The sequence below is a fragment of the Myxocyprinus asiaticus genome, chromosome 34 (assembly GCF_019703515.2).
Source record: "Myxocyprinus asiaticus isolate MX2 ecotype Aquarium Trade chromosome 34, UBuf_Myxa_2, whole genome shotgun sequence".
NCBI lineage: Eukaryota > Metazoa > Chordata > Actinopteri > Cypriniformes > Catostomidae > Myxocyprinus > Myxocyprinus asiaticus.
The window spans coordinates 15,237,839-15,309,927 of NC_059377.1; the positions used below are offsets into that span (position 1 = coordinate 15,237,839).

The window sequence follows — 72,089 nt, forward strand, 5'->3', positions numbered from 1 at the left end:
AAAAGAACCAAAGACTTAAACTACTTCAGTCTGTGTGCACTGAATTTATTTAATACACGAGTTTCACAATTTGAGTTGAATTACTGAAATAAATTAAGTTTTCCACGACATTCTAATTTATTGAGATGCACCTGTACATGTGATTTATTCGTTTTTTATTTTTAATAAATTTGCAAAGATTTCAAACAAACTTCTTTCATGTTGTCATTATGGGGTATTGTTTGTAGAATTTTGAGGAAAATAATGAATTTAATCCATTTTGGAATAAGGCTGTAACATAAAATGTGGAAAAAGTGAAGTACTTTCCGGATGCACTGTATATCATTAATAGTGGTTCAGTTTCATGATTTAGGACAGATTGCTTTCATACCAAATGTAAACTGCAATGGAGCTTACACGAACTGTAGCCCAAACCATATTTTCAAGTGTACCTGTCTGCGGTTCGCTGGTGAGTATCAGAGTTCAGAAAACCACTTTCATACCAACCAGACTGGCATCAGACTTGGGTCCGCACCAAAAGCTCTAAAGTCAAAGCATCTTTACATTGCATTCAGCTTAAACACTCACTGAGCACTTTATTTGGAACACTATGGTCCTAATAAAGTGCCTGACATGGTCTTCTGCTTGTGTAGCCCATCCTCCTCAAGGTTCGACATATTGTGCATTCTGAGATGCTATTCTGCTCACTACAGTTGGCAGAGGGGTTATCCGAGTTACCATAGCCTTTCTGTCAGCTCGAACCAGTCTGGCTATTCTCCGTTGGCCTCTCTCATAAACAAGGCATTTCTGTCCACAGAACTGCCACTTACTGGATGTTTTTTTGTTTTTGGCATCATTCTGAGTAAACTTGAGAGACTGTTGTTTGTGAAAATTCCAGGAGATCAGCAGTTACAGAAATACTCAAACCAGCCCGTCTGGCACCAACAATCATGCCACAGTCGAAATCAATGAGATTAAAAATATTTTTCCCCCATTCTGATGGTTGATGTGAGCATTAACTGAAGCTCCTGACCTCTGATTGATTTTATGCATTGCACTGCTGCTACATGATTGGCTGATTAGATAAACACATGAATAAGTAGGTTTACAGGTGTTCCTAATAAAGTGCTCAGTGAGTGTACATTTTATCAGACCATGTGATCCCTGGGAATCAAACCCATAACCTTGGCATTGCTAGCACCATGCTCTACCAGCTGAGTTACAGGATCACAACAGCCACTTGTCCACCATCGGGCCAAATGGTTCCAAGCATGGTGCGAAACGGTTTGAGTAGCATTTCCACTTTGGCATGGTTAATTACGGTCTTATTGCGAATCGTTTCCTGGCCTAGATTTTATCAGCATGGTTAGCTAACTGTACTCAGGACAGAGAACTGTACTATGTGATGAATCATGCCTGGTAAACTGCTCAGTCAGTCCCTTCTAATCCTGATTTTGCAGTGCCACAGTGAAAAATAAAACCATAAATGTGCCAACGAGCCTTGTTCAGTACAAAAAACGGCACTGTTCCAGAATGGTAATCGTATGGCCCAATGGAGGAAAAGCGCCTAAATTTGTGCATTTCCAAATACAAATACACAAAATTGAACACAAACCATATCTGTGTAATTTTAGAACAATCCACCATACCTCAATAAAACAATAAATGAGGAAGGACGCAATATCAGGGTGTTATTACAGCTGGGTTTGGGACGCACTACCGCAGCATCTGAATGAGCAGTCATTTCTGAAGCTACTCTGGTCAAGTGAGAACAAGCAAGTAAAATTAAGACCAAACTTCCCACCACCTTACCTAAACACCCACAAGACAATGCCACATCCAGGATACTGCTAAGGGAGGGCGAGACAGAACAGAAGTGCTTATAACACATCTAATAATTAGATACAGACGTGGGGGGGGGGGGGGGGTGTTGTTGGCCTAGCGATATAGAAAGAGAGACTCATTAAAAACAGCAACCTGCTGGGGTGTGCAGCGGGGCCCAGAACAGAATCCAATTATCACCTGCCTTTTTCTCAGCACAATGGCATCAATACTTCATTACAAAAGAAGCATCCACAGAGATTCACACTCAAACAGGGCTGATTCTCCAGCCCTACAGCTGTACTCCTACCTGTTCCTGCTCCAGAGAATGGCTGCACGTTCAATGCATACTCTTCCCAAAGCCATAATTGTTACAGATCCTTATGCTGACGGCATGCTGCACGAGTGTTTGTAGCTTGCTAGCCTGCTTATTCTTATATGTTCATCATTTTATCCTTTGCATTTTACCGCGTGCTTCGGGTTTTTCCGCTTTTCTACTGTTTCATCTGTGTATTAAACCGCATGCACCCATTTCTCTTGTTTTTTTTGTTTTTTTTTGTGTTTTTTTTACATTAAGTAGGATATCCGAAAATGGCATATTCATGATACAGCATACGATGAATACCTGTATCACCTACTGCTTCTTCCGAAATGGACACTTTACTATTCCATTTAGCAATGGGGGCTGAGGAGCATCAAATTCAGTTGGAAAACTGCAATTAGGGCAGCAATTTCCAAGTGTAAGTTTATAGGTAGTAAGATAGTTGTTCCTCATTTATGTACTGGTTGTTAGTACTAGTGGTTGACTGATATAGGGTTTTTTTTTTAAACAGTCGATGCTGATATCTGTGCTGTGTGGCCAATAAAATAGTAAGTGACATGAAAAAATTACGTACATAAAAACATGCATTAAATTGCTCAAAGTTAAATGAACTTTTATGTAGCAAAATATTAACTCAATTTATGTAAACTTTTTTTTTAACTTAGTAAAAACAGAAAACATATGTGTTAAAACAGTAAGATTTTGTGTGTATTAGGCCATGTCCACACATCTTTTTCTCTTTGTTTTGGCCTCCCATTTAGCCTTCCATTTTGACAGCGAAAGCTGAGCTTTTCGAAAAGTACATTTTAAAACGCTGTCTTCGCATTGGGAAACAAATTGTATTTGTTGTCATGTGATGCAGTCATGTGATCCATTCAACCCAAAACAATCAAGATGGCAGTCAATATTGTAGCTGCGTTTTTGTGCCTGCTAATCGCTTTTATAGTGCTGTCAAAGATAAATGTTTCTTTGTACATCCTTCACAAAGGATTCCTTCAAAGCCGATGGGAAGTTTATTTGAAATCACTGTCCGGTGACGGAACACGAGGACAATTGCATTTAAAACCGTACTTGGAATGGTGATGCATGCGCATTAAGGGGATTTAAGAGTTTTCATGTTTTAGTGTGGATGAGCAACTTTAAAAAAATGCTTGAGAATGGCAGTGTGGACGGAAAACGTTTCGAAAATGAAAACGCAGTTTTCAAATGTAATCCGCTACAGTTACATAAAAATCATTGTAATCAGATTACAGTTACATTTTCGAAAAATCGAGATTACTGTCAGGATTACAAATTTTTAATTTCTGACAAAAGAAATAGTGAATTTTCCTGACAAAGTGATACAGACAGCTGTTTGTTTAGTGAGAGACGGTTTAGATGCGCGTTCTCTTCGGGTTCTCTCTCATGACTCACTTGAGTCAGGAGCGCCTCCTACAGTCACATGCGCAAATAACACCTGTCACACATCAGCACTCTGCTCTCAGGCACACAGCTGCTTCATCGCAAATGCCACAGAAAAACATGCATTGTTTTCTTGTAAATTTCATCATTATTTGCTCTTTAAAAGAGAAAACAGAAACAACATTAAAGTTCAGTGGAATTTATGCCTTCCAGCTGTGAAGATGCTCTCATTATCCAAGGACCTGAGAATTTGAAAAGAGCCACACAAAAATCACATTAGTTAGGTTAGCTAAAATTTGCTAATATTAAAATGTGTTAAAATTAGTTAGCCTTAGTGCTCAAAGCAATCCGTGGCCCTCATCATTTGGCGGGAGCAGGAATAGCTGCCAATACTGACATGATTTGTGCATCATTGCTGGTACGGCATAGAAATCCACTGGTTTGCATGGTTGCAAATGCAATCTGTACTATATTAGCCAGGATGTCCTATATGTTGTTCCGTTCTGTATTGAAGCTGAAAAAAATTACCCCTCCCCCAGATGAACAGTACTTAAACCTTCATCCTTTAAGAAAAAAGTTTTGAATACAACAATACAAAAATCAACTGAAAAAATACCCCTGGAAAACCTGCTATGACTTTCTCTCCTTTTTCACCTCTCATCCCTGATCATTTTTAACAAATCCAAATTGTACACATAAATACCAAATTAACTGAAAATTTTTAAGTTCTTAGGAAAGAAAGTTCAATGAAGAATTGATCCGATTTTGATAAATTATAGTTGAGAACAATTTAAATGTCTGGGTGAGGGAGAGGCATTCTGGCAAATGTAACATGTTCAACACTTATAGTAATTAGGAATAATAATTGTAAAGACACAAAGTTTAAATCTGTTTTGATCTATTCTTTAAAACTAGATTTTGTTTTCTTTTTGGAATCAAAACTTTTTCCCCTTTAAAATCCTCCTTAAACACAAACAAACATAGAAATCAGCAATAAACTGTTAGCTGGTGATGTTTGACTTTGGATCATGAGCAAGCAGAGGAAATACACTTTCCAGCATCTAATTATGACAATAATAAAGATGATGATGATGATAACGTGTGATCTACCTATTGAATACAGTCTGAAGTTAATGAATAGTGCAAATTACAACTGCAATACATGGTAGAATTACACTTTGCAGTGTTTTTGAACCTGAGGTATATCCTGTCAGATTTTGTTTAATGCTAACCAAGACATAATTCAGTGCATCTGTTCTAATTTTATTTGCTTAATGAGAAATTTTCTTTTTCTGTAGCAGACAGGGAACTCACCTGATTTCTTTAGTTCTACATTAACAGCTCATTTTCTGTTTTCTTGGTAGGGTGCAGTGTACATGTTTCTTTTCCTTAGATATAATAACAGCTACAACAGTACTCATAATATTACTCAAACTGTTCTGTTTGCATTCAAGGCATAATTTAAGGCATAATTTAAAGTTTTAGAGATCATACTGATTTTATCTTGACTTTATTTACATATGTGCCCTTGTGGTAATCCAAAAGTAATGAAAGGTAATCTGATTACATTACTTTAATATCGCTGCGATTGGATTACATTACTGGTTAAATTTATTGTAAAGAAATCAGTAACAGATTACATTAAAAAGTAACCATCCCAACCCTGCATACAAGCGCACACACACACACATACACACACACACACACACACACACATATACACTGGTGGCCAAAAGTTTGGAATAATGTACAGATTTTGCTCTTATGGAAAGAAATTGGTACTTTTATTCACCAAAGTGGCATTCATCTGATCACAATGTATAGTCAGGACATTAATAATGTGAAAAATTCTCCAGCCAGGTCTCCTAAGCAACCAAATTGGCCCAGTTGCTAGGCAGGGTAGAGTCACATGGGGTAACCTCCTCGTGGTCGCTATAATGTGGTTTGCTCTTGGTGGGGCACATGATGAGTTGTGCGTGGATGCTGCGGTGGATGGCATGAAGCCTTCACACACACTATGTCTCCACGGTAACGCACTCAGCAAGCCACGTGATAAGATGCGTGGGTTGACGTTCTCAGACGCGGAGGGAACTGAGATTCGTCCTCCACCACCCGGATTAAGCCGTGTCACAACGCCACCATGAGGACTTAGAGAGCGCATTGGGAATTGGGCATTCCAAATTGGGGAGAAAATTTTTATTTTAAATAAAAAAAAAAAAAACATTATGTGAAAAATTACTATTACAATTTGAAAAAAATGTTCAGAACTTCTTAAACTACTTCAAAGACTTCTCATCAAAAAATCCTCCACATGCAGCAATGACAGCTTTGCAGATCCTTGGCATTCTAGCTGTCAGTTTATCCAGATACTCAGGTGACATTTCACCCCACGCTACATTATTCCAAACTTTTGGCCACCAGTATATATATATATATATATATATATATATATATATATATATATATATAGATAGATATATAAACTCAGCAAACAAAAGAAACGTCCTCTCACTTTCAACTGCTTTTATTTTCAGCAAACTTAACATGTGTAAATATTTGTATGAACATAAAAAGATTCAACAACTAAGACATAAACTGAGTTTCACAGACATGTGTCTAACAGAAATGGAAAGATGTGTCCCTGAAAAAAGTGGGGGTCAAAATCAAAAGTAACAGTCAGCATCTGGTGTGCCACCAGCTGAACTGCAGTGCATCTCCTCCTCATGGACTGCACCAGATTTGCCAGTTCTTGCTGTGAGATGTTACCCCACTCTTCCACCAAGGCACTTGCAAGTTCCCGGACATTTCTGTGGGGAATGGCCCTAGCCCTCACCCTCCGATCCAACAGGTCCCAGACATGCTCAATGGGATTGAGATCCGGGCTCTTCGCTGGCCATGACAGAACACTGACATTCCTGTCTTGCAGGAAATCACTCACAGAACGAGCAGTATGGCTGGTGGAATTGTTATGCTGGAGGGGCATGTCAGGATGAGCCTGCAGGAAGGATACCACATGAGGGAGGAGGATGTCTTCCCTGTAACGCACAGCGTTGAGATTGCCTGCAATGACAACAAGCTCAGTCCGATGATGCTGTGACACACTGCCCGAGACCATGACGGACCCTCCACCTCCAAATCGATCCTGCTCCAGAGTACAGGCCTCAGTGTAACACTAATTTCTTCGATGATAAACGAGAGTCCGACCATCACCCCTGGTGAGACAAAACCGTAACTCGTCAGTGAAGAGCACTTTTTGCCAGTCACATCTGGTCCAGCGAAGGTGGGTTTGTGCCCATAGGCGACGCTGTTGCCGGTGATGTCTGGTAAGGACCTGCCTTACAACAGGCCTACAAGCCCTCAGTCCAGCCTCTCTCAGCCTATTGCGGATAGTCTGAGCACTGATGGAGGGATTGTGTTTTCCTGGTGTAACTCAGGCAGTTGTTGTTGCCATCCTGTACCTGTCCCGCAGGTGTGATATTCGGATGTACCGATCCTGTGCAGGTGTTGTTACACGTTGTCTGCCACTGCGAGGATGATCAACTGTCCTTCCTGTCTCCCTGTATTGCTGTCTTAGGCGTCTCACAGTACGGACATTGCAATTTATTGCCCTGGCCACATTTACAGTCCTCATGCCTCCATGCAGCATGCCTAAGGCACATTCACGCAGATGAGCAGGGACCCTGGGCATCTTTCTTTTGGTGTTTTTTAGAGTCAGTAGAAAGGTCTCTTTAGTGTCCTAAGTTTTTTATAACTGTGACATTAATTGCCTACCATCTGTAAGCTGTTGGTGTTTTAATGACCATTCCACAGGTGCATGTTCATTAATTGTTTATGGTTCACTGAAGCATGGAAAAAAATCTGTAAAGTTATTTGGAATTTTACTAAATTATCTTTAAAATACAGTGTCCTGAAAAAGGGACGTTTCTTTTTTTGCTGAGTAACTGCCATTACAATGTAATGGGGTTGAAAGCCTCCCTCCAATGTGCTAAAAAGTGAAATTGTGCTATCATCCGAAATGCTTTTTACACGGATTTTTTTTTTTTTTTTTACCTGACACATACTGTATACACTGGTGGCCAAAAGTTTGGAATAATGTACAGATTTTGCTGTTTCAGAAGGAAATTGGTACTTTAATTCACCTAAGTGGCATTCAGCTGATCACAAAGTATAGTCAGGACATTACTGATGTAAAAAACAGCACCATCACTATTTGAAAAATGTCATTTTTTATCAAATCTAGACAGGCCCCATTTCCATCAGCCATCACTCCAACACCTTATCCTTGAGTGATCATGCTAAATTGCTAATTTGGTACTAGAAAATCACTTGCCATTATATCAAACACAGTTGAAAGCTATTTGGTTCATTAAATTAAGCTTAACATTGTCTTTGTGTTTGTTTTTGAGTTGCCACAGTATGCAATAGACTGGTATGTCTTAAGGTCAATATTAGGTCAAAAATGGCACAAAAAAAAGAAACAGCTTTCTCTAGAAACTCGTCAGTCAATCATTGTTTTGAGGAATGAAGGCTATACAATGCTTGAAATTGCCAAAACAAATGAAGATTTCATACAAAGGTGTACACTACAGTCTTCAAAGACAAAGGACAACTGGCTCTAACAAGCACAGAAAGAGATGTGGAAAGCCAGATGTACAACTAAACAAGAGGATAAGTACATCAGAGTCTCTAGTTTGAGAAATAGACACCTCATTTGTCCTCAGCTGACAGCTTCATTGAATTCTACCCGCTCAACACCAGTTTCATGTACAACAGTAAAGAGAAGCCTCAGGGGTGCAGGCCTTATGGAAAGAATTGCAAAGAAAAAGACACTTTTGAAACAGAAAATCAAAAAGAAAAGGTTAGAGTGGGCAAAGAAACACAGACATTGGACAACAGATAATTGGAAAAGAGTGTTATGGATCTTAACCCCATTGAGCTTTTGTGGGATCAGCTAGACTGTAAGGTGCGTGAAGTGCCCAACAAGACCTGTAATGCTACAGGAAGTGGGGTGAAATGTCACCTGAGTATCTGGACAAATTGACAGCTAGAATGCCAAAGATCTGCAAAGCTGTCAATATTGCACATGGAGGATTAGATGCTAAATTCTGAAAAGAAATTGCAAATTGTAATAGAAATTTTTCACGTTATTAATGTCTTGACTATACATTGTGATCAGTTGAATGCCACTTTGGTGAATAAAAGTACCAACTTCTTTCCAGAAGAGCAAAATCTGTACATTATTCCAAACTTTTGGCCACCAGTGTATATTTATATGGTGAATTTGGGTAAATTGGGCCACTTTCTTATATGTATATGGTAGGGTGCATAAGTCTTCTAGTGAAAATGCTTTGGTTTTGCACTCTTTTATAAAATAATACACCTATTTTTATTGCAAATTATATTATCAGTATATTATAAGTTTGAGAAATGTACATGAATTTCTTATTATTTGATAGTCCCCTTTTTGCTTTAATGACAGCATTCACTCACTCTGGTATAAACTTCACAGGGCATATTGTATATTTTAATGGAAACATGGAAATTTGACTTTTTGTACAAAGTTAACATTTGTGAATGTCACATATTTCCTTACATTTGATTAGTGGCCTAGAAAAAGTAGGGCTGGGACTCTATTCCAAAAAGAATAGATTTTGTGGCGTTGGGAATCGAGAATCGACTCGAAATGTTGGAATCGACTCCAAAGCTGGACACTGCATGCAAATGTTTCTATATTTAGAGCCTCTTTCATATTGTTCCCTGTTAAAGTGCCACCAAATGGCCAAACCCCACAAATATTTCTGTGTGTTCTCAGGTTGAGCCCTTATATAAGTGTGTCAAGTTTGGTGAAAATATCTAATTTCACTTAAGAGTTATATCAATTTACGTAAAAGCAGAGACCACTGGCATTTACAAGCAAAATTTTGCCATGTTCTCTTTTAACTTAAAAAATTTACTAATGACGCTTCTTATTTTGGTGGTTTCGTTCTGATCAGATGAACGGCTTAAGTAGTTTCTGAACTATTTTCGAAGTGGCAACAGGCCATAAGGCAAACCATAGCAAATATGGTATCGTTGCAATTGGCAAGTCCTCCCGAACTTAACAAGACCAGTCCTTTGAAAATAGACCAACGTCACTAAAAGTTATAAGCTCACAAAGTCCAAAAAAAAAAACGTTACCACCACTAGGTGGCGCCGGACCCGAGTTTTATAACGATACACCAACACGTTCATAAAATACAGCATTTTGCGACAAAATTCAAAATGGCCAACGCCCAAAATGGTCAACATGAGAAAATTGGGTATCGTTTGACTCGGAATGTTTCACTGAATCTAAAGTTTTATCATTTTTGGCCAAAGCGTTCAAGAGTCATAAGCCAAAATAGCAATTTTTGCTATCTCCTGACCAGTAGGGGGCAGTGTGGTGAAATGCTGAAGGTGACCTCAAGGCATGATGGCGATGACACATACCACATGTCACAATCCGTCAAAGTGTTGCAGAGATACAGCATGAAGTCCATTTTGGCATGCTCGCTGTCAACTTCGTGAAACCATTTCTCAGGAACGATTTCAAACATCAAAAAAAAAAAGTGATAACTTTTGTGTAGCTCTATCTCGTGATCGCTTTAAAACTATTTTGGCGGAAATCGGACAAAAATTGTAGGAGGAGTAGTGAAAAAACTTGTTTCCTTAAAATTCTAAATGAATTCAGGAAGAATTTTGTCTCTAGGACTTATAAAGTTATTAGCGTAAACATGAGTGAAATTTTGACCTGTTCTTGGTGCTAAAGGGTTTGAGATACAGATTCTAAATTTGCTGTGCTATCAGTTCAGACTGTCCTCTTGCTGTGTGCAAAATTTCATAACTTTCCTGCAAACTGTTCTGTGGGCTGCCATAGACTCCCATGGCAGAAAAAAAAAAACACTAACGATTGCAATAGGGGCCTTCGCCCTTATTATTATTATTATTATTATTATACAATTATTATTTAAAAATATTTTATTATTTTTTTTCTTACCAGATGAAGCTAAATTTGTAGGCTACATTAACTTTGGAATATGTTGTGGTTTCTCCTGGTATTTCTGATATTAATATCTGCATGAAACAGAATTTTCGTTTCGTTTCATAACAACATTATTCTGGAGGCAGGAGGTGTCATGAAAATTTTTAAATTTCAAGCACACATTTTGCAGTGAATAATAAATACAAATTCAAACATTAAAAGAAATTAAAATAAAATCAGTATAGCCTACAAACAGGTGAAAGTCCCATAAATCTATCTGGAATTTTTACTACAGGACGCCATTATTTAGTTAAATAATAATACATTTATATAGCATCTTACCAAATTTAGCACAGTTTAAAGAAGACAGAGCGTGTTTCAGATTCTTCGTTTTACATAAGGAAGAATATTCCTAATAGATGAATACTCTATGGAGTATTTAAAACTTTATGGAGCATTTTAACTTTTTTTCAGAATAAAGTCTTAACTAGTTAATAACCTTAATCACTGATGTGAATATAAATGTGGTCAACTTTAAAAGATGGATAGACAGGCTCCGACATGAAATCATCACTGCAGGTCAGGAATTTAACATCACGAATCACGTGTGAATCGTGTGATACATTAACATTTCAAGAAGTGGAAAATGAATACGATGTTGTATCTTAGTTAATGTTACACTTGACAAGCTCCAGACGTAAGGTGGCTAGATGTCCTGTTTTTCCCGGGACAGTCCCGTATTTAAGAACTTTTTCTAGTGTCTTATTCTGAAAAATCGTGTTTTGTCCCATATTTCCCCTCTCCTAAAATTTCTCTATCGCCTTAGCGGCTTTCTCAGTCACATGAGTATTCTAATCAAAGGTAGCCAAGGATACGGCTTGTAAAACCAATAAAATCACACCGTGTTATTTGAAGTACACGATTGGATTACACTATCCAATCAAAATCCCCTATCAATAGATATCCAGTTAGTGAACTGATTGAAGAGTCAGTTTGAAAGAATACACCGATGAAATTGCGGCTGGAAAAATGTCATGGAAGCGTGAATGTACATTTAATGAGGATCTTCAAAAAGAGTTTACATTTCTAAAAAAAGGAGTCACAGACAGAGCCTAGTAAAGTGAGGTGTGAGATTTGTGGTGCTCGCTTTTCCATCGGTCATGGAGGCCGCACCTACATCACGCAGCATGTTCATACAAAAAAGCATGTGGATGCTACTAAAAGTATGACTGTCACACCAAGTGATAGTAATTTTTTTGTAAAGCAAAGTTCGGAATCTGACAAAGTGTACGCAAGTGAAGGTTTATTTTTCATTCTGTTGTGCACGGCCATAGTTTTCGGTCAGCTGACTGCACTGCAAATTGATCAAGAAACTGTATGATCCGAAATTTTCTTCTGCCCACACTAAGTCTGAAGCCGTCATATGCAACATACTCGCTTTTGTGCAGCTGGACTATCAGAAATTACTGCAGCATGGCAACACACGTTTCCTCTCTCTTGGTCCAGCTCTTGAAAGAATCCTTCACATTTTCAATGTTCTGCGTGCATACTTTCTTTCTCAAAAAAAATGCACAAAGTTTCTAAGAGACATTTTCAGCGATCCTTGCACCACACTTTGGATTGGCTTTGCACATTCATAACCTGAGAAAAGTCTTGTAGGTCAGGCTGGAGGAATCATTCATACCCTCTAACATTAAAAAGCAGTTGGATGCCCTGGTTGAAGCTGGTGACATGCGAGTGGATGATTTATTTTGTGCGGTGAGAAACTTTTATTCAGCATTGGTGGATTACCTCCAAAATTGGAGCCATTCATTGGAGAACAAAGAAAAACTTGAGTGGGCCCTACTGAGAGACATCCCAGAGTGGAAAGACATTCAGAGCAGCCTCAAACACTTCTACTTCAGAATCCCCGCTCTTAGTTTGATTGACAAAACCATGCTCTTTGATGAGTGGGTTTGCGCGAAAAACATTGTCACTCGTCGCAACAGTGAGTGGAACATGATCAAGATGGCGGTGTCTGAGAGATGGACAGACGTTTTTCGTGAGCTGGAGAGCAAGAACATCAACTTCGGAGTCTTAGCCAAGGTCATGGAGTTTGTTTTATGCCTGCCTGGGACATCTGCATCTGTGGAGCGTGTGTTCTCATTAATGAGCGCAGCATGGAGCCCAGATAAATCTCGACTCAGTGTAACAGTCATGAAGGCAATGTTTTTTGTACATTTTAATTTTGGACTGGACTGCTCTGCATTTTACGATAAACTCTTCAAAGACAAGCACACACTAAGAAAAATTGCTGCCAGCAAAAACTACAAGGTGACAACAGTTACAGATGCACCCTCTTCTCTGCACTGATCTGCACCTAGATATGGATACGTCGATTTAATTTTTGCTGGGAGGGGGCTGTCCTGCTTTCCACAAGCAGGAATCTGGTCACCCTATCCAGATGCGCACAATTAACAGAGACCGCAAACAGAGTTAAGACCGTGACCATCCGATCTGAAATTACACGTGTGCACTTTCATTCATAAGGTTTACAATATTGGCTGCACAAACTCATACATTTGTTGTAATTTTGGATATGTTTATTTAAAATGTCACTTTATCCTTGTGCTTTTTGGATAATCAGTCATACAAATATCTTTTATATTATTCGGAAGAATCCATTATTCGTTTTGAAGTCATTATTTATGCCTTTCCGAATAAGGTATTAGGCTTCAGGCACCTCCCTAATATATACATTTTAAATGTGTATTTAAAAAAATACCAAAAATAATAGAATTTGATTTCATAAAATAATTTTTTTTAAATGTAATTTTTTGGACATTTTATTTAGTGTACAAATGGTAGTGGATAATTACTTTACATTCTAATATTAACCTCTTTCCAAACAAGAACCCATGAGTGGTAACAGACAATTTCAATGCAGGTTCAATTTTTTTAAGATTATTTGTGGTAGTTCTTTGAAACACAGGTGCATCACCTCAAACTTCCCTCAAATTTATCTCATGGGATTGAAGCATCGTGATTTGGTATGTGTATATAGGCCCTGATTTAATATTAGAATGGACCTACTAATAGTAAATGTCATTCATGCTATTATAAATAGTGTAAAGAACACTTTGTAGTGAGCTGTTTATTATGAGATTTAACTTTACCTCCCTTTTTTTCTTCCCAAAATTCTGGAATCGAACAGCCCTAAGAAAAAGTGTAGAATCAAAAATATTTATTAACTTTGTTTTTACATTTTTCTCAATCCTAAAACTTTATCTCCATATTTAAGCTGAAGTATGTAACTTTTTCCATGTTAAAATACTTTCTCATATCCTAGCTTAAAGGTGCTGTAAGCAATTTTTTCATGGAAAAGTATGCATAAAAAAATGTCCTACTCCCTTAAAGATAATAATGAAATAAGTGTCTCTGTGACAGCTGTAGACTTTTGTAAACAGCAAACAAAAATGTGTCAACGAACCACGAAGACAGCTATTAGTAAGCCATTCATAGGTTAATTTTCTCAAAAACTGTAAACACTGTGTCTCTGTGGCACTATAAAAATTCCTGTTTGTTTTGAGCAACCTGCTTTGACTCACTCCAACAACGTTACTCAACCAATGGCGTTAATTGGGGGCGGGACTATCTGACGGTTTGAACAACAGCAGACAAGGGGCGTATTCAGAAAGCTGTTTTGAAAACATTGTTTATTTTTGCAATTCTGTTCGGTGACGCTAGTGTCCCAGAAATCACATACAGTATTTCTGCTTTAAATGAAAAATAAAACTTTTGGACATCACTGTACACCACCAAGAGGCAGCAGTGCTTTTTTGAAGAATAACTCCTCAACTAGTTTCTTCTCACTAATTCATTATGCAGTAGTACATTGGATGCTTAATCAAAGTGAGAAAAACAACAGTGTCATTACTTTGTGTTAATTGGCTATAGAATAAAAATACATGTCATGTGATTTTAGAATACCTGTTCTTATTACAGCAGAAGACTTGTGAAAGACTGCATGCAGAACAGTAGCTGCACTTGAAATAAGATTGCATCATCTCTCATCTCAGTCTCTAAGCTGCACAGACAAATTTAAGTCTTTAGTAGGTCTAAACAACAAAGAATCCAATCAAAACCCTTCATCAGACATGTCAGAGTTTAAAGGTCAATAATGGTCATGTCAGCAGCAAGCTGGAGCAAAACCTCTCACAAATTAGATGTTTGCTTTTCAAAACATACACGCTGCATAATTGAGGGGCAGCAATTTCAAACTGATCGATTATGTAAGCAGCTGCTAAAAGGCAGAGGAGAGAGAGTTTACTCTTTGTATTAAGACTATATTCAGACTTCGTTTTCAATGGTCTTTTTTCATATAACTGAATTGTGCAGAGACATTTTTAAAAGAGTGTGATAGAATTAATTTGTCTTATTTTGAGTTGTTTATTAACTTTAATATATTCACATTAAATATGCCATATAGGACTGTATATTGACATTATAGTGTGTTTTATTTATTTGTGCGTTACAATTATGACATACCTTTATACAGTCTGTGTTATGAATTTAACATCTCATGTGCATTTCTAGTTTAATTGTATCCAACTCGTGTACAGATAACTACATTCCTGAATAAATGAGCAAAAACCAACAAGTGTTTTAACTCTCCTCTCCCCCTTCATCCCTGCTTGATTTGGCAAAATGAAGGCATGTCACTTTAACAATATAGCCTAACTTTATTAAAAGAAAAATAACATTTTGGCTCTGGTAAGTAAACAGCAGCATACATTTTCAAGATTTATAAAAAGAAAAAAAATTTTGCCGGCTTTTGTCGCATCACAGAGTGAAAATAATTGGAATTTTGGTCACAAACATGGCGACACGGTCATACAGTGACATCACATGAAACAGGTCAATAGACCTACTTGACACAAAGCAGTATTGCTTCCTCATTAGGTAAAATGAAACTGATAGGATGGTTGTGTCATATTACTGGTACTGACCATGCATAATATCATTAGTGACAAGTGATAATTGACATGCAGTACTAATATTTCCATTGTGCCCTGGTAATACATGATAATTCAGTATTAGATGGGAGGAATTTTAGTAGGGTGTAAAATAAAGGGCAGTCAGAAAAGATTTTAGTGGATAATCCATAATTAATGTAGTTAATGTTCCACCAGTGGTCACCTGTGTGAGCCTGAGGGGAACAGGCTTCATACATCCGCTAAAATGGATTTGGGACCAGTTGGTTTAAAGTTATTAAAAAATGCCTCAGAGAAGTGAAGTTAGTCCTGAGAAAAGCAGCCTTTGTTTGCAGATGTCACTTGGTCTTATATCCAATGACATTCATACAGTTTTAAGTGTGACATGAGTCAAAAATTGTCTAAATACTTTTGGTGTCACTGAATGTTGATAATAAGATCAACATTGAGGGCTTTATCTTATACTCTTACATAGAGCTGTGAAAAATGGAGGAGACATCCAGAGATGTCAGTGTAATCCATATATCACAGTGAAAAACAGCCAAGCAGACCACACTACAGATGAAAATCTCAGAAAGAGACAAGACTGATGCCAAGACAAGAGGAGAAATTCTTTATACAAGAGATTAAAAGCTTGGGGGGGGGCACTAGAGAGATAGAAAGAACCTCATTAGTAGGCAAGTACACCAAGACCTCCGCCCTTAACGCCGCATAGTGTCTTGTCATCCTGTCAAGTACTCTGAAAGAGAAGAAAAGCCAAAAACAAAATAGAAGAGCTACATAAAGCAATGTACGTGTTTCTTTCCACCCCTGTTCTTGTCACTGGAGTTTGAGTGTAAAGTGCCAGCTGTGCTAGTGCTGATGTAGATTGTGTGTTCTGCTCAGTGGGAGTGTTAAAGCCACCATGGGCCACAGAACAGACTCAGCCTGAGGCCCACACAGACAGCAGCACTGAAAGACATAGAACAACAGCATGCTACTGCACTATTTATGGAGGAAGAGAAACTAGAAGGGGGCAGAAAGAGGGAAGAGACTGAAAATAGTGAAAGGAGAGATAAGTGTTTAAGGTTGAATCTCATGAAAACTGTCCCAAAAAAAAAAAAAAAAAAAAAATAAGTTCCCAAATTCATAAGAAAATCATTGGGGAAAAGAAAAGCAAAATCATATTTTGTGAAGCCTATTTTTTTGGACATTGATTATTTGTCATGACATTAAGACAACTGAAGTTCCTACTAACCTACCGTAATGCAAGAAAAAAAAAAAAAAAAACTCATTGCTGTAGCTTTTGCATTACCGTAATAAAAATTATAATTCATTTTGCATTCCGGTAATGAGAATTTGCATATCTGTCTGTGCTTAACGAAAATTAAATCACTGCCCCCAGTGGCCAAAGCTGGAAGTGTTTCTGGGTGAAATGTCCACAGATTGGTGCCAAAAGAGACTTGTATTTTTAGTTGTTGACTATATAATTTACAGGAATGCATATTTTATTAACTCTACCCCCTAACCCAAACCCAACCGTCAGGGGAGTAAAAATTTCATTTAAGAATGAAAATGCAATTTCTGAATTGCGCTCAACATTGTTTATGTGAACGTGATTATGTCCTGGTTCCCACGGGACCAGAACCTGTGTCTCTAAGGTTGTTTAAGGGAAAATGTGTTAACACTTGAATTGTCGCTTGTCAGTAATTGGCTGAATGGAGTTGATTTCAGGTGCATGAACTTTCAGAAGCAACATGATTTGTCCGTGTGATTATGTTGGAATTTGGGGGGAGGGTGTGCTTAACTGTCATAAAAATTTTACATTTACTCATTTGGCAGACACTTTAATGCAACGCAACTTACAGAGCATTAAAGGTATACAAGTACATCATCAGTTTCTGTGTTCCCTTGGAATCAAAGCCATGACCTTAGTGTTTAATACGTTGAGCTACAGAAACCAACCTACCAAAATAATAACAAAATAGAAAAAAAATGAATGTTCCTAAAAATAGAATTCATTTTCTTAAATAGAAACACTTTTTTTACAATAAAAAAAAAACATTATGTGGTGAAATATGACAGATATTACTGTGAGCTTAATTATTTGACTAAAGGTTATATGGGGTACCTCAAAGTCCAGCTCTGCTCAATCTAGTGATGCTCTTCCCCTGTAGAATCGCACCTTCCATTCAGGTCACTGCATAATTGTGACGTATATCCCTCCAGTCCAAGCACGATTCAGACACATGACCCATGGAACGCCTGGCAGACTCCCAACAGAGGCAAAAGCCTGGCCTTCTGCTCACAAGCCTGCCAGCCATTTTATCATTAAAGTACCTGCATTTTCCACAATAGCCGACTTTATTTAACAGACTGGTTTCACACTGTTACGCAACCAAGAGGAACAGCAAAAAAGTTGTAATTCTACAATGTTCCTACGCTGCCTATGTCTAAGTCAATGTCTAACGGCTTTGAAGCAATCTACATGCTAGTTTATTGCTTAATGTTAAATTTCCATTTGGCAGATATTTGCATTAAAAATGTACAGTATTTCTCTTCCAGGGAAATGGGCGAAAACTATTGATGACTCTTCTTGTGCTAAACCAGATTTTAGTCCAATGCTCTCTAGGATGAGAATGTCTCCTCTAATATCACCTGCAATCAGTTAGCAATTAGCAAATCATGGGCTGAGTTCAGAATGGCATACCACCATACAGTATGCCATTTCAAATTCTAAAGCCTATTGGCTATTTTATGCCTCACCCCAACTTCTTTCATACATCAACCAGGGTCAGAAATTAACCAGGGCTTGGGGCAAAAATGCCATGGAAAGTGACAAAAATGCCCCAAATATTTAAAATGTGGAGGCAAACAGTGACACTGTAGTGAATTCCTCTGTTTTTGCTATAACATTTGATATGTTTCATAATGTTCTTTTGTAGGTCTTGAACATAGATGGAGAACACACTGGGTCCTATTTTAAAAGTGCTAGCGCTAAGTGCAGGGTTATGCCAAAAGTCATACATGCAAAGTCAGTGGGCATGGCCATGAAAGTTTTAGTATTTTCATAGTTGTATGCACAAAGCACTTATGGGCTGGGTCAAGTGCAATTTAATTCGAAGGTTCTTCTCAGAGACTGTCTGCATCCTATTATATAGTCCATTCCCTGACAAGCACAAGCGATATAAACAAAGAGAGCACTTTCACAAGAAGTTGGTAGTGTGGACTTTATGCAATGAATTAGAGGAATAGAAATATGGACTATTGTGCATTAACTGCGTCATTGTTGAATGTCAGGCATGTTTGACAGTGACATGTTCCTTTTATACGCATGGAAAATGTGGTTCTTGTCAGGATTTGGATTTACGCTCAGTTCAATTGTAGAGAATGTTAGTATTATTAATCATTTTCACAAATCATGGCTAGTATTAACAGTATTTGGATCTGGGCCTGGGTAGCTCAGCGAGTACTGATGCTGACTACCACCCCTGGAGTCGTGAGTTCGAATCCAGGGCATGCTGAGTGACTCCAGCCAGGTCTCCTAAGCAACCAAATTGGCTCGGTTGCTAGGGAGGGTAGAGTCACATGGGGTAACCTCCTCGTGGTCACTATAAATGTGTGGTTCTCGCTCTCGGTGGAGCGCATGGTGAGTTGTGCGTGGATGCCACGCTCAACAAGCCACGGGATAAGATGTGCGGACTGACGGTCTCAGACGCGGAGGGAACTGAGATTCGTCCTCCGCCACCCGGATTGAGGCAAGTCACTATGCCACCATGAGGACTTAGAGTGCATTGGAAATTGGGCATTCCAAATTGGGGAAAAAAGGGGAGAGAAACAAAACAATTGCGCACTTCACTTCTAAAGGTCGATTTTGATTTTTAAAAATGTAATTCATTTATTTCATTTATTTAAATTACGTTTATGATTTAGAATGACTGTAAATCTGATCTTTAAGATGTTTAGCAGATGTTAGATGCTTTCCAGATGAAAAGATCAAAACAGACATCTCGGAGATGTACATGTACTATCTGGATTTGCTGCACTGCATTGGTCTGAACAGCCTCTAGTCTTTTAGAACACATACTATATTGAAGATGTAAAAATATTTCTCTTAATGTCATCAGAATTTAATAATTTCTCGAGTAAATAAAAAAAACAAAAAGAACGGTTTCTGTGCATACCTCGAGATGAAATCTTGCAGGCAAAAGCAAGTAGAAATGCTTACTTGACAGTGAATGAAATATAAACTCAGCGAAAAAAGAAACGTCCCTTTTTCAGGACACTGTATTTTAAAGATAATTTTGTAAAAATCCAAATAACTTTACAGATCTTTATTGTAAAGGGTTTAAACAATGTTTGCCATGCTAGTTCAATGAACCATAAACAATTAATGAACATGCACCTGTGGAATGGTCATTAAGACACTAACAGCTTACAGACGGTAGGCAATTAAGGTCACAATTATAAAAACTTAGGACACTAAAGAGACCTTTCTACTGACTCTGAAAAACACCGAAAGAAAGATGCCCAGGGTTCCCTGCTCATCTGTGTGAACGTGCCTTAGGCATGCTGCATGGAGGCATGAGGACTGCAGATGTGGCCAGGGCAATAAATTGCAATGTCTGTACTGTGAGACGCCTAAGACAGCAATACAGGGAGACAGGAAGGACAGCTGATTGTCCTCGCAGTGGCAGACCATGTGTAATAACACCCGCACAGGATCGGTACATCCGAATATCACACCTGCGGGACAGGTACAGGATGGCAACAACAAATGCCCGAGTTACACCAGGAACACACAATCCCTCCATCAGTGCTCAGACTATCCGCAATAGGCTGAGAGAGGCTGGACTGAGGGCTTGTAGGCCTGTTGTAAGGCAGGTCCTTACAGACATCACCGGCAACAACGTCACCTATGGGCACAAACCCACCTTCGCTGGACCAGATGTGACTGGCAAAAAGTGCTCTTCACTGATGAGTCGCAGGCTTGTCTCACCAGGGGTGATGGTCAGACTCGCGTTTATCGAAGGAACGAGCATTACATCTAGGCCTGTACTCTGGAGCGGGATCGATTTGGAGGTGGAGTGTCCGTCATGGTCTGGGGTGGTGCGTCACAGCATCATCGGACTGAGCTTGTTGTCATTTCAGGCAATCTCAACGCTGTGCGTTACAGGGAAGACATCCTCCTCCCTCATGTGGTATCCTTCCTGCAGGCTCATCCTGACATGACCCTCTAGCATGACAATGCCACCAGCCATACTGCTTGTTCTGTGCATGATTTCCTGCAAGACAGGAATGTCAGTGTTCCGCCATGGCCAGCGAAGAGCCAAGAGCTCAATCCCATTGAGCACGTCTGAGACCTGTTGGATCAGAGGGTGAGGGCTAGGGCCATTCCCCACAGAAATGTCCGGGAACTTGCAAGTGCCTTGGTGGAAGAGTGGGGTAACATCTCACAGCAAGAACTGGCAAATCTGGTGCAGTCCATGAGGAGGAGATGCACTGCAGTACTTAATGCAGCTGGTGGCACACCAGATACTGATTGTTACTTTTGATTTTGACCCCCACTTTTTTCAGGGACACATCTTTCCATTTCTGTTAGACACATGTCTGTGAAACTTGTTCAGTTTATGTCTTAGTTGTTGAATCTTTTTATGTTCATACAAATATTTACACATATTAAGTTTGCTGAAAATAAAAGCAGTTGAAAGTGAGAGGACATTTCTTTTTTTGCTGAGTTTAGTAGTGCGTTTGAGGAAATTGTTAAATTGAATGTAAATGTTTATTCATTTTCTGCATCAACATTGTCATATTTAATACATTACTGTTTGGTTTTTAGGCCCATTTTAGTTACAGTACAGTAATACTGTATTTTGTAAAGCAGAAATATTTACTTAATTGAATGGAATATAACAGTATACAGAAGCTGGTAGTTTGTATTGCCATGCTAAGCCACTTTACATAGGCACTTTAAATCTTTAGTTTTTCACTGACATTTTGTTAACACTGACATGTCATAATTGTAATACCAATTTGTTCATTTAACCTAGGACATGTCATTTATAAAAATTGTATTCTCAACTGGTAATATTGTTTAATCAACACAAGGTTAAGGAAATAATTAATGAGGTTTATTTGATATATGTGCCTAGAGTCAATAGTCCTTTAAACTATACATTTAATACATTCATAAAAAACTCATCTTAGACTCAGACTTTACTGGTCTCGGTCTTGACTTGGACTCGGCCCTCTCCAGTCTCGGTCTTGACTCGAACTCAACCTACTCTGGTCTCATACTGGACTTGGATGAGCTGGTCTCAACTACAACACTGCCTATTTCTCAGGAAAATAGCAAATTACGCTTTGCGCCACTTCATTAACATAAAATACACACAGATAGCGCAAAAACTTCCACCCATATGCACTTGTGCTTTGCGCTGGCACAAAAATTGCACTTAGAATTAGTGCTCTCGGTAAAATTGGATAAGTTGCGCGCAGATGTAGCACTGCATTTTGCACACTCACAAAAATAGAGCCCACTGTGTATATGTTAGAAAAAAAATATGGCCTAATAAAAAGGTAACAAGTGCCTCTGAAAATCAATTCCCAAGGCAAATATTTCCCCTTAATAAAAAAGTTAATTTTTAAACATTGATGTCAACACAGGAAATAAAATGTGCTTTGTTTAGCAAATTCACTGGGGTTTTTAACTGCAAACTTTGAACGAAACCTTTGGGTAGAGGCACCAACTCAATGACCACTAACAGAAGCACTGAGATCATCAATCACAACTTGGACTGGATCTTCAATCACCCCATAGCAAAAGAAGCCTTCGGTAGTACAGCATCAAGCCCCCAACAGCCTCTTATTCACTAACGAGGAGAGAAAAGCCTTGAGAGAGATCAATAAAATGAGCTGGCCCACAGGAGCGTGAGTCTGGCAATGCCATGACTCAGAAATAGGCAGCCTGACAAAGAGTGCTGTACAAAGAGATATAGAGAGGGCTAAACGAAGACAAAACAGATTGGAGACAGCAGAGCCAGCAAGAGAGAGAACAAGAGCTTAAAACCGCAAGAATGATTGGCCAGGTAGCCATGGTAAGCTAGACAGATGAGGGATGGTATGGACAGAGGGTGAGATGCAGACAGAATTGTCTAGTCGGAGGCTAATAACATCCCTTGTGACAGGTGCTGGCTTTACCTACCGTCAGCTGGTTGATTTGCCAAACCTATCTCCATGTCTTAGTAGGAATAAAGAGAGCAGATGTGACTCAGTTTGGTTTGACAGCTCAAGAGGGTGGGAGAAAACCATGCAGCAAGTCAACACATTTTGTTACCTAAAGTAGAAATGTTTCCAAGAGTACATTCTTCGAGCCTTTTTCTCCCTGGCCTTAGCGGCAATGGTGGGGATGAAGGGGGAGGTGTGGAGGACACTTTGATGTTTCTCTTAGTGCGCTCCAAGCATTGATTAAAAAAGCTGACGCAGCCAAGCCAAGTGAGAGCAGTGCAGTTTTTATTCAGAGTGTCTTGGTGAATATATATGGCAGAAATTGAGGAAAATCTACTTAGAAGTCATGCCTTGAAGTATTGAATATAAGACTTTGTGAAGTGGAGTCGTAGAAAGAATGTGAGCAGGAGAGATATGTGATTAAACAAGATTTTTACATTGCGAGTAGTACTTGAGTGCTGGAAGCTTGCAATGCTAGGGTGTTCTAGGTGGATCCCAAGACATAAGACATTCTGTGTTTTTAGCGCATTGCTACGTGGATGCTTGCTTACTCAGTGATATTCTGGTCCCTAAATATGGCCCAGACCCCTCATATTGAGTTGTTTCATGTGATGTCACTGTATGACTGTGCCACTGAGACAAAATGTCATTTTTCTTTCAAAAGTGTTATATCTTTTAAGTGGCACGGTTTCATTTAGCCAAAATGCAAGCAGGGATGAAGGGGGAGAGCAGAGATAAAACACTTGTTGGTTTTAGCTTATTTATTCAGGCAGGTATTGTCATTGCATGTGCCAATTAAATATATAACATTATCAAGTTGGATATAATTAAACTGGAAATGCAAATACGATATTGTTATTCATAACACCCAGACTGTATTAAGGTATGTGATAATTGTAACACGTTGTATAAAAAAAAATTAAAAAAGCACTGTCAATATACACTCACTAAGCACTTAAGGAACACCTGTACACCTAATTTTTCATGCAATTATCTAATCAGCCAACCATGTGGCAGCAGTGCAACACAAAAAATCATGCAGATACAGGTCAGGAGCTTCAGTTAATGTTCACATCAACCATCAGTATGGGGAAAAAATGTGATCTCAGTGAGTATTTCTGTAACTGCTGATCTGGGAATTAACTGAATTACCTTTTAAATTAACTACGCTCCAAAAAACACTTTTTAAAATGCATGACAACATTAGTAAAACACAAAAGTAGTTCAATTTCAGGGCCTGTATTCACAAAGATTTTTATCATAGCTAGAGTTCATAGCTATGCAGTTTTTGCTTACAAAACTGCTAAGAGTAAGTTTTACTAAGGAAATCTTAAGATAAGAGTAAGGCCGAGTTGACCTCGTTGCTATGGATGACGTCAGGTTTTATTAGCGAGCACTTTTAAAGCACCCACAGTGATTGGTAGACAGTGAACCACTATTTGTCAGCTAAGACAGGCAACATATGATCGAACAGATCACGTCAGGTTTTATTAGCACGCTCTTTTAAATCACCCACAGTGATTGGTAGACAGTGAACCGTTATTTGACAGCTAAGACAGACAACATACGATAGATAGATATTTTTTTCGGTTGATAAACATTTCTTCATCCTGCGCTGATGTACTGAAACGAGTGTGCAGTAGTGATGGGAAGTGCAATTCTTTTCCATGAACCAGTTCTTGCGGATGGTTAGTTTCAATAAACTGGTTAAAAAAAACGATTCACCAGTTAATTCACGTCATCACGTAATGACGTCCCTATATATAATGCTAATATGCCGGCGTCATAGAATACACACACAAACACATTCAATAAAGTCATATGTAAGGGCATATTGCTGATTATTACATTTTATTTAATTAAGTTATAATAATAAGGGTGTTTATTGTCGTCAGTTTCATTCAGTGATCTTACAATACATCCTACATTAAAGGTGCAGTATGTAACAATTTTCATGTAATATTCACCCTTTTTTTTTGCCAGTGTGTGAACGGCTTGTAACGCAACTTAAAAATTAGCCCTTCCCGGACTTCCTAGGTTGCCTATTAAAGCCTGTAGACTGATTTTCATGCGAAAGGAGCGGGTCGGTTTTACTCGGAAAATCCAAAGTATGTGATGTTTATGCGCGCTCCCGGGAGCCTTGCCTCAGTACTTCTCTTCCGCTATTCAACAGCAACAACAAACTGCAGCACTAGGTAACGTTATCTTAGAGATGGAATCCAGCAAACGTCCTGCACCCAGCACAACACCGACTCCTACAGTAAGCAAAAAAATAAATAAATAAATTAATTAAAAAAAAATGTATCTACTGAATCCTGTCTGGCTAAGCGGGAACGTGATCGTGGTCGAGCGAAAACTAGAGTGAACATCGGCAGGGCATTTGATTCCTGGAGGGACATTCGTTCAGTTTTGGGTATCAAAACTGACCCTGAATTGGCGTTCTTATTGAACAGGTAAGCTTACATAACTGCAAAGCATGTGAAATGTAGTGCCATAAGGAGTGATCTGTGTAATTTTAGCTAACTTGATCTTGCCTGCTATCACTGACGAATTGCAAGCTACCTTGCTTCTTAATTTTCAAATAATTTCAACGATCTTCTCTTTATACTAAAAGTCAGGTATACAGGATAAATTTAAGCAAATACGCTGGTTTCTTATTCATAGTACAACATATGACATACAAAACATACAATAGTGCAACATAACTGCAGTGCAACAGTAAACTGTTTGGTATAGTTCGGTAGTATGTAGCTGTATGTGTGTATCAGTATGCTATGTTAGCTGATAAGTAGTTTTAGTTTAATCTCAAAGTTTGTAGTAAAACAATCATAACTGTAATTTTAATTATGCTACCTCATCTATCAGCATGATGGCGGTGAATCACGTTCAGTCTCTTTGTACATTATGTCATTGTTTTGGCCGATGCTCACTCGCTCAAGTCCCTATGGAATGTGTGCACGAGCGCGAGCACAAGCAACAGGTAGCTGGCTGCAGTTCACTTAATGGCCACAGGTGTCATTAATAACAAGGGTTTCTGAATCTTACATACTGCACCTTTAAAATTTTGCACCTAAAGCACCCAATACTGACACTGATATATAAACATGGATGTTCTACATGTTTAAAGCATAAAAGGTGATTAAACTAGTCTTAATCAAGTCACCCTTTTTTACAGAAACCATGATCCAGCTCATCACAACTTCAGATATAATCTGCATGCACAATACTCAATAGTAAAATTTGTTTACATCTCTCGACTGAAACGTTTCGCCCCCTCATTCAAGTCCTCGGTTCACACATGCTCTTCAACTGCTCCCTGATCAGCAGTTCTCAGTATTATGTCTGAAAGAGGCAATTCTCAGTTCAGTGTACTGGTGACTCACAAACTGCTGTGATGGACTCATTGTACTTCTGACTCGAGAGCTGCTGTCCTCGTATCAGTGTACTGTTGACTCGAGAACTGTAGACTGGATCATTTTCATACGTTGATAAAACGGTAATACAATCAAGTCAAACATATTTCCAGTATATTTTATTTGTTACACTCTCTGTTGTTCAGCAAAATACACCTGAAACATACATCTCGCCCCTTAATCACACACATGCTCCATGTCAGCAAGCTCATCTGTTCTCAGTATGTCAGACACCTCTGAAAGAGGCGATTCTCAGTTCAGTGTACTGTTGACTCAAGAACTGTTGCGACCCGAGAATTCAGTCCGATTTGTGAACTAGTTGGAGCGGTTAATTGCAAAGAAGAGTTAGCAAAAGCAGATATCACCGGTTCTAGGATCATATTACTCCCGGTTATCGGCTCATTTCAACTCGGAGTGTCAGGCACATCCGAGAGACAGGTTAAGATAGAGTAACTTGTGGATCAGTGTTGACTCGAGACGCAAACTGTTTCAAACAATTCAGTCCGATTTGGTAAACTAGTTCAACTCGTTCACTAAAAAAAACCGGTTCAAAAAAATGATTCGTTCACAAACTGGACATCACTAGTGTGCATCCCGTCAACAGCATCAAAACACCGGGTAGCCCCACGATTGCCATGATTCCCCTTGAATGCCCCCTTTTTTTCTCTGCAGCGAGTGCACATCCACAGGAAAAAATACACTATGAATTGTTGGACAATGTGCGGTCTAGAGAGAGCATATATAGTTTGATAGAGGATTCTGCTGACGGATGATAGAAACTCCCAATTCATCCGCACTACAGTTTCATCTTGATGTGGCCAGGGAGCGCAGCTTTTTTAAAACCTGTATCCCTGGTGTAATTGGGTTGTTTCGGTTTGTGGGCGAGGTAACTGCATCTCTAAGTTTACAATAATGAAAACACCCTCGCGATTCAGGCGATACATTTTTTTAAAAGGTCAATTTCAACATTATAATATTATATTATTAAAATGCATCTACTCAATTGTGATTCAGGCGATACATTTTTAAAGTCAATGTCATAATATTCTGATACATTGTTTTTAATATGGATTGATGGCAGCTGTCATGCTTCGGATCATTTGTGAGTCATTCAGGACGACTTCTAAGCTGTCGTGGGTTTAGGAGCTACTTTTAGCATTAAAATGCTTCATGAATTACACTTGGATGAAAATTTTACGAGTCTTAAAATTAGGAGTGACACCCCGAATTTTTAAGAGTTGCTCCTAAATTTCCACATTACGAGCTACTATTAGCTTTAAGATTTTTTGTGAATACGGGCTCTGGTATACTTGCAACGGTCTGCTCGCCTCGGTTGCTTTCTGCATATTCTTCATGAGTTAAAAGCAGCTCTTACATTCATATAAAATGGATCACAGACATTTTGTTGTGAAATTCAAACCAGAAAAAAAAACATTTGTAATTCTGGATATGTTTACAGTGGTGTGTACTGGTAGGTGTGTGTATTCGTGGGTCACACATCAGACTGTGTGTACCAAGATGAATCATGGATAAACTATATTAACATTTCTGCAAAAGTAGAATTTGCCAATATTTATGCTGACTTCAGACCTGTGTACACTTTTCCTGAGACTTGGCATGGATCAATCCATTTTTTTTTTTTTTATTTTTTTTTAAGTTTTTCCATTTACCGCCATTGCTTCCTCCCGCTGATGGTCACAAGTATGACTGCTGCAAGGAAAAAAGTGGTCACTGAAACAGGTCAGAATGTTTGCACACAGTTCTGTGATTTAGCTCACATCGATATACCAGTTAAAATGATATACAGTACCTGTCAACCCATTCAAATTTTTGAGTATTGTTTAGGTCACAGTTATGCAAACATCACGGTTTGGTTAAGAATGTGCTACAAATAAAAATCTGTCACTTGAATGAGTGTTGTAAAATTTCTGTCAAGGTTTTTATCTGCCATTAGTTACTTTTGTATTATTTCTGCATTGAAAAGTGCCTGGTCTCAGTCACAAAGCTCTCTCTCTCTCACACAAAACTCATATACACAGCAGAGAGTGAAGCAACCTAAAGATGGTTAAAATAAAAAACCAATGCACTAGTTCTATTTCATGCCTCCTAAATGGTTTTCTTCTGTTTTTTTTTTTTTCTGTCAAAAAGTTGCTGCTGTCCTACCTGTGTTTTGCCACCTCAAATTATTAAGCACCACATTTTCAAAGTGAAATTTAATACAATATAGTCTGCAAAAAGCATATATCCACATTTTCATTATGAATTACAGTGATGTGCTGACCTACAGATTTCTCCTCAAAAGAACCATCAGGTGTGTTCATGGTTATAGTAGGGTTAATGGTTGGTTCGACGATCCGTTGGGTCGGATTGCATTCTCACCACAAGCGAACTGCTCCAAAGTTCGTTTGAAATCAGACCTCGTTGAGGTGGTCTCAGACTGATTGTTTTGGTGCGGATCCGAGTGTGATTACAGTGTTCATATTTGCCTAAACAAAACAAACTAGGGGAGAAAAGAAACCCGGTTCAAGCCAGGTGTGAAAAGGGGATTTTTTATTTTAATTTTTTATCATATCATCTTGCAGGCAAAAATCTTACATTTTATCATTTAGAGAAGTAATAGCACACCTCTAAGCAACACCACATGATTCGAGGTATCATTCATGTCAGGATGTACAGAATGAGTTACTCTCAGAAGTTTAATAGTTGAGGTTATGGGTTTGCTTAGGGGAAGTACTGTATGCACAGTTGTAACAGCGATGCTTGCCAGAAAGCACCACTAATAAGCACCTCAGAAATACATCTTGGGATCAGCTCCTTGTAAATGCAAATTACTAAAATTGGCAGCTCAACAGTTCAAAATTCTAAGCCATTAGCCACAAACCATTTAACCAGTATCTTCCTATCCAGATTAATGTGCCTGATAAATAATTTATTCACGAGCCTATTACAGTACAGAAATAGTACCATGGCACTCCTCAGGAAAGAAAGAAATAAGACTAATCTACAATGTCAGTAAGCTACCTGGGGACAAATTAATATGGCTTAATGAAATGTGTGGTTTGGGAGTTGTTAAGATGTACAGTTAAATTATAGACCGACATACCAAACAGGCATATTTAGCTATTTAAGATAATAGGGATTGGCTGATAAATTTGCTTGTTTGACCAAATAATAGAATGTGTCCTAAATCTATTGACAGTTAGGTAAATCCATCTACCAACATTTTAAATAGACAAGGAAGGCCAACTTATTTTTATTTAATTTTGCATAGATACTGCATAAATTAAATTAAGCAAGCATTTATTTTAACATATTGTATTATATGATGTAGATATCCACAGAGGCCAACCACTAATACAGTTGTTACAATATTATCAAGACTAAAGGCTTAGTCATTCACCCTTGCACTGCAAAATTCCAAAGCCAAAAATTGAGTATAAAACCCGCAAAAACTACTTGCCAAGCAGCCTCTTTTTTTTTTTTTATACTGCACTTTATACTCTGGAAGACCGTAGTTATAAAGAAATTCACCACTTAAATGAGTTCCTTGTACATTCTCACTATTTAGTGTAGCCAGTGCTCGAACTGAGCCAGTATGCAGTACCTGAAACAACAAAAATGACAGTACCACCAGCAACTCTTGTGTACCGGCAGCTCTTCTGTGATGGCAGTGCTGTCACCCAGAAGAAATGCTCATGGGCCCCCCCCACACCCCGGCTGACAGAAAAAACCCCCCCAGATGGAAAAATTTTCATCGAAGATTTTTCCACTTCGAGTGTAGCTTTGTACAAAGCACTGCGCACACAGAGGTCTCTGTAAACCCAATGATGCAAATTTGCATCAATATTCACCAAACTTTATCCACATGCAAAATTTGCATAGGGAAATTTCTTTGCCACCAAAAGTCTATCAGGCGACATTCCTGATAGCACGGATGACTAGATTTCACCTGCTTACTGAGAACAGTTACACCCCTTGTTCACACTGATAGCAAATACATCGCTTGAGGCCAAATCGCTATACAATTGGTTGCTAGTAGGCAACTGTATGAGGTGGATCACGTTAACCATACAGTCTTCACTTCCATTAGATGTCGCCATTGGGACTTCAGAATTTGGGACATGGAACTGTCACATCACCAACGGTCGCAGTCACCTCAAATCACCAACTCTCACTGTTTTGTTCATTTAGTCACTGCTAATCATCAGTGTGAATGTCCCGTACGACAGCCAACTACCTACATAGAATGATATTAAGACACACTCTTAAAAATGCTTCAAAGAAAAAGTCCTCAATTTACTCTCAACCTCCCTTTTTATTAGTCTACCTTTGCCTTTCTGAAGTGCAGGCAATAAAATAATCCATCATACCTCTAATTTACTTAAGATGTACTTTCAATTCACAAACCAATAATAAATGGCCATTGCACTGGATTCTGCCCCTCATGCTCAGTTAAAAGCTCTATTGAGAGGTGACTAAGTCACTGCTGTGTCTGCTGGTTGAGTTTGCTGCGGGGAGACAGATACTGAGGTAACTTGATGGGTAATTAGGTTGGAAGTCAGAGTCTTGCAGAAAGACCCCCTTACACTACGCTTTCTAGACTTGCTTCAGTCTTACTAAAATTAGAGTTGAGCCGAAGGCAAGGCCTGCAAACGCATAGCAACCAGAGAGGGTCAAACATGAGACCAGATAGAGAAAGAAAATTGCTGGTTGGCAGGATAAACGGAGCAGGCAAGCTGAATTACGAAGACCTGTAGAGAGCGAGCAGAGAAGAGAGAGAGAGGCAGAGACAGCCTGAGGTGGCTAGCGTTGTGACTACAGCACAAGGGATGTGTGGGAGCCTACAGCTCAGTAAAGCACACACTTCCCCCCCTACCCCCACACCTCATTTCAAAGCAACCATTTAACATAAAAATTGATTTATATCGAGCCCTAAATTGCTTCAGAGGGATTCACTCCCGTGGAAGCGCAGACAGGGGCCCTCAAGTGAAGTGCGCAAGCTAATGAGGCCCAGGGTTTCCATGTGAACAGGGATGAAGAGAAAAGCATTGCATATGTGCGGACATGTTAGCGTGGACTGCACCGCTGACCTGTGGCGAACCACCGAGTTTAAACTACATACCCAACAAGGAACAATCTTTAAAAGGTGATAAAGTTTAGCTTGAGGAGGCAGCATGAGTTAAAAACAGAAGCGTTAGAAAACCAAAAACTACTTCAACTTCTACATCTTCAACTCATTTCCAAACACTCCCGAGGATGTGCCGCCATTTGTCTCGCATCAATATTGGCAGCAGACCAGCAAAGAGAAAGTTTAAGAGCAGGCATTGGTGAATTTGTGCTGTCGGCGTGGGTTGCAGGTCAACGTGAGAACGGTCTCCTTTTAAGTCCTTTAACTTCGCCAAACTATTTTCTGAAAACACAAGGATGAATCAATTACTCGTCTATAAATACACTTGCTGGAGACGAAGCACCATAAAGGTTCTTTTGCAAGACTGTGTGTTCATCACCAAGCAGACCTGGTACTTCCTGTAGAACTTTATGCTAGTTGAATACAGCAGACTGGAGCCCAGTTTCCTTCAATCTGTGTGACCTGCAAGTCTCACTGATTCTCACAAGATATTTGAGCATGCCCACATTAATCACACATTCCATTAAAACACCATAATCGCTCAACAGGCCCACTTACATCGACATTTGATCTAAACATAGTTTTCAAAGTGCACAAACCACGAAAATGCTTCTTCACTGTGCACAAAGTATTCAAGTCTAAATGGGATTCGTTAATTATTCATGAGGGCTGCATGATGCCAATGTCTTATTTACCATAATGGTTTCTGAACATTCTAACAGCAGAATCAGTACTTGAGGGATTTGACTTTGTGCGAATGTTGCCTGCACTTAAAATGGAAGTCAATGGGGCAACCGTTGTATGGTTGCCCGATAGACCTACATTGTAAGTGCATTTCAGTCAACGCATTTGTTAGTTTTTACATACTGCAGAATGATTCAAAGTATTTGCTGTGGTAATTGACAGCATGTGACACATGCGGTCAAAAGAGCTAAACTTGTATTAGTATTTGAGATCCACAGATTAAAAATGGCAATGTAGATATCCGATTATTTTAGAGCAACATCTACCAATAACGATAGTTTGCGGTTCTGATTTTTTTATTCTGCATTGTTCCAAATCACTGATAATTACACAACCTCGGATAAAAAAAAAAAATACAAATTAACTTTATTCTCGGTCTCTACATGTCTTCCATGTTCGAGTAACTGGCCTTACACTGGTTATAAATGAAAGAATTACATTAACATTTTACCTTACATTGACTCGTAGTAGCTTCTTGTAGGCTCACATTAAATTGGTAAGACTTCTAAAAATGTTCTCACTTCAACTGATTTCTGAATGACAACGCCTGTCCCTTTAGTTGAAGCAGCCTCCACTTTAACTTCAACAAATGTATTCCTTGTGTCTAGCTTTAAGGTAATCAAGTTAGTTTAGTAGCTTCACCTCGTGAATTAGAAGTGCAACTTACATACTGCAACTACAAACTCAATTGTTTAACACACTGCACGAGTTTATTTTTATTTTTTATTTTTTTTAAAGAGTAGGTCAATGTCCGACAGTGCAGATAAATTGCTTTTCAATAAATACCTATATTTGGCTAATACACTAGTGCATGTCCAGAATTTGCAAGTATTTATACAGGATATTTCTTTAAAAACAATGCACTTGCATTATTCCCAATGTGAGTGACTAAAATGTGACAATAAGACAAGTCTTTCAAAACGAGAAAGACACATAGAAGTCACTGTTTACATTTAATTTCTTTATTTTTGACAATGTGTGTGAGGTCAAACAATTTACTTGTAAAAACATTGTCATCAGGCATTTCCCCCTGAGGCAGATCTTCATTTGCAGGCTGGGTGTGAACTTGGTCAAATGTGCTTTTAGATGCACTTACATCCAGAGATGACAAACTAGTTTGAATGACTTTCAAATTAACTGTAATTCTGTCCACTCCCCAATGTCACCAATCTGTTTTTTTCCCCCAAAGACTTGGTTTGCTACTATTGAAATAAAGGCCAACTGCTGTGTTGAATGACAGACACTTCATGCACTCGTTTAACTACATGGCAACTCCAAGCCCATCAATCTCTTTAAGAAAACAAAAAAAGAATAGAATCTTGGCACTTGTATTCCATTGCTAATACCAAGCAATTGCCATGATTTCCCCACATTGTGTTGGGTACATTTGGTTATGTGGATTTTGGAAAACATGCAAAAGGAAATGTTACTACAGCAACAGCCAAGGTGGAGGTGTCCAAATCTTGTCCTGGAAGGCTTCAGATTACTCAAGCCAGATTCCACATGAACAGATTCAATTCAGTCCCATCACACCACATTGAGGGAGAGCCCTTTAGGAGGTTTGGTTATTACCAGCATTTTCAAACTGAAAAAGGTGGCCGGCAGCCATGGTTCTCCAGGACTTGAGCCAGAAACCGCCATAGAACCGTTAGAGCCACTCCCCATGCACTCAATTCTCCGACTCCCTAGAGTGAATACACCGGTTAGGTGCGAAACAAAATAGCCATGCAAGAAACAGACAGACCAGGCAGGCGTGCAAGCAATTAATTTGTATTTACGTAACCATGCTTCCTGTCTTCGGCATACAGAATGAGTTTTGGCAGTTAGGAGCTGCCAAACCACAACTGTTTCAGACTGTCACACATGCCTTTTATGCTACTATAGAGGCATTTCCCCTGCAGCTGTAGGTCATGAATGTCCAACACACACATACCTATAACCATGTAAACAGAGACCCATTAACTGCAGGGTTGGCTTCAAAATGTTCTTCCAGATTGTTCTCTAATCTTTTTGCCTCCCAGCATCTGTCTGGGAAATAAATTAATTATTTCCATTATCTGCTTTTGCGATTTCTCTTTATGTTGAGGCCCGTATACACATCGGTAAACCTTCTACCCAATTGTTTGATGTCACTTGAGCGGTGCATGATGCTATTAAAATCTGTGCCGAGGACTGATGTGTGTCTAATGCAATAAGGCAGAGTCCTGTTAGCCAGTCAGCAACCAGTGGTGGCTCCGTGGGGGTACGAACAAGCTGTCATCTGCAGTAATTGGTCAGAATGACAAGCCTAAATCCAACTTGTGCTGGGGGGAAAATGAGCAAAAGATCTAGAAACGAAAAAAGCTCAGATACACTGACGGCGACACGTGCATATGCACAAATGTATTTGGTGCCAAAGTCAAACTGCATAGCAAAGATTAAAAACAAAGCAGTTCCTGGGAAATTCATTTAGGGGGAAGAAAGACCTTTATCCATAAGGCAGAAGTGCTAATTAAACAATATCATAAGCAAAAGTATTTTATAAACAAGATGAAGAGAAATTACAATTTAGAATCAAATTTTTGGTTGACCAACAAAAATAGTTCTGCAAACAGACAAGTGGAGATTCAATTGTGAATCATACAAACTCCAAGACAGCTGCAGTAGCATAAGCCAATTCAAACCAATATCTCCTCTAATTGCCATGATAATTTTCGCCTGACTCGTTAAAAGCAAAAAGATAGGGGCAAATCAGCATGTACATTCCTCAGAGCGAGGAACGGAGTGTGACGGGATGTCATGCTTGTCTTTCAGAATAAGCACTTGAGTATTATCAGAGGTGGACATCTGGAGAGTATGGACAGAATTTTCAGAGCTCGTTAAAATTTCTTGGCCAACAAAAGCAGAAGAGGTCAATTTAAAAGATGAAAATGTCATGTTACGTATGCTCAAAGACCTTGATAAGGTGAACACTAAAGAGTGCCAGAAACATTCTGGAACAGAGAAATGACCTTTAACCTCATCCAATATGACTGGTGATACATACAGAATACATTAGCACAAAGACTTATTCTATCCAACAAGAGACTGCCCATCAGCAGGCTGATATACGCAAGTGGGGCACCTTGCGCATATCAGGCTGGTGCCAACTGGAACATCGATTTCCTTTTGCACACATATCCACTCCGTCCTTCTCAGACGATTGCCTTCAGACCTCTGGGTTTATGAGAACTGCCGTTGTCCATGGTTCCATAAAGACTGCTGATGTTCAAAGATATGCTTTGAACAAACACTTGTCTTTTCCTGTAGAAGAATTGACAGCCAATCAGCAGAGCAGGCTAGAACGAAGCACACATGCAACTCTGAGCCAAACATCTGAATCATCTTAGACAAGGAGTGCATTCATCACATTAGGCCACAGAAGCTACCAGTATTTACTGAGCAGAATATATTCAGGAGTTTAGAAATGGAAACAGGAAGCCAGCCCATCCAGGCAGAGCAACTTTGTCCCATTTAATTTTCCAGCAGAAGGTGCAGATTTTGATAGCAATTACTCATAAGCATTGAAATTAAGAAGAACAATACAGAAGAAAAAATAAACAACGTAACTTCATATCTGCATAATTGCAGTTTCTGTGGAAGGTATAACTCACCTGAGCAGAGGTCTCACATTCTTGTCAAAACTGATTCCATTTCCGGGAATTGCCAGGCGCCATTACCTGAGGGAAGGGAGAAGACTATGACCGAATAGTCAAACATTGTTGAGAAAAACTACGTGGTATTTAGGAAGCTCATGCAATCTGCAAAGTTTGAGTCATGCAACTCAAGCTTTCCCAGGTAACTTTTGTTCTGTTAGGACATTTGAGTTTTTCAATACGTTAAACAATTAAAATCGCAGATTTTGCAAAAGAAAAAAATAGGAGCAGCATTACAAACATAGATGGATCTAGATTTGACACTGAGCACTTTTAGCATGAGTTGCATTACAATTCTGGTCTAGAATGTTAGAACACAAATATTTTAAAGACACAAATATTACTGCGTGTTTGTATATTTTTTTCACTTTACTTTTATTTTTAAACGACTGAATCTTTTAAATCATTGCACGCTGTTAACAAAAAAGTTTTAAGTAAATAAATAATATAACACTACCAACTTAAAAATTTAGGGTTAGGTTTACCTTTACAATGCTGCACTTAAGTTTAACAGTCCTCTCCTGTCCTCTTTACTAAAAGCAGCCAACATGTCTTTGCATCAGACTTGACAGATAAGGCCCCTGCAAGCTTAACTTTTAAATTCAAGTTATTTCAGGCTGGTCAATACATTTCCCATTCTGAGTAAGACCAAAAATAAAATGTCATTCAAGAAAAGTTTAATACATACCCAAGCATCGAATGCTTTAGCTCTCTCTATAGACATTAGGAAGCTATCCAGGTTATTTTAAAGAGCACAGGTCTTACCTCTAGGGTCCTTTTTAAGTATAAAAAGAGAGAGAAACATTAAAGGTGTGCTTTTAATTGTCAAAACACTTTAAACAGATTCCTTTAGTGTAGTTTACGTCTTCAGACTACATGCATTGTTTTAAATTTACAATCTGTTTTTGAAGAGGAAGAAGGTTGTAACCGAAGGTTCTAGGTTATTTGAAAGGCCATTTCAGATTTTATGATGACAAAGAAAAATAAACCAGGTTAAAGTTTCATAAAAAAACAAACTAGCTTTATTGACAACTGCTGCAAAACATGTTTCGGACAGATTTAGTTACCTATTTAGGCAAGCTTACACATGTGTCATTCTGCATTTTATGGAGAGGATACAAATACTAATGGCAGTAAAGTACAGTTTGGATGTAGGTTGATTTTTTTTTATTTCTTTTTCTTTATTAAACTATGTACAATAGAGTCAGTTTTAGCTGCAGTATCCCTTTACATAATAAAAGAGATGACCCTTGTGGAGATTGTTGTCCAAATCCTTTTTAAAGCAGGTTTTGCATGCAGTTTATATAGCATGGTGACATCCATGGTAATCTGACTTATTTGATTTTTTTCCTTTTAAACACAAGTATCCAAACATAGGTTATTCTACAGAACTGTTTTGAAGAGTAACATCTTATTTTAACAAATTAAGGATTTGAGGACAGTTCATCTCAACAGCGTCTAACTGGGCTATATTTCAAAACTCTAAAGATACAAGGAAAAATATTGAGGCCTAAATCTAAATTTACAGCTTTTAAGACTATTTAAATCAAATGAGGAATAATCAAATGGCTGTTGGAAATACCATTAAAAGACATTTTTCCTTTCAGTAATTTATGTTACATATTACAAGACAGACATTAAGTTTAGGGTCTTTTTTGATACGCTATTATTAAACAGAATTTTGAAATGTAGCCTACATGGGAATCTGCAACTGCACCTCAGCAGAGATTTTATGGTAACACAAATTAAAGTGGTGTCCTATGACACATAAAAAGTTGCTGTACAGTTGTTGGGCTTCATCTTTCAACTAAATACTTTTTCCAACCATTGGAACATACATTTACCATCGACAAATGCAAAAAAGCAAGGGTAGGTATGAGCAGAGGAAGAGATATTGGCCAAAAAAAAAAGAACAAAAAAAAAAAGAAAAAAGCCATGTTTAAATTCTATTCCTTGTAAGGGTAATGTTGATTCTTGAGGCATTTAAATGCCAATTTGTTGAGTTTTCCTTTTTATAATGTCCAGAGTTAAAAAAACAAAAGCAGACAATTACTTTTGTCGGGTAGCTTAAAGCGTGTGCTGCCAAGGGTGACAGTTGACATGGCGACGTGTTGGGTGGCGTTCTGCTAGTCAGACTTAGTATCGCCCATAGGGGTGTTGTTCCCTGTATCCAGGCTTAGTCGGTCTCTGAGTGGGAGCTTTCCCACCACCAGCAGCATGCTGTGTTCCATTCCAGTCATCTTGAGCTATAGGACCAATCACACACACAAGAGCAAGTGTTAATGTTACGTACTAAAGCTTCCTTGACAACTTAAACAGCAATAAAGGAACCGTTCTCTTCAGTTACACCATTATTATCGCCATTAAATGAAGCATTACCTTTTTAAGAGACTCAATTATCAACCGTTAAATAGGGGGTTGGGCTTAGCAAAGGGTCAATTGCAATTATGTTTCAAATTCCACAGTTTGGAAATGGGGGGGCAGGAGTAAAATCTTACCGTAGTTTTCGTAACCCTCCTGTGTCTCTCCATGTCCATAGTCATAGTATTCTGGTTCTCTGGGGGGAAAAAAACAATATGTAATGCTAAATCCTCAGTGCCAAGAACAAACATGCACAAACCCACATCTCAAAACAACAAGAGAAACTGGCCTGAATTTCCAAATGTAACTTACTAAGCCAAGAACATCTTCGATTGCTTTTGAGATGTTTCCAAAAAGCCTCCATAAACCACAATAATCATAAGCAAAGTTGATCTTTTTGGGGAAACTTGACCTTGTAAAATCCCAAACATACAGTTATAAAATATGATATACTGAACCAACTTACGCCTGCGGCTGACTGTAGTAGCTGTTGTAGGGTTCATAGGCTGCCTCTGTGTAGCTCTCATCATACGACTGAGGAAATAAAATAAAGTGACACATATCAAATCAACATCACCAGAAACACTGAGAAAGCAAGTCCTGGTATTGTCATCAGTCAATAATAAGCAGTCTTCTGAAGAGTCATTCTTTACTCAACCTCATGTATTTCCAAACTCATACAACTTGCTTCCGTGGAAAAACAAAAGGTGGAAGGAAAAAAAAAAAAAAAAACTTTCATAGATTGACAACCTACACATTTATTGTATGGGGAAAATTGTCTCTTCACAGGTTTGGAACATAAGGGCGAGTAAATAAAATAACTTTGCATGAACTATCCCTTTTTTAAACAAATTCACAGGTTATTTATTGAATTAAATCAGACTATGAAGGAAAAACTTACATATTCTTCATATGCTTCTTGGGCTGGAGGGTGAGAAGTTGGTGGAGGGGGCATCCTCGGTGGAGCAGAGGCAGTTGGACGGGCACGGGTAGCAGCCGCTCCTCTGGCCGTCTGGGCTGGTGGTCCGCCTCTCCCTGCGGGAGCTCCTCTAACAGCTCCGCCTCGAGGTGGGCCACCACGAGCACCTCCACGCGGGGGCATACCACGGCCCCTATAATAAAAGAAATATGTATTTTAAAGCATTATTTCTTTGCTCTACTTAATAGTTCATAAGATAATTCTAAGCATGTATATGCATAAATGTGGGTACCTGGGTGCCCCTGAAGCCGGGTGGGCTCCACGGCCTCTGACGGGTGGACCTCCTCTGCCTCTGCCCGCATGTTCCTGACCCCCGTTTAGATACTTCATCTCCATGAACTGCTCCTGGCAAATATCATCCATCATGTCCTGTGACACAGCAGAAATGAGAAGCATTCAATTAAGCAATAAAACAAAACACAAAGTAAATGAACAAATTGCCTCATGGACAGGAAAAACAGAAGTTGAGCCAAGGATTCCACTGAATGTAAAAGTTGTTTTAGGGCCAATGGGAGGCTACAAGACAGATTTCAACAGATCTTACGAGGCAGTTAAAAGTGTAGAAAGACATGTCAATCGTTCACAACAGCAGTCGCTCTTGTAGTAGTCACCCAGTTCAACTACAAGAGTGAGCTCGAAAACAACTTATTTAAATATTAATCTGCCGCAATAGGAGTAGAGTTATAATCTGTCAATGGAAGCGGTCTAGAGTTAAACAATGCCCCCATTCCCAATAATCGCAGCACTCTAAACAGAGAAAGCAGAGACAAAACATGATATCAGCAATTCACTAAAGCACAAATTACCATCTTCAGGCTGCTTTAGTTGGATTATGGGATTTCATAATACTTACCGGAAACAAGAACTTTTTGATCTCTTCCATAGCGTGTGCCATACGCAGGTATGCCTCAGGAACAGGAGCAAAAACCTCAATAAACACATGAAGCTCCATGGACAAATGTGAATACTTTGGCTCTCCACCTTTTCTCAAGCCTTCCTCCTAAAGAACATAAAAATGAGTTAAGATCCAAATTAGACTTGTCTGTCTGTTCATTTAACTTTCATGCATATACAGTGAGAACTAATGCACAATCTTTTTTGCAGCATCAAATCCACCTTTTTATTCCTCAAGTTTAGAGCTGTCTTTTCCAGGACCAAAAGTGATGTTCCCCTAGCTTAATAATTTTTGCAACAATAACACTTAAAACTTGACAGCACATTACCTTGGTTTTGTCCCTCATGGATCCCTTCCCAAGTACCGAAATCTTGGCACCCGTCTCCTCCTGCAGTCTCTTGATAGTGTTCCCCTGCGGTCCAAGGATCTTTCCAACAAAGTTAAACTGCACAAAGCAACAGACAAAATTAACTAAACTCACAGCATTTGAAGAAATCTACAGCATTCCACAAAAGCAAGTAATAAAGTCACATGTTTACTTTCGAAGTAACACTCAGTAGTTAGTTCGTAAACTGTGTTGGGTGTAATCCAATTGTAATCCAAGTAATTAGTAACTGTAATCTATACTTTAGTCAAAAAAGTTAAGTTACTTAAGTAAATACTGTGAACACTTTTCCAATTAAGTATTTAGTAAAGTAATCTGATTACAATTTTAGATAATTTGTAGCGAATTACTATTTTTAGTAATTTACCAACACTGTTCGCAAGAGTCTGCTGTTAAATACACATGCCCAATTGTGTGAAGCTGACAGGTGCGAGACAGCACAAAGTCATAAAAGTAATGATCTCACACAGACTCTGCTGCCTTTAAGATATACGGCATGCACACAAAAGCAAATCTGGAGATGCATATCCTCAGTCAGGGATATCCATATTTTATCAATCTCAAGTCTGGTTAAAAAAAAAAAAACAGCCTTTTCAATCGGTGTTGAGTAGCATAACTAATCACACAACTCACACTAATCTGATATCCAAGTAAAAAGGACAAAGAGAATGAAAGACTGGAATCTGGAAAAGGGATGGAGGAGCAAAGAAACGTTAAACTCAGCTAGTCTCATCTGATCTGGCAAGCTAACTTCAAGGACACAAGAAATAACAGACACGCACTCAAAAATAGAGGACACTATCAAACAGTCTGAACGCCTCTGGCAGGTGAGCATTCAGCAGTGAAAGGCAAGCCGTCACGGGACTTGCACAAAGAAACTTGCATTTACAAAATATCTTAAGCCCCTTCATGACAGATTACAGACCTTACATAGGATTTGGCCATCACAGATCGGCAAAACTGTCAAAATGCATTCCTGATAAGTGCATGCTGATAGCAGACTGGCAGCTAGCCTTGAGCAGATAAATCTATTAGCTTCCAACTCCAGTTCACTCTTTAATTACTTCATTCAGTGCTCATGACATTTTTGGCCTGATATGTAAACCAGTTTTATTCCACTTCCCAATTTTGATATGAACTGCTTTGAATATGCTCAGAAAGCCTCGGATGACCTTCGTTTACTCTATTGCACATTCCTTCAACGCAAGATCTTATCAACCACACAAATAGAGTAAAGCCTCCTTTGATGTTTTGAGTCGGTGGCTGGTTAAGTCTTAGATCTTACAACCAACATTGTAGAGTGTAGTCTAGATGCTTTGTCTTCAGGTGTGTGCACTGTCCCGTCGAGCATGGACTGACAAGGAACCACTGCCAATGAAATATAGAGAGCGAGCGCAAGAGGAGAAAAGGCTATTGGGAAGCAGAAGATAAAAAAAAAAAACTGGAAAATAAAATACCCACACCTCCCTACCCGCTGTATTATTTTCAGCTGTTTTTGACGGCACTAAAGACAGTTGTAACAGGGTCCAAACCATTCTGAGATTTGCCCACTTCAAACACATTTAGACATTGGGAAGGGCCACCTACTAAAACAAGAGTTTAAACTGACGTTTACAAGCGGATTTAAAGCAAAATAACCGTCCAATCAGACAATTTTAAGTGAATACATGTACAAGCACTTCCCGAAATTCATCACGAAAAGCACGCACATTAGAAGCTCGGGTACTGCACTAAAATAACTATGAATTCTTCTCTAAATGTCATGTTTGCGTATAATTAAGCGAAACTGTGCACCAGTTTTTAAATCCTTTTTCTTTTGTTTTGCTATCATTCAGTAAAACACAGACGTAATGATTGATGAAATCAGAGACTCTCTCCTCAAAATCCAAACACAAGTGGTCAAGAGACGACCAGGTGTAATGGTGATGTGTCTCGCTTGTACACTTGTGATCGGATCGCCTAAAACGCATCTTAAACAAGATGTACACATGACCTCCGTCAGGGCGAATGGTCGTGTAGTTGATACACCCAGACTACAATCTGTTGTGCAGTGTACACACCATCACAACGAAAAACAAGACTGTCACAGGGCACCGACTGCAAGTCGTGTAGTGTGTGCTTAGCTTAAAACAACAAAGTATACATGTTCCTAAACATCGCTGAGACACACCTTCGGGTACTGTTTGACTGGTATAAGAACCCTTTCCTTCAGTTTGATGTTTGTTGTTGTGAAGAGGTCAAGGTAGCTTTCGGTTTCTTTCTCCCCCGTTTCGCCTTTCTGAACCTTCTCGATTTCTGAAAGAAACAATGAGAAACAATAAGTTATTGTACAAGTTATCATATGGAATACTGTCAGTGAACTTAGATGAAACTAACATTGCATCAGATCATATGAACACACATTTACAAAGCAAAAACTGAAAAAAAGAGATAGAATCAGCTTACTACAAATATATTCTTGCACAACCAACTGTATCCTCTTGGACATATACAAACCTCATTCAAAACAAAACCACTAGACACTTTAACACACTGCCTGAATTTTAGCTAAACTGGAAACTGCAGTGTTAGAAATTCATGGCGTCAAAGAAAGCAAACAAAGGAATGACCTCTCTCGAAGAGTCAAACCTTGATGGATGTAGCCAGAATACAACATACCTTACAGACACCCAGAATTGTAATACTCAGAGACTGTATTCATGTTACCAAAACCACAATCAGAGCCACAATATTCTCTTGGTTTCCCCTTTCCCCAAAAATATTTTCTTAAAACTCCAAGTAGGTGCTGAAAACACCAAAAAGGCCTTTTTTCTCTGTACCATGTTCATTTAACATCAATGGTAAATATAAGTTGGCGATTTAAAGGTTTATTTCAGGTTTTAAAGAAAAGTGCTTGCCTCAAAGACCGTGTGAGGAAACACCATCAGTCAATAGACTGAGCTTCACTAAAGGGCTTTCTTTTTAATCCTACAAAATTAATGGCGTGACTTCAGTTATTATGTTGTAAGTAAAGGTTACTTGTGGAACTGATCAGCTTAGAGACCAACCACAAGTTACTGTAAAATTCGCACAAGACGTTTGATAAAAGACATGTGTTGAAACGCCTCCAGGAAAAGACATTTCCGACACCAAAAAAAATGTCTCATATCCAGTTGCAACACTTCCCGCTCTAAAAGCCTAAAAGCCACATATGGCCTGAAACATGTTTTTTATTACTAAGACAAATCCCAAACTGCAGACATTCATCCGTCTTCAATTTCAATCTCGGCTGATTTCATCTAATGCGGTCCAGACTTTTAATCCTCGAATGCAACTCTAGAAATGTTCCCTGTGACTCGACGCACACAAAGAAACGCCACGTTGCCCCTTTAGACATGGACGTTTTTGCTAGAAAAAAAACAATAACGGTCTCTTAAATATTTTCTGATGATATTATGCCATTTAGTTACGACTAAAATAATTTTAATTTCCCTAATGAGTTAATTACAATTATAAATCTGAATTTAGTTAAATTTTAGAGCTATTAACAATCATAAACCTCCAAGTTTATAAGATGTGTAATTTGGTTATAAAAAGTATCTTATTCAATACGCATGCGAGATGATTTCACCACATTTAAACCCAATCCAGCACGCGGCTCATACTGTACTCGAGCGGAAATGGGACACTGCACAGGGGATAAAACTCTACAACATTACGACATTAGCAAATGGAGAACAGAGGACAATACAATAAACCGAAAACATTTAGGAAACTGGGTTTCTCTCTCTCTATTTATATAAACCTTGAACAACACGCCGAACCGTCCGAAAATGGCTTCAGCAGCACGTGCCTTGCTCGCGAGAAATACACGAGCCCCCACGCGCTGAAACGACACTTTTGTGACGGTCGTCCTCCGTCCCAGGCTCTATTACGGACGATTCCAGCGGGTTCTCTCCGACAAAACTGAGACTACCTATATCTCCCCAAAAAAGTTGTCTGATTAGATATTCCGTTTCCCCCTTTCATTTTCACGAAACACCGGGGTTTACCTGCTGAAATAAGTTTCATGGCGTGTGTGAACGACGAGTCCAGACTGTCTCGCTCCGCCAGCAGCTGCGGGAGATATTTGCTCTCGTCCTCCATGTTGAGTTTGTAAATAAGTTATTAAACAGATCGCAATCGAACACCGCGAGTCCGGCAGGTAAAACTATTTCAGCATCCACTTCCCGCAATACGAGGCTTTACGCGAACATACGCGTGTTCTAGTGAGTACAAATGGCTCCGCTGCGCGGTTGGAAACAACTGAACAAAAGCTTTGCGACGAGAGCAAATGACTTGAGCGAGCGGAAGTGACGTCACGAAATGTATGCCGTACGGGACCGCCCACTTGCATGTGGAAGTTTTTTTTAAATGAGCCTTTTTGCTTTGGGAACGGGCTCTGATCCTCTTCGTGAATGGATACGTTTAAAGCCTTTTCTTAGGAGATAAGTTAGTAAATGTCAGTGTGTGTATATGTTCCTTTCATGATATTAGTGCTGGTTATTCAAAAAATAAATAAAAACAATCTGTTTGTTTAATCATAGAAAATGAAAAAAGGCTAATGTGCATGGATAAAATTATGTCTGTAATTAAAAATATGGAGATATCCACAAAGGTTTGTATAAGTGGTCTTCCAAATAGTAAAACATGCAGGAATGGCATATTACCCCATACTAGAATGTTTGCTGCCCTCCTGTGGATAAAAATAGGAAACTTATTGGTACTCGAGAACATTTTGCATATTGGATATGGGCACTAACAAAATTTTGCACAAGAACAGTTTTGAACTATAGATTATAATAATTAATTTACTATGTTTACTATGTACATGTTCAATAATTGGCATTGCACATCATATGAGTCTTGATTAAATTGTAGGCAGCCATATTATTACTATAGTCTTTTACTATTTTCCTTTATCTCTTGTGAAAAACATGAAGTGGAATTAGCCTTCTCTTTAGTACTGTCTGTGAACACAGCTTCTCTCTGCCAGCACTGGCAAGTGGTGAGGTCAGCCGTGGTTTTGCATTGCTAGGAGGCCCGTAAAACCTTTTTTGTCCAGTGAAAGCTTTCACAACTGTCACACCTGCTTAGGCCTTTAGCACCACCACCCTCTGCCCTGCTCTCCCCTCTGTCTCACTCAAGGTTAACACGCTCTGTTTGTGAATGTCAGGCTATTCGGTCTGCTAAATGTGGCTGCTGAATCCTGTGGCTTTTAATGCTGGTTTGGCTGGCATATATTTCTCCTCTTCCCTTTGTTCTCTAACTCTATCCATCTCTATTCCTGCCAGGACCATCTCTTAAATTTACAGGGCCTGGGACAAAATTGTATGTTTGTCCCCATGACGTACTACCTATATAATTAACAGGTTAATGAACTTAGTCACATTATTAGATAGTTTAAACTTTGTTTAGTGTGTAATACAACATAATTTATTATTATTTTTTCATTCATTTAAATGTATATTTTTCATTGGAATATCAGCCTGCATGTCCCACTGTCTAAGTGGTTTTGCTTTATGCATTTTCTTGTCTTGGTCCCTGCATATTCTGTTCAGTCCTGTTATGCTGTGATATTTCCCTATTTAAAGCTAATGGTTTCATCTTTCTAACATCATATTTAAAGGGATAGTTCACCCAAAAATTTAAATTCTCTCATCATTTACTCACCCTTATGCCATTTCAAATGAGTATGACTTTCTTTCTTTTGACCTTTAGAAGAATATCTCAGCTCTAAAATGCACATACAGGCAGCATAACTGTAATCCATACAACTTCAGTGGTTTAATACATTTCTTCAGAAGCGATATGATAAGTGTGGGTGAGAAACAGATCAATATTTAAGTCTGTTTTTACTATCACTTCTCATCCCTGCCCAGTAAGCGACAGTATGTATGAAGAATAAGAATCACCAAAAACAAAAGAAGAAGAACCTGAACATGAAAGTGTAGATTTATGGTTAAAATAAAGGACTGAAATATTGATCTGTTTCTCACTCACACCTACCATATTGCTTCTGAAGACATGGATTAAACCACTGGAGTCATATGGATTGCTTTTTTGCTGCCTTTATGTGCTTTTGGAGCTTCAAAATTTTGGTACCCATTTGCATTGTATGAACCTGCAGAGCTGAAATATTCATTTGTGTTCAGCAGAAGAAAGAAAGACATACACATCTGGGATGGCATGAGGGTGAGTAAATGATGAGAGAATTTTTGGTTTTGGGAGAACTATCCCTTTAAGGGAGTGGAATCATAAAAAGTTTTGACCTCAAGATCCAAACAGAGCTAAGTTTCTCTTACGGTTTCTATCAATATTTCCTTGTGTTTACAATTATCTGGCCTGTGAAGCTTAATAATATTAAGTTATAAAATATAGTAATAATATTATAAAATATAATAATAATGTTATAAAATATAAAACCACAGAGATCAATTTTTACTGAAAATATTCTTCTTGGTAAAAAGCACAAAGACATTGTTGCACCGATCTTCAACCCTATAACATTCAACCCCAAAGCATTTTGAATGTAATAAGTTTGGCACAAAACATGTTTTGAAGTTTTTTTAGGTATTAATATTTTTCAATTACTATGTTTGATTTATTTATTTTTGGTTATTCCTTTATGGGTGCAACTTATCAAGAAAATGTTATAGTCCTTTTTTACTCAATAATCAAAAGAAACAAATAAGAAATTATATACTTCATATAGAAAATGAAGCCTATATTTTGGCCAGTTAAGACTTTTTACTCTGTAATATTATTTTTATTACAGTTAAGCACATTTTACTATTCTCATCACAGCAATGCGAGAAAAAAAAATAGATATTATTTAAATTGTTAACAGATTTATATATCATAGTAGTTTTTTCCTTGGTACGGTTTTTAATTTTTGCAGATTTTAATTGTAAAAAACAATACACTAGTACAGTAAAAAAAAAAAAAAAAGACTGTTAAGGTAATGAGAATTGGGGGAAAATATGCTTAACTATTCTGAAAGTTATGTCACAATCCAAAAAAATGTAATGATCCTAAATGTAGGCCCATTTTCTTTATGCAAAATATAACTATATACACACACACACACACACACAGTGCCTGGCCAAAAAAGTTGTCTTTTGGATTTAAATAAGCAGATATTTAAGAGTCTATGATTGGATCATTATTGCAGTGATTAATATGTTTCAGATGGCAACAATTCTTTTAACCCTAACTGATGCAGTGTGTGGCTTCTCATTTCTTAACCATGTCGGAAGACGTATCCCGTGGTCGTAGAAAAGATGTTATTGTGTTTTAGAAGGGGCAAATTATTGGCCTGCATCAAGCAAAGAAAACAACTAAGGAGATTGCTGAAATCACTGGAATTGGGTTAAGAACTGTCCAACGCATTATTAAAACCTGGAAGGAAAGTGGTGAACCGTCAGCTTCACAGAAGAAATGTGTTCGGAAGAAAATCATGAATGATTGTGATCGGAGATCCCTAAAACACTTGAAGTCACATCGTAAAATAATCAGTAGAACTCACGGCTATGTTTAATAGTGAAAGTAAGAGCATTTCCACACACACAATGCAGCAAGAACTTAACAGGATTGGGACTAAACAGCTGTGTGGCCACAAGAAAGCCACTTGTTAGTATGGCTAATCAGAAAAAAACAACTTTAATTTGCTCGGGAGTAATGGGAAAAGGTCATGTGGTCTGATGAGTCCAGATTTACACTATTCCAATGCGATGGGTGCGTCAGGGTAAGAAGGGAAGCACATGAAGCGATGCACCAGTCGTGCATAGTGCCCACTGTACAAGCCTCTGGAGACAGTGTTATGATCTAGGGTTGCTTCAGTTGGTCAGGTCTAGGCTCAGCAACATTATGTGGCAATAAAATGAAGTCAGCTGACTACCTGAATGTACTGAATGACCAGGTTATCCCATCAATGGATTTTTTCTTCCCTGACGGCACGAGCATATTCCAGGATGACAATGCCAAGATTTATCAGGTTCAAATTGTTAAAGATCGGTTCAGGGAGCATGAGGAATAATTTTCAAACATGAACTGGCCACCACAGAGTCCTGATCTTAACCCCATTGAAAGTCTTTGGGATGTGCTGGAGAAGACTTTATAGAGTGGTTCGACTCTCCTGTCATCAGTATAGGATTTCAGCCAAAAATTAATGCAACTCTGGATGGAAATAAATGTTGTGACATTGCATAAGGTTGTCAAAACAATGCCACGACGAATGCGAGCCATAATCAAAGCTAAAGGCGGTCCAACGAATAATAGAGGCCAGGCAGTGTACTGTATATATACATTATTTTATTTTATTAAAATTTTAATGATACTTTCTCATATTCTCATTTAGAAAGTTGTCCCCTAATATTTCTTGCTTTTCTTCTCTCAGCGCCTGCAAACAAGAAACTTGCGACAAACATATTCTATGACCTGAGGCAAACACTTCAAATTTCTTTTACAAGCTAGTGTAACACCACATTTAACTAATCCTTTAGGTTCCGATGACACTTGACATCATGCATCAGTCTTGTTGACATAAAGTACATTCCAAAATACATTTCTTTACTGGTGAAATGCATACTAATTACCTAAACAAACCAAAACACTGACATTTGAAACTAGGAGAACACACCTCTTTAAGTAGAACAAAAGCATATCTTAGCAAGAAAAACTCACAGGAACAGAGAAAGTAATTCAAATCTAATGTTTTTGGCTAGCATTATGAGAGAGGCTCAAATCATTTTATCAACTGCTGTGCAATTGTTTTCCTGGAAGCAACAATGTTTGCGCTGAACATCAGGCTTTGGCCTCACATTGCGCAGCCAATGAATAGTGACTTTTTCAGCCAATTTGGAGGGCAGATCTTTATAAGGAATTGTTGTACTCTTTTCTTCCAATGACCTGACATCACAGATGGAGGTCATTTATCATATTAATCTCTCTCTGTATCTCTTCTTTTTCTCTCTCCAAATGAATCTCTTGATATATGAAAGACATTTTTTAAACAAATTACAGAATTCTGCTACAGAATACGTACAGTATCACTCAACCTGATTTTATCAGAGTAACAGCATCACCATCAGCTTGATTATCATAAAGACAAAAAGATGTCAACACTTTGGTGTCGCTGCACAATTTAAATGATCACACGCTGGGGATATTGTCATCAGTGATAGAATGGGAGCAGAGCGTGAGACATTGAGACCCATCTCAGATAAAGAAATTGCCTGAGCTTCATTATCATATAGAGAAAGCAACTTTTAGGGTTCTTGATTTACATTAGGAGCAACTTCATTTACATTATGGGTGGCAAACTGTTTTACAAATGTCTTACTCTTCTGAATTCAAAGTATACTATTTCACTTGCGATAAACACTTTAGCATCTTCACCTTAAGGCCGTCCGACATCCCTTTTTCCTTATAAGAGATAAACTGAGAACGTTCAAAGGCGCTTCAAAAAAAAAAAATACTCCCTGTTGGACCACTTACAGGTTGCTGGCGAAGATTTATTAAGGTGTGAATAAAACTATTTAACCATGAAATCGATTTGATAAATAACAGATCTTTAAAAAAAAAAAAAAAAAAAAAAATTAGCACTCTGGAGTGTTTGATGTCAAACAAACTCTTCAGCACTTGGGTAGGGTCGCTCAAAGAATAACACACTTTTCCTCATGTCGTAGTTTCATGGGAGCTCAGATGATTAATCAGCACAGGGTTTGATTCCCTTTAACCTGCTTAATTGCCCAAGGCAAGATCGGTTTCCTGAGAAACAAAAAAAGCACAACACATTCGTTCAGACATACTAATGATGCTGGAATAATCACTTCAAAAGAACAACATTTTCAAAGCTGTTCTATGCAAGCACACAAAGACGTTCGCACCAGCTGAGAGTGAAATGCCATGTGTAATGTGCTTCTCCTGCTCTCTGTTTGATCAGTTTGTGCCAGTGTGGGTCTGGAGTCCCTATCTGCTGCACCTTTGAGCTCTGGTTTCAGCAGTAGACCTGTAATGATACAGAGACTGTAAAAAGAAACAGCCGTACACTGCAGGTTTAGAGCCTGAATTGCCGGTTTCCAAATAATGATCCCAAATGTAAGAATATCTTGCTAATGGTTTGTGATGCCACAGTTTGTTAGCAGCAGTATAAGGTTAGAGTGCCATGAAAAGTGGAAGTATTGTGCTAAACTTGTGTGCAGGTCATTCCAGTTTTGGGAAAACAAAGGGCTGGTTTTGAGAAGTAAGTTGCTAGAAATGAGCAGCAAATTATAAAGATGGCTACTGGTGTCACCATGGTTTGCCAGTTTCTCTACTTGTTGTAATTTCAAGGATAGGCGAGCAATGCAAAGCAGAAGACTGGAATGGACAAAGAGATTTTAGCTCCATAGGAAACCTAAGTTCAAAATTTCTGTAGCTCAGCTGGTAGAGCATGGATCTGCAGACTGATCTCACTGTGAATTTAGCGATAATAGAGCAGAAGTTCTTCAGCTAAAATCGGTCTGTGCTTGCTGAAATTTAAAGCACTGCCCCCATTTAATTAACCCAAACACCACTCTCAATCTAACCATCAGTGGAGTAAAAATGTACAGTAAGCGTGGAGGGACAATGCAACCTCTGAATCACACCCATCATTTTCCACGGGATGACAAATCTGTGTCTCTGAGGCTCCTCACACAACACGCTATCAGTAGCGCCACAGGAAAAGATAAAGACATTTTAATGTGTATTTAAAGATATCTGATGGGAGATGGCGCTTGTCAGTAACTGGCAGAATGGAACGTTCAGTAGCAACATGTTCACTTCCTGTCTGGTTATGTTGGGAGCTAGCAACACCAAGGCCATGGGTTTGTTTCCCAGGGAAGGCATATATTTAAAGATTGTAATGTTTCATTACAACATATTACACAGATCAAATTAATGCACAGATAAATAGAAATTAAATATTCATTGCATACTCTTAAATATTTATACACTGTATATCATATCAAACATTCAGAAAAAGCATTAGGGTTAATGTTTCAGAAAAACAGCATAATCTATTAAAGCATTTTTAAAAATCCTCATCTAGTAATAATAAACAACTGTGATTGGCCCATCCTGACCAGTGTTGAGAAATTAGCAGGTACCACATGACACCGCTGTCTACCTAGAGGGGATTTCACAACACTAGTTGGGTGATACCAACTTGTATAACAGAGGGGGGACATCAGTTTTTTGTCTGATTATGACAGACTCACAGTCAAGCAATTGCAATGTATCTCATACTAAATTATTTTCAGCATTGATAAAAAATATATAAACAAGGACAGATGCATGATTGGTGCTGGGACAAATCACCCCCTTCACAGCAGGTCAAATTCACTTACTAACCTTCTCAGTGTAAAGTTATATCCAATATTACAACTGTCATGGCGATGTAATGCCTGTAAACCCTGTAATCACGTTAAGCAATTTTATCACTCAAATATCATGTAGAACAGAGATTTCATTTTATCACACTAACATCATGTTAAAATGCATTATGTTTACGTCTTGTGGCAATACCTTTTAAACAGTGAGTAATTCAACGTATATGGACTGACCCCATTTACTTCAATTAAAGGTGCTATACTGAATTCACGATTTTTGCATCTCTTTTTTTAATGAATAAATGAGGGATGAGTCGAAATTATGTTTGTTGCCACCAACATTGAGCTTAACTTTTAGTGAACCTGAATATTCCTTTAAAATAAACGTAGGAATTCCATAGTCTCCTGAGCTGTATGACGCAGCAACCTCTGAGCAAATAACATTTTCCTTTGGGGCCTCATATTGTTCTGTTCTAATTTCTCTGGTTTTTACGATTAGGCTCATGAAGTTAATGATTAAGGGTGAAGATATAACTTTTTTTAACTCTAAAATACCATAGCCAAACCCTTTTGTAATAACCTTGTTGTAGTAACCCCCATCAGGGTTGAGGTTGAGGACTTACTTTCATGTGACTATGGCACCTTCTTACCTCAAGTTTTTTGATTGGCAGCTACATTCATTGAGTCTTTTCTCTCATGTAGTCGAGTGACTTCCACTGTCTACTTTGATCAGTCAAGCTTGGCCTTTGGTTTGGGTGAATGCTTCTGGCTGAACGGCTGTCTCTCTTTCTTTTACTCTGCTGGTCTACCTGACTTAATCAAAACACACATCATTTTGACAAGTGGTTGGAGGGAGCTGTCGGCATGGTCTGCGGTAAAGGAAACGGTGTACTGCCAGATTTGCTTTGTGTTCTACACGTGTGCCTAGTTTATACCTACAACCATGATTCAGTGCATCCCAGAGGCTTTGAAACCCATGGCCTTATATGAACTATACTCAAAAAAATTTTTTTGCTGCTTGCTCAATTTACTTAAATTAATGAGCTATTGCAACGCAATTCTTGAAAAATTTTCACAAATTTTGTCACATTTTGTGCAATTTAAATTTGAAAAATATGTTTACTTAATCTATTTGGACTATATTAATAATTTTCACTGGTGTTAATGGCAACATGATCACACGGGAAATCGAAATGTTGCTTTTGAAAGTTTGTGTACCCTGAAATAAACCATATAGTGCCGAATTACTGACAAGCGTCATCCCCCATCAGACATTTTTGCATCATTTCAACCATTATCACCTTTCCCTCTAGCACTACTGATGAGAAGGTGGTTCTGGTCCCATAGAAACCAGGAAGTAATTACAGTCCTATAAACAAAGGTGAGTGCAAATGTGTGGTCATATTTTCGCCCCGAAATTAAATTTTTACTCCACTGATGGTTGGGCTTAGGGTTGGGGTTTGGGTTAGGTGGTATAGTTAATATGTTGTCTGTATTACATCACTGACAACTAAAAATACAACTCGCTTTTGGCGCCACTCTATGGGCATTTCAACATTACTTCCAGCTTTAGCCACTGGGGTGCAGTGATTCAAATTTTGGTAAAGAACAGACCAATTTCAGACACAGTGAAGAAATTTAAACCTCTTGTTGTCCAATTCAAAGGGTGATCAAGGGACTGGGGAGAGTACATTTTGAAACTGTTATTTTATGCGTTTTGCAATAGATGAAAAAAGGTGGAAACTTGTTGTCTCACGCCAACACCATATGATTCATATGGTAAAGAAAGTTAAAGGAATATTCCGGGTTCAATACAAGTTAAGCTAAATCAACAGCATTTGTGGCATAATGTTGATTACCACAAAAATGAATTTCTGCTTAAAGTTTTAGGGGTACATGAGCATATAGATGCCTTCCAAGCTTAGATACAGTACATGGACTAAAAGCCACAAAGCACCAATTTTAATCTTTAACTGCAAAAGTTATTTTGACACATCTAATTGTATTGTGATTTACTCAGTTCAGTAAGGTTTCCTCTAAACAAGGTATTAATTTAACAATTTAATTTAATGTTAAGAAAACCCATTTCCGACGTGCGGAATCACTGTCCATTACTGAATTAAAATCATCTAAAGAATTATTGATTTGAGTGTACTGTGCGGTCAACCAAGTTAAATTAACAGTAAGTCATTTACTTTTCCTTAACTTAGAATTTGTTCTGTCCTTTAGGTGGCCTCCATCTGTAATGTTTGTCATTCATGTCACTCATTATAGGTCTTGACTGGGCAGCCTGCCAGAGCATTAAGAGACTTTACAATTACTTGTGAATAAAGATTAGCTCCCTTATCTGAACAGTTTTCTCTTCTCCCCCCTGACTCTAGGTGATCTATGCAAGGTCAGTGACATTATAGTTGCGTAGATCCCTCGGGGGAAGCTTGGTGGCTAGAACGCTAAAGATACTAATTACCGCTCACATGCAGTGCATTTTCAAATAGCAGACACCAATGAGATGTGAACTGGCAATAGGCCATAGTGTGTGTCTATGCATAATTCAAAAGCCTCAAACAAAAAGAGATGACGATCAGAAAACAAGTAGCCGAGACTGGGGCTAGTTGTCAAACAGGGAAGTTATCACAACTGCTGTGTCTCGTTTCGAAGGACGCGTCCTTTGAAGGCTGCAGTATACCGAGCGTCCTCCTTTAAACAAGCCTCATTTAAACGAGACAACCTTCGTAGGACAAACGGAAACAGAAATGATCATGGTTGCTATGACAGCATGCCACTCTTTAATAAGCATGAGTGCTTTGAGTGAGAAGGGAACAAAGTCCCTTTAGAAGGGAACGTACAGTATAAGGTAAATTTTAGGAGAGTTATAATGATGTAAAGAGAAAAGAAAATAGATTTTATAGGTGTATTTTTAGTCTATAATACTTTATTTTATTTATATATTAATATAATTATACATATTATATACTCTGCACCCATCTACCAACATTTTTTTTAGACAAATGATGTTCATTTCCGTTTAAGCAAAGAACTGTGGGTTGTGAGTGCCCATGAAGGATACACCTCATGCATCCTCTGAATTTCCGTGAAAGAAGGTCGCATTCAAAGGCTGCATTCGCAGTGTCCTACTCACTTTTCTGAAATGAGACAGCCTCGATGACATATGCGGCCGACAAATGCGACCTCCAGACAGGGTTGGGAGGGTTACTTTTAAAATGCAATCCATTACAAATACTGATAACTTAGTACAAATGTAATCAGTTACCTCAATAAGAAAATGTAATCATATTCCTTTTAGTTACTTTTTGATTGCCTCAAGATCGCATATGTGAATAAAGTCAAGAGAAAAGCAATATGTTCTCGAACACTTTTAATCACGCCTTCTGAATGCAAACAAACCATGTTTGAGTAATGTAGCTATTATTAGGCTATATATATAAAAAAGCATGAAAAACAACTCTGCATATTTTTTTCCTCGTGGTGGCATAGTGACTCGCCTCAATCTGGTGGCGGAGGACGAATCTCAGTTGCCTCCGCGTCTGAGACTGTCAATCCACACATCTTATCACGTGGCTTGTTGCACGCGTTACCGCGGAGACATGGCGCATGTGGAGGCTTCACGCTACTCTCCGCGGCATCCACGTACAACTCACCATGTGCCCCACCAAGAGCGAACCACATTATAGCGACCACGAGGAGGTTACCTTATTCGCTGAGCTACCCAGGCCACACAACTCTGCATTTTTAACCAAATCAGGTGAGTCCTCTATCTGTTGAAAATGGTTTATTGTCTCATCAAGCACATACAGTTAGAACAGATGCACTGAATTATGTCTTGGTTAACATTAAACAAAATCTGACAGGATATACCACAAATACAAAAACACTACCAAGTTAAATTCTGTCATGTATTGCAGTTAGCATGTAGACTAATTGGCACTGACCATTCATTAACTTCCGACTGCAATAGGTAGATCACAGGCTATCTACTTCATCATCATCATCATCATTATTATTACTATTAATGCAGTGCCTCCAGTGTCTGTCCTCTTCTTCCTCATCATCCACAGTCAAACATCACCAGCTAACGTTTATGGGTGATTCTATGTTTATGTTTAAGGAGGATTTTAATGACAAATAAATAAATAAATAAATATAAATAAAAAATCTTGTTTTAAAGAATAGATAAACCTTTTTAGTGTGTCTTGATTTACTTCTTCCTACTTTCTATGAGTTTTAAAATGTTACATTTGCCAGTATTTCTCCATTACCTATATTTTTGAACTGTTCTTAACAATACATTTATAATAAGTATCAACATCAGATAAATTATCCATTGCACTTTTCCCCTAAGAACTTAATAACATTTTCAATTCATTTGGTATTCATGTGTACAGTTTGGATTTTTTTCAACAAAGAAAAAAAGAAATGCTGTCCCAATTTCATTTGTCATTACAACATGAACGTATTTCAGAGAACAATTTTAGAGTTTCAACTGAAGTTAAGATGGAAATAAGAAGTCACACTAAAGTGTCGACAGTAGGCGTCCCGTGTACCGGAATACGGGCCGTTCACCGGGGGAGTGGTCGTTTCTACTCCTGCTCCCATGAAAACAATCGACGGATGGTCGGACGGCAAAATTAGGGAACACTTATGACTAATTTTAGCTATCCTAGTTAACATGATTTTCATATGGGTCTTACCTTTAAATGCTTCTTTAAATTATATGTCGGGTCCTTGGAAAATCATTGCATCTTCACAACTGGAAGGTAGTCTCTAAATTACACTGAACTGTAATGTTGTTTCCCTTTTCTCCATTGAAGAGACAAGAATGAGAAATTTCCACAAAAATAATCATATTTCTCCAGTGGCCATTGCGATGAAACAGCCCTTTATGGTTTGACCACGTTTGCCTCAAGAGCACAGTGTTGATATGAGACAGGTGTTATTTGTGCTTGCGACAGTAAATGGCACCAGATTAAAGGGAGTCACGAGAGAGAACCAGAAGAGATCTCCAGCGCGCATCTGATCATATCTGTATTCTGTACTAAAGCAAGCAGCGGTCTTTATCATTTTATGTCAGGAAGATCTTTTATATATATATATATATATATATATATATATATATATATATATATATATATAAATGAAAAATTGTAATCCTGCTAGTAATCCCAGTTTTTACCAAATGTAACTGTAATCTGAATACGTTGGCTTTTTATGTACTGTGACTATAATGGATTACAGTTACACAATTTTTGTTTACTAATTAAGTATTCTGTTACTCCCCAAGCCTGCCACCAGAGGGCACAGCCTTCGAAACGAGACAGCTTATATATCTCAGTACTACTGGGTTTTGAGTCAAAAGTCTAATATACAAATGTGTGTTGTATCTAGCAGTGTTTTTGTATGTTGATTTCTTGGTAAAGCGACATGCTGCTTACAAATGTTCATGTACCCTAAAATCGACCCCATTCTGCCAAATTACTGATAGGCACCATCCCCCATCAGACATTTTTGCATCCATTCAAAGGGTTTAACCTTTGCCTGTGGGGCTACTGGTATCACGTTGCATGAGCAATCTCTGCAACAGGAGATCTGGTCCCATGGAAACCATGAATGAATGTTACATTTATATAGTGTTTTTTCTGACACTGCACTCAAAGTGCTTTACACTGTGAACAGGAGACTCCTCAACCACCACCAGTGTGCAGCATCCACCTGGATGATGCAACAGCAGCCATAGCGTGCCAGTAAACTCACCACACACCAGCTATTGGTGGAGAGGAGAGAACAGAGTTATAAAGCCAATTAATGGATGGGGACTATTAGGAGGCCATAATTGAGAAGGACCAATGGGGGAATTTGGCCAGGTTACACCCCTACTCTTTTTACGAGAAGTGCCCTGGGATCTTTAATGACCACAGAGAGTCAGGACCTCAGTTTAACATCTCATCCAAAAGATGGTGCCTTTTTACAGTATAGTGTGCCCATCACTATGCTGGGGCATTATGACCCACACAGACCGCAGGGTGAGCACCGCCTGCTGGTCTCCCTAATACCTCTTCCAGCAGCAACCTTAGTTTTTGTATGTAAAATATGCTGTTGACTGCATTATATAATTTACAACTACAAATTGTATACAATATACAATTCACTTTCAACGCCTCTCAGTGGCATATTTCACCTTAACAACACTTCCAGCTTCGGCCACTGGGGGCAGTGGTTCGGATTTTGGTAAGCACAGACCGATTTTTCGACCTCCTGTTGCCGAATTCACAGTGTAATCAGCCTGTTCACACTGCTAGTTCAGAACTCTCTTAAATTAGAATATTTTTTGGGAATACCTTCCTCCAAACTGAAAATCCAATATCATCATATTTTTGCGATAGCTCTTGGGGAAACAAGTAAACTCAATAAAACCACCTTGCATGCAAGGGTCAATTATGTAATCAAGGTATATTTTAACTGAAAGGTTGAAATGTATTCTCAGGACAAGGTTATTTCTCATAAATTTGTCAAAAGTATTTTAAATGTTATAAATTCATAAATGTAAAAATTAAGTAAGTAATATGTGTTTGCCAAAACAATTGTTTGATTTTTGTATGCTACCTTTTATATTGTTTGCTGCTTTATGAATTGTGTTGTGTTTCATAATTGTTTTAATGTTAAAGTTTTGCTGAAAAGCCTGGGTTCCATTGTGAAAACTTTCCCCATTATGTAACAGCGTGTCCTGCTATTGATTTATGTTGTCACAAAAGGTCAACGAGGTCAAAAATAAACCTACCCTGAGAAGTATTCACAGGAGTGTGACTACTAGCCCCTGTCTCCCCGATAATGTAAATCATCAACAGGATATGGTGGAGAATAACCAGAACATAAATGAAGGAGAGCTCTATGAGTAAACTATGCCACATGCACCAGACCAGACTGTGATCCTAATCGCCCATCAACGAATCAACAAGAGCCCTCAGCACTTGACAACAAGACCTTGAGTGTGGTTATCACCCTGGAGCCCCATCTCAATGTCAGACTGAACGTGTTCACACGCACATGTATACAACCACACATAGAGTGGCTGCCAAAGAGACAAACACCCAGAGGATAAAGTGTGTAAATGACCTTTTAGAGTGGAGAGTTGAAAGACAGCAAAGAGCAAAGCGGAATATCAAATCATGTTCTTACACTGACAGCAAACACTGATTCACATAGTCACTTTGTGTTCATTGTTGTGTACTGCACATTTTGCTGCTTTTGAACTACACATTGAGCATACTGATATTTAGTGTTGCAGTTTATGTCAGCCCTGCTGAAAAAAAGCAGCATAGCTGGTCATCAGTATATGTTGTGTTTTAAATGCTGCTCCACAACACGGAATACTGGTGTGCTGGTGTTCCAACAAGACGTTTTGATTAATAGAACCAGTAAGACTTCCTAATCTCAACATGTTGCAACCAAATGTTTGGGTACTCTGACATCGACTCCATTCTGCTGAGTTACTGATAAGTGCCATCTCCCATCTGACATTTTTGCATCAGTTCTACAGTGTTTATCTTTTCCTGTGGTGCTACTGATAGCGCACTGCATGAGCATTCTCAGAGATATGGGTTCTGGTCACTTGGAAACCAGGAAATAATTGCGTTCACAGAAACAGTGAGCGTGATTCTGAGGTTGCTTTTTCCCTCTAAGATTACATGATTACTCTACTGACGGTTAGGGGTAGGGTTGGGGTTAGGGTGTATGGTTAATAAAATATGCATTCCTATTGACTGTATTATATCATATACAACTAAAAAAAAAATTGCATTACAACTTGCTTCTGGTGCCACTCTGTGGACATTTCACCCAGAAACCGGAGCTCACATGTGCCCATACATTCGACAATACTTCCAGCTTCAGCCACTGGGGGCAGTGGTTCGAATTTCGGTAAGCACAGACCAATTTCAGCTGAAGAACTTTTAACCTACTGTCGCCAAATTCTCTAGTTATGGTTCAGGTCCCTCCTATAGTGTAAGTCTATGGTATTTTGCCTGTTTTAACATCTGATGAGTGAAAAATTTTTTTACAAATTTAAAAAACGCATGAATAAAGTGCATGGAAAAGCTGTAAAGCAACGGAATCATCAACATGATCCTTTGCCCTTTTGTAAAGGAACAATCTGTAATCTTTTAAAATATTCGTAGCCTCAGGAAATTGCTTTTTTTGGCAGAGAGTCGTCTCTTTATTTTGTCCCTTCATAATTAAGTTTGTGCAGACTAAGTTACTGTAAGTGTGTTCTCTCTGATGACACAGCACTATTGAAATCTTAAAGAGACTGCTTATTCAATTTATATGACTTAATATTCCCCACAAAGGCATGCACTCCATTTTACAATGCAAGACATGTTTTGATTTATCAAAAGATAATGAAAAAATAAGTACTTAAAGGCAAAAATATGTCTAATAAATGGAAAATAAATATAAAGTAAAATATAATATAATAAACGTTAAGGGGTATTCTGTAATCGTTTACTCACCCTCATGCTGTTCCAAACCCCATATAACTTTCTTTCTTTCTTTCTTATGTGGAACACAAAAGGAAATGTTAAAGGGACATTTGACCCAAAAATGAAAATTCTCTCATCATTTACTCACCCTCATGTCATCCCAGATGTGTATGACTTTCTTTCTTCTGCTGAATACAAACAAAGATTTTTATAAGAATATTTCAGCTCTGTGGGTCCATACAATGCAAGTGTCACAGTCTGTCTCCCTCATGTTCCTCAAGGACTCTTATTTTATAGTTTTCCGGACTACATCTCCCAGAATCCACTGCCCTCATCACTTCCATCTGTTTCCAATCCTCCTTACCTGTCCTCCATTCCATCATCAGTCATTGTTTGTATATATACCCTCCTGTTTTGTTCATTCCTTTGTCAGTCCTTGAAGTGTTATGTTGTGTTAAGTTTGCATGTTGAGCTTTATTGTTTGTTTCCACTCCAGCGATTGTTATTAAAGGATTTACTCCTGTGTATCCTCTCTTCCACTCTAAGAACCTAATGTTACAGCAAGTGAATGGTGACCAGAAATTTCAAGCTTCAAAAATCATATAAAGGCAGCATAAAAGTAATCTATTAGACTCCAGTGGTTTAATATACAGTATGTCTTCTGAAGTAATATGATATATGTGGGTGAGAAACAGATCAATATTTAAATCCTTTTGTACTATAAATATCCACTTTCACATTCCAAAAGTGAAAGTAGAGATTTAAAAAGGATTGAAATATTGATCTGTTTCTCACCCAAATTGACTGCATCACTTCAAAATACACATTAAACCACTGGAGTCTTATGGATTAGTTTTATGCTGCTTTTATGTGATTTTTGGAGCTTCAAAGTTCTGGTCACCATTCACTTGCATTGAAAGGACCTACAGAGCTCAAATATTCTTCTAAAAATCTTTGTTTGTGTTCAGCAGAAGAAAGTCATACACATCTGGGATGGCATGAGGGTGAGTCTATGATGAGAGAATGTTCATTTTTGGATGAACTATCCCTTTAAGCCGAATGATAGGGACTGATATCCTCAGTCACCATTAACTTTCATTGAATGGAAAAAAGAACAGCGTTGACATTCTTTAAAATGTCACCTTTTATGTTCCACAAACAAAGCCTCTTTGTTGGAACGACAACAAAAGGGCATTTCATATGATAATCATTATAGGTAGTGCATCTCATTAAAGAAATTTTACATAAGAAAGGCAAAATAACACAATGGTTTTAATCCCGCTAAATTCCTGAACAAGCTTTCTCCTCCCTCTGTTGCCTTGAATTATATTATGATTTTCTGTTAAGAGCCAGCAGTGTGGACAAGATTCTGACAGATTCAGGGCAGTTAGTGTGATTTCTCTTTACTGCATCCTTTTATAGTGGCTAAAATAGGACACACTGAATAAGTACAGGTGCCAAATCTGGAACTTTTCACCCTCTGAAGGGCAAACCAGCAAATAATGTTCTCTGGAAATCTGTCGCACTTTAATATTGAGACCAGGAAACAAGGCCATTTTATCATTTTTTGTTTAATCTCTCTCTCTCCATAATAAAATGAGACATGTATCAGCAGAATTGAGGGTATAAAGGCGATAATGAGTTCACAACAGGAGAATCACAACCAGCCAGCTGAGATATTTTGACAGCTGCACTGCATGATGCCCATATTAAGAGTAGGTGTCTTTCAGAAGACATATTTTCTGCATTGAACCTTACTAATAACTTAGAAGCAAGTCGCCACTTTAATGAGTTAAAGTAATGTGATTTGCAGGATTTTTTTATTTTTTATTATTATTGTATGACATTTCAAAGAGGAAGCCATATCATGATTAAAAGGTGAAAACACTCTGAATGTTGAGATTAGTAAGAATAGAAAGGCCCTATAGGCCAATATAGGTAATACAATACACTGAATAGAAGTATGTATTACGTGTATTGTTAGTCTGTATAAACAACCTTTGTTATCGAAGTACAGTATGTGCAGATCATTCTAAACTTGAAGGTACCTATCCTCAATAAAATGGCTTTGCTCCCACCTAGTGGTTAATAGATTTAAATAAGTCCTAATGGTATATACTGGACATTAAGGAAGCCATAAACCATAAAAAAAGGTCCACAAGACATTTCACATTATCAAGCTTTAACTATTATCCCACACTACTATCCCACAGTCTGATTACTTTTGCATTCTCTCATTTCCGCTGAAAGCACCTCAAATCTTATCCTATAGATTTTGAGTGTGAAAGTCTATGGCTTTACTCTGATCTTATTATCTCTGTGCCTCAGGAAAAGTAGTATTTCTTCACTGGAGTAGATGTCCATCCTCTGGTGGCTGCACAAGTGTGTCTTCTAGTAATCATTGAGAGAGGAATTTACACCCAAATACATGCTTCAAAAGACAGCAGTAAAGATTTAGTTCAAACAGCAGTAAACACTGAGCTATTTTCAAATGTCATATTTAGATGTTCAGTCTAAAGCTTAATTTAAAACGAATACCTGAATCTGGAGCATGTAAGTATTTAATATGCATATGATGTCCCTGGGATGACATTATACATTTATATAATAATCGAAATCTAAAGTATTCATATTGTAATTAAGATTTAACATAAGTGGGAAAAGTGTTGATGCAAACAATTGAAGCCTTTTTTCTTTTTTTTCACACATGATACATTTTTCACATAAACACAGTGATTTTTCTTCTTTTTTTTTTCTTTTCTTTTTTTGCATATCCCAGCTAAGCTGGGGTCAGAACACAGGGTCAGCCATGATATGGTGTCCCTGGAGCAGATAAGGTCAAGGACCTTACTCAAGGACCCAAGAGTGGCATCTTGGCAATGCTGGGGCTTGAACCCAGATCCTTAACCGCTGAGCCACCACTGCCCCCACATTGGAATAATGTTCATCTTAATCTGGAGATAATCAGGGTTCTTTCAGCCATCATTATGCCATCAAAAAGTATTTGGCTGAATAAGTTCTTTACCCATCAGCTGATCCATATATTTTAGTTTTACATTAAGGACTGAAATCATTTCATTCACTTAGCATTTATACTTTGAAAACATATTTAAGAGCTAAAAGAATTAGTTCTATATGAAGGAAACCCCTATTCAGTGAAATTACAAAGTTTTAAAGCAATATTATTACTTTGAGGTTTGCTTTTATTTGATATACAGTGGGTTTGATTTATTTTACAACTGTGACAATAACTCAATAAGGAGGTAGTAACTTAACGTATATTGAATTCAATATTATGATCTATTTTTCTCTCTATGTTAATACTGTTAGTTTTGACTCATATGCCCAAAGATGACAGGTAGGTTTGTATTTGTCTGTGAGTTGCAAGGGAAAATGTAAAATTTTGTAACACTTTTTGTAACAAGTTGTATTTGTAAACATTAGTTAACAACATTAGTTAACATGAACTAACAATGAACAATACTATTACAACATTTATTAATCTTGGTTAATGTTAATTTCAACACATATAGTAATTATATACTGTGCGTTAACATTAGTTAATGCACTATAAACTAACATGAACTAGCAATGATCAATGTTGTTTTTATTAACTAACTTTAACAAATATTAATAAATGCAGTAAATATATATATGTGTGTGTGTGTGTGTTGTTAATTTTTAGTTCATGATACCTAATGCATTAATTAATGTTAACGAATGGGACCTTATTTTAAAGTACCAAAGTTGCATATGTTAACATTAGTTAATGCACTATGAACTAACAATGAACAGTTGTATTCATATAAATTAACATTAACCAAGATGGATAAATGTTGTGAAATAATATTGTTCAATGTTAGTTCATGATACTTAATGCATTTACTAATGTTAATAAATACAACCTATTTGGAGATGGATGTATGGGGTCATGGGTTATTTGCTGATCCCTCTCATGCACTGTTCGACATGACGACTGCTTTTGTCGACCTAATATTTTAACAGACCTTAACCACAAACCAGACTCTTCTTTTTTTCTTTTTTGACCATTTTTGATCACGTGGAGTATAAATGCTTTCTCCTAGCAACAGTTACTAGGGGAGCTGGGAATACTTTGCAAACCATCTCCTGTGCCTGCCTCGTTCAGGAAAAATCGACCAATCATTTTCACCACAAACAGGCAGTCCCGCCTCACTAAATGGTGTCCATGTTGGATTAAAACCCTCATAAGAACGTTGTATATGCTCCAAAATTCAGTCAATATTCAAAAAGTAATTTCTCAGCAAATTTCCTCTTTTTGGTGGATAAATCGTTCAAATATCTGAATTTAAAGAAGCCACATGCTTCTGTATTCAACCGTTACTATGTTGACAAAAACAGATGAAATATTAGATTTGTTGCGTGCTGTTAGCACCACAGTATAAATTATGTTTGTATCTTACTCAAAATAGTTTATGTAAATAAAGGCAATACACTTAGGCAACATTTCAGTCCTGGTTCTCCCACAAATTAAGACACAACAGATTGAACTGAGCTTGAAACTGAATGTGCAGTTTAGGCCTAATTTATATTTAAACCAATAAAATATCTTCTTTGAATTGTTTTTATACAGTTTTGTAGTATGAATGATCATATCTTCCAAAATAAACAACCCTAATAGCACGCGTACATTACCCAGAAGTCTATTCGATGTGTGTGTATACATCTGGAAGACATATTTTTAATGTTGTTTGCTCATCTCCAATACATCTATAAGATATATGTCACTAAGTATGTCTCGGATGTAAATCTGATCTTTTATGTTAATTAGATTGTGATGCTTTCCAGATGAAAAGATCTAAAACAGGCATCTCGGAGATGTATATGTGTTATCTCGGAAAGATAATAAATAGTTTTGTACACATCTGCTCCCATGCTCCCACTTTGTTTTAGAAAGTGTTTGGGAGGGGAGGGGAGGGGAGGGGAGTTCAGGGAGTTTTGGGTTCTAATCCATCCTAACATGATTTTTTATTTTAACAAATGAAAATTGCATCTGTCTGTTAGACGATGTACATCATGTGCAGGGACACATCTGTTTGCATTTTGCTTTGCGATTTAACTGGATAGGAACGCGAGGTGTGGAGCGAGGAGAGCGCGCATCTGGATGAACTAGAGGACATCACCGCCCACTGTCACTGAACGCCACTGATAACAGCTGAGCTCTCATTATAACATAAATTTGTTTTTAAAAAAACTCCAGCGCTGGATCGCCACTTATAATAAACCATATGACTGAAATGGAAACTCCTGCTCAAGAATTTGAGATGTTCCTTCTGCATAGACACTTACCTGGCAAAAGCCATAAATAAAAAAAAAAAAAAAAACTGGTGACAAAATTGGCAAAGGCAAAAAGTGGTATGGACATGTCCCACCCGTAAATGACGCCTATGTCTGCTCTTTTAGTTAACTATTAGAAGGCAGTCTACCAGGGGCATTATGCAGGTTTATTTTTTTTATTTTGAGGGGACACTATTGGCAGTCAATTTGCTTTTATTAAATTATATAAGTACAACCCCAGATAGCACACATACATCTCTGAGATGTCTGTTTTAGATCTTGTCATCTGGAAAGCATCACAGTCTAACTATCTAGCTAAACATCTTAAAAAGATCAAATTTACAAACATTCTACTTTCATAAACGTCTCAGAGACGTCTTATTGACATCCGAGACATACATGTATGTCAATATGGCTCAAAAATGGGCATGGCCTCTGCAACCTAGATCCAAGAGCAGCTCTGAGCAGCTCATTTTCTTCCTCAGCAGAAGGGAGGGATTTCTTTTAAGGGATCTGCCAACCTCTCATGCATCAGCGTTCACTGTGAATGGATCTGAACCACATGCGTCTTATATTCAACAATTTCTTCTCTTACATTGTTCGATTTGCTTTTAATGTAACTAATATTTCCAGACATATACATTTACACAACTGAAAGCGTTTGTCGGGAACAAAACAATCAAGATGATCTTCGCTGGATTCACCTGCTCCAAGAATTCCCTGTGCGCGCTCAACATCCTCTATGTTGTGAGTAACCAATGCGAGAATGGAAGTTACCATATGGAACATTTTTATCAGCCTTTATTATAACATTTTAAGAGCTACTTTACAAATGATCGTAAAATATATGTTTTTGTGTGGCTTTAATACAGTCCTTGGTGTAGCAGTCTTCATGTGAATTATTTAGAGTGATTGTTTGTGTGGAATGAGGCCGATGAGCGGTTCTGGTTTCACCCAGTGCACAGAAACACAAACACAGGCTGTAGAATAACATCCCAGTTGGGTCCCATTTCCTCGAAACTCCTCTGTTTTGGCTGTCACATCCTGCCTTTGTTCTGGTTATGTAGATATCCTACCTCATTAGTCTTGATTAATCTCTTGTCTACACTCTTTCCATTACATTACTAAGAAAACCTTATAATCAGCTGGTCTTACACTTGTTACTTCAGGGGTTGAAAGAGAAGCTCATGGGGTCATTGTCTGTCTGTATCCACAAAATGGATTTAGCTTTCCAAAATTATTACTTTGGTCTGCCACAAAAACCTGTACTACTAATTGTGAATCTGAAAAAAATAAAAAAATTAAAGAAAAGGAAAAAAAAATGATTAAATTGATAATTTTGTTGTTCTGTGAATGAATATCTTCTAGTTTATATCTTATGTGACTGAAGGTTTGTCTTATGTTACTGCTAATGTGACACATCACAGATGTTGTTGGGTCATTCACTCAGGAAATGGTGCCATTTGTGTCCCCATGTCGTGCTACTGATACGATTATAAAAGGAATATTACGGATTCAATACAAGTTTTTTTTAAACTTTTCTCTCGTTTATTTAAAAACAAAACAAAAAAATCTGGGTTCCAGTGAAGCAGTTACAATGGAAGTGAATGGAGCCAATCTGTAAACGTTAAAATACTCACTGTTTCAAAAGTATTGCCACACGACATAAACAATATACGTGTTAACATGATTTTAGTGTGATACAATCACATGCTAACCTTTTTTGTGTAAAGTTATAGCCAATTTTACAATTTCATTCCATGATGATGTAACACTGTAAACCCTAAAACGACCATACAAACGGCAATTTAAACAACTTTACAGCTCAAATAACACGTGTTTTAACAGAAGAATATGTAACATTGATATCAAACGTTTAAAATTCAAAATATTGAAGAGAGTTGTCACCCCCTCCTCCCCCTCCCCACACTCGAAGCTCTGGTGGGTTGCTAGGTTGAGGACACGCAACAGGAACGAGCAAACTGACAATGGCAAGTGATGAGCCTTAAACTGTTGATCAGCTAATGTTTACGTTTGCAATGTTTTTAGTGTTTGCAAATTATAAACCAGCTCACGTGGATTTTTCATAACTCTGTCAATGATAGCTAGATGTATTGCTGGCTTCCATGGATTCAGCGCGCTGTGTTTTCCCGTTAACTTGTTTAAAATCTGGCGACCCGGGGTGTCAATACTATTGGGAAATGGGCAGTGGGCGGGATCACACAGGCCAAAACACAAACAGAAATTCCGGCCCGAACGGACATTTCAAAGTAGAATATACTGTCTGTAGCATTGTTTTCGGAGAAGCCAGTATTTCAACTTAGCATGTTTCCTAAATCTCTGATAACATATTATGATAATTTTATGCTTGAGTACAGTAAATATATTACATATTGCACCTTTAACGTAAGTGCTTTCTTTAAACCCTCCAAAAATTGGCCCCATTCACATCCATTGTTAGTGCCTCACTGTAACCTCGATTTTTACTTTTATTTTTTTTTTTAAGAAAAGAAGAAACGAGTCGAAATTAATTTTTGTGCTAATCAACATTATGCCACAAATGCTGTCGGTTGAGCTTAACTTGAATAGAATCCAGAATATTCCTTTAACATGATTTTAGTGTAACAAAATCTCTCTTCTACATGATTTTAGTGAGAGAAATTCACTTCCTTTCATATTCCCTTAATAGGATACTGAATTCAGTCATACTTTTTGCTAGATTTAAATCTGTTTAGAAAATGAATTTTGAAAATAAAACATAAAAAAAAAGGTAGGTTAGTTTTTGTTCAAAATATAAGCCAGTTTGCATGTGCTCATGCAGTATCATCACTACATTTTAATGGATAATTTAAAATAAATTGAATTCTACCTAAATTTCGCTTTTATTGACATTAAAATATCATGTTTTCACTATCTGCGCAGTTTTTCTAAATGCTTTTTGCCTTTATGGGAAAATGTAGGATTTGTCCCTCACTTTCTGTTTAAACCATTTCCCCTGTTAAAAATAGTGGTTAGATATTTCTGACATCATATTTAAGGGAGTGATCTAGTCCTTCTAATGATGTCTGTGGTGTTATAACCCTTGTAATTTGGGCCTGAGGTGGGAGAAATATGATTTCTTGAAGTTCATCAGTAACCTTTGAACAAAATCCAGAAATTTTCAGTTTCCCAGGAATGACCCTGTTGTTGTTTACAATCAGTACATTCTTTGCTATCTTTATGCCTGTTTCCCTTCCTAATGATTTCTGCTTGTGTCTTACTGACTTCAGATGGTGAGTTTGCTGATGATTGGCATCGCTGCCTGGGGGAAATGTTTTGGGCTGGTGTCGAGCTTTCAAGTGGTGGGCGGCATCATCGGTGTGGGAGTCTTTCTCTTCTTTGTTGCCCTTGCTGGACTTATTGGTGCCATAAAGCACCACCAGGTTCTGCTGTTCTTTGTATCCTTTACTGCAATCTATCATAGAAAGTGTACTACAACAACTTTGTTTAATGTTTAGGCATGATGCATTTGAATCAACAATTTCCATTCAGTATGCAATAAGATCCTGGACACCACTGGACATATACTGTACTGTGTACAATAAAAAAATAATATTTTGTGGTGAAGGAAGTATTGCAGAAAATATTAAGTAGGACTATTCTCTACATTGAATAAGTTAAAGCATGAACTTGAAGATATTCATTCTACATTAGTACTCAATTCAAACATAATTAATGCTCAAGCTGTAAATATTATTTGTGATTGTTATCTTTCCAATGTGTAATCGTGTACTAATCCTAAAGTAGAAAACCTTGTCATATTTATTTGCTAATTTGAGTAAATGTCACTGGAAAATGAAATAAGTAAGTTGTACTTAACTTTTCAAAGCTGGTGTTCCCAGCATGCTTGAATAATTAATGAGCTTGCATGGTTTCACTGTTTGCAAGTTTATTTACACAGTTTTATTTTTTGTTGACTTTGATGTAAATTTTGGTAACTTCTTATTTTGTGAAGTCTGAAGTTAATTTTTTACTTTTGTAATGAAATTACAAAATTCATGATCAAAAAATAGACTACATAGCATGCATTAAGCTTCCCGGTGGAAAGCTATGTGTGTCATGTGGTATGATTGAATATGTTAAAAATGCATTGAAATGCTAGTTCACTGTAGAGCTGTTCAGCTGTGATGTCAATTTGTAGGTGAACCCAGAAGTCTAATTCACATTGGTTTTCCTCTGGATTTTCCTATGGGTTTTTATAATGGGGTTTTTGAGCTTATGAGTTAAATAAGGTCTGTGGTAAACATTACTTGATGATACATGGACGTTTTGTTCTACAACAAAATGTATTTTGAAAGTGCCGTGCGTTTTTATAAAAATGTAATTCAGTACAGCTTCAAAATTCACGTTTGAGGTATGACTGTGTGTAATTGATGTTGTAGAACAAAACGTCCATGTATCGTCAAGTAATGTTTACCACAGACCTTATTTAACTCATAAACTCAAAAAACCCATTTTAAAAACCCATAGGAAAATCCAGAGGAAATCCATGGCAAATTATACTTTTGGGTTTTTGGACTACAAGCTGAACAGCTCTTTTATAAGCATGGCTTAATTCAGTGCTACATTGCTTAAGTAAAATGTACAAACAAAGAGTGAGTAGAATGTACTTGAAACTGAGTATTGCAAAGTAAACTTTACTTGAGAATTTCAAATTAAAGCCAGCAAAAATTGGGTGTAGCCTTTACTTGAAAATATAGTCAAACATTTACTAGCAATTTCTGGGTGGAAGTTGTTTCCTAGGTTTTTCTATGTAAACCTCACTGTAAGATTTCAGTGTAATATTTTTTCAGTAATTACTTCCAATGGTTTAGCCTATTAATAATACAAATATGTGTTCAAATGATGATGATTATTATTATTATTTATTAATTATTATTGTTTTACTCTTTTATTGTAGACTGAATTCTTTCTTTTTTAATTAGATTTCTAAGATTTCTAAATCTTTTTTAGAAAACAGTCTAGGTAATGTTTCTTTGAATGTAATTTAATAATAGAAATATATAATAATTATTGTATAATGTACAGTATTATAATTATATTTATGTAATATTAATCAAATATAAATTATATATTTAAAATCTGGCCTCATCCAAATAAATATAATGTATGCATTTGCATTTATCAGGCCTGTATTAAAAACAAGGCTGGACTGAATGACATGATGTGCTCTTTAGAAAATGCACACATTTATTGTTTTCATTCCCTGTTTTTCTTCATTGCTTTTCAAAATGAGACAGGACTGTTTACTACTCTTGTAATGCATTTCACTCTGTGACCATAGAGTGGTGCAGTTAACATGACAAATGAGAATGTACATCAGTGTACTTACTGTACTGTAAAAGTCTCTCTTGTTATGCACACACACAATCAAATGAACTGAAGATGAATTTGAGGCATTACTGAAATACGTCTAGAAAGACGCTTATTTATCACTACACTTCCTTAACCTGTAGGCCGCGTAGTAACGATTGTACGATTATTCCAGTAGTCTGTGGAGAGATATGTCAGTATAATTCATTTCTTATTTGGAATAAATCATGGTTTGTATTTTTTTTCAGAGTTTATAGTGTAATGCAATTCTCTCTGTCTGTGCCATTTATTATGGAATTACAAGAGGAAATGCACTGCTGTGGGGTCTATCTATTTATATCTATCTATATCTTTCTGTAGCAGTGAAAAAATATTCATGTTCTGTGATTTCACTATTTATATTTCTACACTGTGATTTCTGTGTTTCAAACCTTAATTCACTGACAATAGTACATGATTATCCTGTCCCTGGTGTTTGTAGTTCAGTTCTCAGTGTCCAGTGCGTGTCTGGCTATTAATGAAGACCAGCAGGTAAGAGTAATTACTCTGAATCACTATATATATATATATATATATATATATATATATATATATATATATATATATATATATATATATATATATATATATATAATATTATTATTATTATTATTATATATTATATAAATTATCACTTAGATTACAGTTGCTAAGATGTTCTAAGTACATTTTAGCCACTAGTGTGTTCTGTGTGGTTGCTTACTGGCCCAAGTCAAAAGAGCCTACCCCTTAATTCTTTATGATATTCTTGTGCTTAAAATGGGGTTTGGGTCCCTCCTTAAATATAAGTCTGTGAAATTTATTTATTTAATTTTTTTGCGCAATTTTGTTACATTTACATTCATTTCCATTGTTTTTTAATCCCCTTTTCTCCCAGTTTGGAATGCCCAATTCCCACTACTTAGTAGGTCCTCGTGGTGGCGCAGTTACTCACCTCAATCCGGGTGGCGGAGGACAAGCCTCAGTTGCCTCCGCTTCTGAGATGTCAATCCACGCATCTTATCGCGTGGCTCATTGTGCATGACACCATGGAGCCTCACAGCACGGGAGGCTCACGCTACTCTCCACGATCCATGCACAACTTACCACGCACCCCATTGAGAGTGAGAACCCCTAATCGCGACCACGAGGAGGTTACCCCATGTGACTCTACCCTCCTTAGCAACCAGGCCAATTTGGTTGCTTAGGAGACCTGGCTGGAGTCACTCAGCACACCCTGGATTCAAACTCACGACTC

At 37.8% G+C, this 72,089-nt stretch overlaps 2 protein-coding genes across 4 annotated transcripts in view; one reads left to right on the top strand and one right to left on the bottom strand.

The window, feature by feature from the left end:
- Positions 1–28,650: 28,650 nt before the first annotated feature.
- Positions 28,651–44,580, bottom strand: LOC127424943 (KH domain-containing, RNA-binding, signal transduction-associated protein 1-like). 3 transcript variants are annotated; one of them, XR_007894545.1, is made up of 12 exons: positions 44,313–44,580; positions 42,452–42,576; positions 40,225–40,341; positions 39,855–40,001; positions 39,234–39,370; positions 38,924–39,134; positions 38,489–38,556; positions 38,160–38,218; positions 37,715–37,907; positions 36,147–36,436; positions 35,620–35,685; positions 28,651–35,269 (listed from the first exon to the last, which is right to left on the bottom strand). XR_007894545.1 is itself a non-coding variant. In XM_051670515.1 (9 exons), exons 1-9 carry the CDS (start codon positions 44,404–44,406, stop codon positions 37,798–37,800), a joined length of 1,068 nt encoding a protein of 355 aa, XP_051526475.1. In that variant the 5' UTR covers positions 44,407–44,580; the 3' UTR covers positions 36,655–37,797. The 3 variants fall into 3 exon arrangements, 1 of the variants encoding a protein (XP_051526475.1); XR_007894544.1 differs by lacking the exon at positions 36,147–36,436; XM_051670515.1 differs by lacking the exons at positions 28,651–35,269; positions 35,620–35,685; positions 36,147–36,436 and having other exon boundaries at positions 36,655–37,907.
- Positions 44,581–65,982: 21,402 nt separating this feature from the next.
- LOC127425313 (tetraspanin-13-like) overlaps positions 65,983–72,089 on the top strand; it is a 9,694-nt gene continuing 3,587 nt past the window's right edge. The window contains exons 1-3 of the mRNA XM_051671153.1: positions 65,983–66,208; positions 68,731–68,898; positions 71,264–71,344. Of these exons, the coding sequence (XP_051527113.1) occupies positions 66,146–66,208; positions 68,731–68,898; positions 71,264–71,344 (312 nt within the window). The 5' untranslated portion in view covers positions 65,983–66,145. The remainder of the gene's footprint in view (positions 66,209–68,730; positions 68,899–71,263; positions 71,345–72,089) is intronic.

Bases quoted from the DNA above. Each gene is read 5' to 3' on its own strand.
- LOC127424943 (XM_051670515.1), bottom strand. From the start codon at position 44,406: ATGGAGGACGAGAGCAAATATCTCCCGCAGCTGCTGGCGGAGCGAGAC. The intron at 39,371-39,854 runs GTAAGTATTATG...GCTGTGTCACAG, and splicing joins TCAAAAAGTTCTTGTTTCCG to GACATGATGGATGATATTTG. The intron at 38,219-38,488 runs GTAAGTTGGTTC...TTTTCCCCCCAG, and splicing joins TACTACAGTCAGCCGCAGGC to AGAACCAGAATACTATGACT.